Source organism: Chiloscyllium punctatum, chromosome 31 (assembly GCF_047496795.1).
Source record: "Chiloscyllium punctatum isolate Juve2018m chromosome 31, sChiPun1.3, whole genome shotgun sequence".
Taxonomy (NCBI): Eukaryota; Metazoa; Chordata; class Chondrichthyes; order Orectolobiformes; family Hemiscylliidae; genus Chiloscyllium; species Chiloscyllium punctatum.
In genome coordinates this window covers 73,976,305-74,047,908 of record NC_092769.1, presented here as the reverse complement: position 1 = coordinate 74,047,908, position 71,604 = coordinate 73,976,305, and the positions used below count along the sequence as shown (strand labels likewise).

The window sequence follows — 71,604 nt, the reverse complement described above, 5'->3', positions numbered from 1 at the left end:
TACAATGCTGAATAAACACTGACTCTGTACAGTTACACAGTAAGTGACCCTTACCCTGCTGAATAAACCCTGACTCTGTACGGTTACACAGTGAGTGACCCTTACCCTGCTGAATAAACACTGACTCTGTACAGTTACACAGTGAGTGACCCTTACCCTGCTGAATAAACCCTGACTCTGTACGGTTACACAGTGAGTGACCCTTACCCTGCTGAATAAACACTGACTCTGTACAGTTACACAGTAAGTGACCCTTACCCTGCTGAATAAACCCTGACTGTGTACGGTTACACAGTGAGTGACCCTTACCCTGCTGAATAAACACTGACTCTGTACAGTTACACAGTGAGTGACCCTTACCCTGCTGAATAAACACTGACTCTGTACGGTTACACAGTGAGTGACCCTTACCCTGCTGAATAAACCCTGACTCTGTACGGTTACACAGTGAGTGACCCTTACCCTGCTGAATAAACACTGACTCTGTACGGTTACACAGTGAGTGACCCTTACCCTGCTGAATAAACCCTGACTCTGTACGGTCACACAGTGAGTGACCCTTACCCTGCTGAATAAACACTGACTCTGTACGGTTACACAGTGAGTGACCCTTACCCTGCTGTATAAACACTGACTCTGTACGGTTACACAGTGAGTGACCCTTACCCTGCTGAATAAACCCTGACTCTGTACGGTTACATAGTGAGTGACCCTTACCCTGCTGAATAAACACTGACTCTGTACGGTTACACAGTGAGTGACCCTTACCCTGCTGAATAAACACTGACTCTGTACGGTTACACAGTGAGTGACCCTTACCCTGCTGAATAAACACTGACACTGTACGGTTACACAGTGAGTGACCCTTACCCTGCTGAATAAACCCTGACTCTGTACGGTTACACAGTGAGTGACCCTTACCCTGCTGAATAAACACTGACTCTGTACGGTTACACAGTGAGTGACCCTTACCCTGCTGAATAAACCCTGACTCTGTACGGTTACACAGTGAGTGACCCTTACCCTGCTGAATAAACACTGACTCTGTACGGTTACACAGTGAGTGACCCTTACCCTGCTGAATAAACCCTGACTCTGTACGGTTACAGAGTGAGTGACCCTTACCCTGCTGAATAAACACTGGCTCTATACGGTAACACAGTGAGTGACCCTTACCCTGCTGAATAAACACTGACTCTGTACGGTCACACAGTGAGTGACCCTTACCGTGCTGAATAAACACTGACTCTGTACAGTTACACAGGGAGTGACCCTTACCCTGCTGAATATACACTGACTCTGTACAGTTACACAGTGAGTGACCCTTACCCTGCTGAATAAACCCTGACTCTGTACAGTTACACAGCGAGTGACCCATACCCTGCTGAATAAACACTGACTCTGTACGGTTACACAGTGAGTGACCCTTACCCTGCTGTATAAACACTGACTCTGTACAGTTACACAGTGAGTGACCCTTACCCTGCTGAATAAACACTGACTCTGTACAGTTACACAGTGAGTGACCCTTACCCTGCTGAATAAACACTGACTCTGTACAGTTACACAGTGAGTGACCCTTACCCTGCTAAGTAAACACTGACTCTACGGTAACACAGTGAGTGACCCTTACCCTGCTGAATAAACCCTGACTCTGTACGGTTACACAGTGAGTGACCCTTACCCTGCTGAATAAACACTGACTCTGTACGGTTACACAGTGACCCTTACCCTGCTGAATAAACACTGACTCTGTACGGTTACACAGTGAGTGACCCTTACCCTGCTGAATAAACCCTGACTCTGTACGGTTACACAGTGAGTAACCCTTACCCTGCTGAATAAACACTGACTCTGTACGGTTACACAGTGAGTGACCCTTACCCTGCTGAATAAACACTGACTCTGTACGGTTACACAGTGAGTGACCCTTACCCTGCTGAATAAACACTGACTCTGTACAGTTACACAGTGAGTGACCCTTACCCTGCTGAATAAACACTGACTCTGTTCGGTTACACAGTGAGTGACCCTTACCCTGCTGAATAAACACTGACTCTGTACGGTTACACAGTGAGTGACCCTTACCCTGCTGAATAAACACTGACTCTGTATGGTTACACAGTGAGTGACCCTTACCCTGCTGAATAAACCCTGACTCTGTACGGTTACACAGTGAGTGACCCTTACCCTGCTGAATAAACCCTGACTCTGTACGGTTACACAGTGAGTGACCCTTACCCTGCTGAATAAACACTGACTCTGTACAGTTACACAGTGAGTGACCCTTACCCTGCTGAATAAACACTGACTCTGTACGGTTACACAGTGAGTGACCCTTACCCTGCTGAATAAACCCTGACTCTGTACGGTTACACAGTGAGTGACCCTTACCCTGCTGAATAAACACTGACTCTGTACGGTTACACAGTGACCCTTACCCTGCTGAATAAACACTGACTCTGTACGGTTACACAGTGAGTGACCCTTACCCTGCTGAATAAACCCTGACTCGGTACGGTTACACAGTGAGTGACCCTTACCCTGCTGAATAAACACTGACTCTGTACGGTTACACAGTGAGTGACCCTTACCCTGCTGAATAAACACTGGCTCTATACGGTAACACAGTGAGTGACCCTTACCCTGCTGACTAAACACGGGCTCTATACGGTAACACAGTGAGTGACCCTTACCCTGATGAATAAACCCTGACTCTGTACAGTTACACAATGAGTGACCCTTACCCTGATGAATAAACCCTGACTCTATACGGTAACACAGTGAGTGACCCTTACCCTGCTGAATAAACCCTGACTCTGTACGGTTACACAGTGAGTGACCCTTACCCTGCTGAATAAACACTGACTCTGTACAGTTACACAGTGAGTGACCCTTACCCTGCTGAATAAACCCTGACTCTGTACGGTTACACAGTGAGTGACCCTTACCCTGCTGAATAAACACTGACTCTGTACAGTTACACAGTAAGTGACCCTTACCCTGCTGAATAAACCCTGACTCTGTACGGTTACACAGTGAGTGACCCTTACCCTGCTGAATAAACACTGACTCTGTACAGTTACACAGTGAGTGACCCTTACCCTGCTGAATAAACCCTGACTCTGTACGGTTACACAGTGAGTGACCCTTACCCTGCTGAATAAACCCTCACTCTGTACGGTTACACAGTGAGTGACCCTTACCCTGCTGAATAAACACTGACTCTGTACAGTTACACAGTGAGTGACCCTTACCCTGCTGAATAAACCCTGACTCTGTACGGTTACACAGTGAGTGACCCTTACCCTGCTGAATAAACCCTGACTCTGTACGGTTACACAGTGAGTGACCCTTACCCTGCTGAATAAACACTGACTCTGTACAGTGACACAGTGAGTGACCCTTACCCTGCTGAATAAACCCTGACTCTGTACGGTTACACAGTGAGTGACCCTTACCCTGCTGAATAAACACTGACTCTGTACGGTTACACAGTGAGTGACCCTTACCCTGCTGAATAAACCCTGACTCTGTACGGTTACACAGTGAGTGACCCTTACCCTGCTGAATAAACCCTGACTCCGTACGGTTACACAGTGAGTGACCCTTACCCTGCTGAATAAACCCTGACTCTGTACGGTTACACAGTGAGTGACCCTTACCCTGCTGAATAAACCCTGACTCTGTACGGTTACACAGTGAGTGACCCTTACCCTGCTGAATAAACACTGACTCTGTACAGTTACACAGTGAGTGACACTTACCCTGCTGAATAAACCCTGACTCTGTACGGTTACACAGTGAGTGACCCTTACCCTGCTGAATAAACCCTGACTCTGTACGGTTACACAGTGAGTGACCCTTACCCTGCTGAATAAACCCTGACTCTGTACAGTTACACAGTGAGTGACCCTTAACCTGCTGAATAAACCCTGACTCTGTACGGTTACACAGTGAGTGACCCTTACCCTGCTGAATAAACCCTGACTCTGTACGGTTACACAGTGAGTGACCCTTACCCTGCTGAATAAACACTGACTCTGTACAGTTACACAGTGAGTGACCCTTACCCTGCTGAATAAACCCTGACTCTGTACGGTTACACAGTGAGTGACCCTTACCCTGCTGAATAAACACTGACTCTGTACGGTTACACAGTGAGTGACCCTTACCCTGCTGAATAAACACTGACTCTGTACGGTTACACAGTGAGTGACCCTTACCCTGCTGAATAAACCCTGACTCTGTACAGTTACACAGTGAGTGACCCTTACCCTGCTGAATAAACACTGACTCTGTACGGTTACACAGTGAGTGACCCTTACCCTGCTGAATATACACTGACTCTGTACGGTTACACAGTGAGTGGCCCTTACCCTGCTGAATAAACACTGACTCTGTACGGTTACACAGTGAGTGACCCTTACCCTGCTGAATAAACACTGACTCTGTACGGTTACACAGTGAGTGACCCTTACCCTGCTGAATAAACCCTGACTCTGTACGGTTACACAGTGAGTGACCCTTACCCTGCTGAATAAACACTGACTCTGTACAGTTACACAGTGAGTGACCCTTACCCTGCTGAATAAACCCTGACTCTGTACGGTTACACAGTGAGTGACCCTTACCCTGCTGAATAAACACTGACTCTGTACGGTTACACAGTGAGTGACCCTTACCCTGCTGAATAAACCCTGACTCTGTACGGTTACACAGTGAGTGACCCTTACCCTGCTGAATAAACCCTGACTCTGTACGGTTACACAGTGAATGACCCTAACCCTGCTGAATAAACCCTGACTCTGTACGGTTACACAGTGAGTGACCCTTACCCTGCTGAATAAACCCTGACTCTGTACGGTTACACAGTGAGTGACCCTTACCCTGCTGAATAAACACTGACTCTGTACGGTTACACAGTGAGTGACCCTTACCCTGCTGATTAAACCCTGACTCTGTACGGTTACACAGTGAGTGACCCTTACCCTGCTGAATAAACACTGACTCTGTACGGTTACACAGTGAGTGACCCTTACCCTGCTGAATAAACACTGACTCTGTACGGTTACACAGTGAGTGACCCTTACCCTGCTGAATAAACACTGACTCTGTACGGTTACACAGTGAGTGACCCTTACCCTGCTGAATAAACCCTGACTCTGTACGGTTACACAGTGAGTGACCCTTACCCTGCTGAATAAACACTGACTCTGTACGGTTACACAGTGAGTGACCCTTACCCTGCTGAATAAACCCTGACTCTGTACGGTTACACAGTGAGTGACCCTTACCCTGCTGAATAAACACTGACTCTGTACGGTTACACACTGAGTGACCCTTACCCTGCTGAATAAACCCTGACTCTGTACGGTTACACAGTGAGTGACCCTTACCCTGCTGAATAAACACTGACTCTGTACGGTTACACAGTGAGTGACCCTTACCCTGCTGAATAAACACTGACTCTGTACGGTTACACAGTGAGTGACCCTTACCCTGCTGAATAAACACTGACTCTGTACGGTTACACAGTGAGTGACCCTTACCCTGCTGAATAAACACTGACTCTGTACAGTTACACAGTGAGTGACCCTTACCCTGCTGTATAAACACTGACTCTGTACGGTTACACAGTGAGTGACCCTTACCCTGCTGAATAAACCCTGACTCTGTACGGTTACATAGTGAGTGACCCTTACCCTGCTGAATAAACACTGACTCTGTACGGTTACACAGTGAGTGACCCTTACCCTGCTGAATAAACACTGACTCTGTACAGTTACACAGTGAGTGACCCTTACCCTGCTGTATAAACACTGACTCTGTACGGTTACACAGTGAGTGACCCTTACCCTGCTGAATAAACCCTGACTCTGTACGGTTACATAGTGAATGACCCTTACCCTGCTGTATAAACACTGACTCTGTACGGTTACACAGTGAGTGACCCTTACCCTGCTGAATAAACCCTGACTCTGTACGGTTACATAGTGAGTGACCCTTACCCTGCTGAATAAACACTGACTCTGTACGGTTACACAGTGAGTGACCCTTACCCTGCTGAATAAACACTGACTCTGTACGGTTACACAGTGAGTGACCCTTACCCTGCTGAATAAACACTGACACTGTACGGTTACACAGTGAGTGACCCTTACCCTGCTGAATAAACCCTGACTCTGTACGGTTACACAGTGAGTGACCCTTACCCTGCTGAATAAACACTGACTCTGTACGGTTACACAGTGAGTGACCCTTACCCTGCTGAATAAACCCTGACTCTGTACGGTTACACAGTGAGTGACCCTTACCCTGCTGAATAAACACTGACTCTGTACGGTTACACAGTGAGTGACCCTTACCCTGCTGAATAAACCCTGACTCTGTACGGTTACAGAGTGAGTGACCCTTACCCTGCTGAATAAACACTGGCTCTATACGGTAACACAGTGAGTGACCCTTACCCTGCTGAATAAACACTGACTCTGTACGGTCACACAGTGAGTGACCCTTACCGTGCTGAATAAACACTGACTCTGTACAGTTACACAGGGAGTGACCCTTACCCTGCTGAATATACACTGACTCTGTACAGTTACACAGTGAGTGACCCTTACCCTGCTGAATAAACCCTGACTCTGTACAGTTACACAGCGAGTGACCCATACCCTGCTGAATAAACACTGACTCTGTACAGTTACACAGTGAGTGACCCTTACCCTGCTGAATAAACACTGGCTCTGTACAGTTACACAGTGAGTGACCCTTACCCTGCTGTATAAACACTGACTCTGTACAGTTACACAGTGAGTGACCCTTACCCTGCTGAATAAACACTGACTCTGTACAGTTACACAGTGAGTGACCCTTACCCTGCTGAATAAACACTGACTCTGTACAGTTACACAGTGAGTGACCCTTACCCTGCTAAGTAAACACTGACTCTACGGTAACACAGTGAGTGACCCTTACCCTGCTGAATAAACCCTGACTCTGTACGGTTACACAGTGAGTGACCCTTACCCTGCTGAATAAACACTGACTCTGTACGGTTACACAGTGACCCTTACCCTGCTGAATAAACACTGACTCTGTACGGTTACACAGTGAGTGACCCTTACCCTGCTGAATAAACCCTGACTCTGTACGGTTACACAGTGAGTAACCCTTACCCTGCTGAATAAACACTGACTCTGTACGGTTACACAGTGAGTGACCCTTACCCTGCTGAATAAACACTGACTCTGTACGGTTACACAGTGAGTGACCCTTACCCTGCTGAATAAACACTGACTCTGTACAGTTACACAGTGAGTGACCCTTACCCTGCTGAATAAACACTGACTCTGTTCGGTTACACAGTGAGTGACCCTTACCCTGCTGAATAAACACTGACTCTGTACGGTTACACAGTGAGTGACCCTTACCCTGCTGAATAAACACTGACTCTGTATGGTTACACAGTGAGTGACCCTTACCCTGCTGAATAAACCCTGACTCTGTACGGTTACACAGTGAGTGACCCTTACCCTGCTGAATAAACCCTGACTCTGTACGGTTACACAGTGAGTGACCCTTACCCTGCTGAATAAACACTGACTCTGTACAGTTACACAGTGAGTGACCCTTACCCTGCTGAATAAACACTGACTCTGTACGGTTACACAGTGAGTGACCCTTACCCTGCTGAATAAACCCTGACTCTGTACGGTTACACAGTGAGTGACCCTTACCCTGCTGAATAAACACTGACTCTGTACGGTTACACAGTGACCCTTACCCTGCTGAATAAACACTGACTCTGTACGGTTACACAGTGAGTGACCCTTACCCTGCTGAATAAACCCTGACTCGGTACGGTTACACAGTGAGTGACCCTTACCCTGCTGAATAAACACTGACTCTGTACGGTTACACAGTGAGTGACCCTTACCCTGCTGAATAAACACTGGCTCTATACGGTAACACAGTGAGTGACCCTTACCCTGCTGACTAAACACGGGCTCTATACGGTAACACAGTGAGTGACCCTTACCCTGATGAATAAACCCTGACTCTGTACAGTTACACAATGAGTGACCCTTACCCTGATGAATAAACCCTGACTCTATACGGTAACACAGTGAGTGACCCTTACCCTGCTGAATAAACCCTGACTCTGTACGGTTACACAGTGAGTGACCCTTACCCTGCTGAATAAACCCTGACTCTGTACGGTTACACAGTGAGTGACCCTTACCCTGCTGAATAAACACTGACTCTGTACGGTTACACAGTGAGTGACCCTTACCCTGCTGAATAAACACTGACTCTGTACGGTTACACAGTGAGTGACCCTTACCCTGCTGAATAAACACTGACTCTGTACGGTTACACAGTGAGTGACCCTTACCCTGCTGAATAAACACTGACTCTGTACGGTTACACAGTGAGTGACCCTTACCCTGCTGAATAAACACTGACTCTGTACGGTTACACAGTGAGTGACCCTTACCCTGCTGAATAAACACTGACTCTGTACGGTTACACAGTAAGTGACCCTTACCCTGCTGAATAAACCCTGACTCTGTACGGTTACACAGTGAGTGACCCTTACCCTGCTGAATAAACACTGACTCTGTACAGTTACACAGTGAGTGACCCTTACCCTGCTGAATAAACCCTGACTCTGTACGGTTACACAGTGAGTGACCCTTACCCTGCTGAATAAACACTGACTCTGTACAGTTACACAGTAAGTGACCCTTACCCTGCTGAATAAACCCTGACTCTGTACGGTTACACAGTGAGTGACCCTTACCCTGCTGAATAAACACTGACTCTGTACAGTTACACAGTGAGTGACCCTTACCCTGCTGAATAAACCCTGACTCTGTACTGTTACACAGTGAGTGACCCTTACCCTGCTGAATAAACCCTCACTCTGTACGGTTACACAGTGAGTGACCCTTACCCTGCTGAATAAACACTGACTCTGTACAGTTACACAGTGAGTGACCCTTACCCTGCTGAATAAACCCTGACTCTGTACGGTTACACAGTGAGTGACCCTTACCCTGCTGAATAAACCCTGACTCTGTACGGTTACACAGTGAGTGACCCTTACCCTGCTGAATAAACACTGACTCTGTACAGTGACACAGTGAGTGACCCTTACCCTGCTGAATAAACCCTGACTCTGTACGGTTACACAGTGAGTGACCCTTACCCTGCTGAATAAACACTGACTCTGTACGGTTACACAGTGAGTGACCCTTACCCTGCTGAATAAACACTGACTCTGTACGGTTACACAGTGAGTGACCCTTACCCTGCTGAATAAACACTGACTCTGTACAGTTACACAGTGAGTGACCCTTACCCTGCTGTATAAACACTGACTCTGTACGGTTACACAGTGAGTGACCCTTACCCTGCTGAATAAACCCTGACTCTGTACGGTTACACAGTGAGTGACCCTTACCCTGCTGAATAAACCCTGACTCTGTACGGTTACACAGTGAGTGACCCTTACCCTGCTGAATAAACACTGACTCTGTACAGTTACACAGTGAGTGACCCTTACCCTGCTGAATAAACCCTGACTCTGTACGGTTACACAGTGAGTGACCCTTACCCTGCTGAATAAACACTGACTCTGTACGGTTACACAGTGAGTGACCCTTACCCTGCTGAATAAACACTGACTCTGTACGGTTACACAGTGAGTGACCCTTACCCTGCTGAATAAACCCTGACTCTGTACAGTTACACAGTGAGTGACCCTTACCCTGCTGAATAAACACTGACTCTGTACGGTTACACAGTGAGTGACCCTTACCCTGCTGAATATACACTGACTCTGTACGGTTACACAGTGAGTGGCCCTTACCCTGCTGAATAAACACTGACTCTGTACGGTTACACAGTGAGTGACCCTTACCCTGCTGAATAAACACTGACTCTGTACGGTTACACAGTGAGTGACCCTTACCCTGCTGAATAAACCCTGACTCTGTACGGTTACACAGTGAGTGACCCTTACCCTGCTGAATAAACACTGACTCTGTACAGTTACACAGTGAGTGACCCTTACCCTGCTGAATAAACCCTGACTCTGTACGGTTACACAGTGAGTGACCCTTACCCTGCTGAATAAACACTGACTCTGTACGGTTACACAGTGAGTGACCCTTACCCTGCTGAATAAACCCTGACTCTGTACGGTTACACAGTGAGTGACCCTTACCCTGCTGAATAAACCCTGACTCTGTACGGTTACACAGTGAATGACCCTAACCCTGCTGAATAAACCCTGACTCTGTACGGTTACACAGTGAGTGACCCTTACCCTGCTGAATAAACCCTGACTCTGTACGGTTACACAGTGAGTGACCCTTACCCTGCTGAATAAACACTGACTCTGTACGGTTACACAGTGAGTGACCCTTACCCTGCTGATTAAACCCTGACTCTGTACGGTTACACAGTGAGTGACCCTTACCCTGCTGAATAAACACTGACTCTGTACGGTTACACAGTGAGTGACCCTTACCCTGCTGAATAAACACTGACTCTGTACGGTTACACAGTGAGTGACCCTTACCCTGCTGAATAAACACTGACTCTGTACGGTTACACAGTGAGTGACCCTTACCCTGCTGAATAAACCCTGACTCTGTACGGTTACACAGTGAGTGACCCTTACCCTGCTGAATAAACACTGACTCTGTACGGTTACACAGTGAGTGACCCTTACCCTGCTGAATAAACCCTGACTCTGTACGGTTACACAGTGAGTGACCCTTACCCTGCTGAATAAACACTGACTCTGTACGGTTACACACTGAGTGACCCTTACCCTGCTGAATAAACCCTGACTCTGTACGGTTACACAGTGAGTGACCCTTACCCTGCTGAATAAACACTGACTCTGTACGGTTACACAGTGAGTGACCCTTACCCTGCTGAATAAACACTGACTCTGTACGGTTACACAGTGAGTGACCCTTACCCTGCTGAATAAACACTGACTCTGTACGGTTACACAGTGAGTGACCCTTACCCTGCTGAATAAACACTGACTCTGTACAGTTACACAGTGAGTGACCCTTACCCTGCTGTATAAACACTGACTCTGTACGGTTACACAGTGAGTGACCCTTACCCTGCTGAATAAACCCTGACTCTGTACGGTTACATAGTGAGTGACCCTTACCCTGCTGAATAAACACTGACTCTGTACGGTTACACAGTGAGTGACCCTTACCCTGCTGAATAAACACTGACTCTGTACAGTTACACAGTGAGTGACCCTTACCCTGCTGTATAAACACTGACTCTGTACGGTTACACAGTGAGTGACCCTTACCCTGCTGAATAAACCCTGACTCTGTACGGTTACATAGTGAATGACCCTTACCCTGCTGTATAAACACTGACTCTGTACGGTTACACAGTGAGTGACCCTTACCCTGCTGAATAAACCCTGACTCTGTACGGTTACATAGTGAGTGACCCTTACCCTGCTGAATAAACACTGACTCTGTACGGTTACACAGTGAGTGACCCTTACCCTGCTGAATAAACACTGACTCTGTACGGTTACACAGTGAGTGACCCTTACCCTGCTGAATAAACACTGACACTGTACGGTTACACAGTGAGTGACCCTTACCCTGCTGAATAAACCCTGACTCTGTACGGTTACACAGTGAGTGACCCTTACCCTGCTGAATAAACACTGACTCTGTACGGTTACACAGTGAGTGACCCTTACCCTGCTGAATAAACCCTGACTCTGTACGGTTACACAGTGAGTGACCCTTACCCTGCTGAATAAACACTGACTCTGTACGGTTACACAGTGAGTGACCCTTACCCTGCTGAATAAACCCTGACTCTGTACGGTTACAGAGTGAGTGACCCTTACCCTGCTGAATAAACACTGGCTCTATACGGTAACACAGTGAGTGACCCTTACCCTGCTGAATAAACACTGACTCTGTACGGTCACACAGTGAGTGACCCTTACCGTGCTGAATAAACACTGACTCTGTACAGTTACACAGGGAGTGACCCTTACCCTGCTGAATATACACTGACTCTGTACAGTTACACAGTGAGTGACCCTTACCCTGCTGAATAAACCCTGACTCTGTACAGTTACACAGCGAGTGACCCATACCCTGCTGAATAAACACTGACTCTGTACAGTTACACAGTGAGTGACCCTTACCCTGCTGAATAAACACTGGCTCTGTACAGTTACACAGTGAGTGACCCTTACCCTGCTGTATAAACACTGACTCTGTACAGTTACACAGTGAGTGACCCTTACCCTGCTGAATAAACACTGACTCTGTACAGTTACACAGTGAGTGACCCTTACCCTGCTGAATAAACACTGACTCTGTACAGTTACACAGTGAGTGACCCTTACCCTGCTAAGTAAACACTGACTCTACGGTAACACAGTGAGTGACCCTTACCCTGCTGAATAAACCCTGACTCTGTACGGTTACACAGTGAGTGACCCTTACCCTGCTGAATAAACACTGACTCTGTACGGTTACACAGTGACCCTTACCCTGCTGAATAAACACTGACTCTGTACGGTTACACAGTGAGTGACCCTTACCCTGCTGAATAAACCCTGACTCTGTACGGTTACACAGTGAGTAACCCTTACCCTGCTGAATAAACACTGACTCTGTACGGTTACACAGTGAGTGACCCTTACCCTGCTGAATAAACACTGACTCTGTACGGTTACACAGTGAGTGACCCTTACCCTGCTGAATAAACACTGACTCTGTACAGTTACACAGTGAGTGACCCTTACCCTGCTGAATAAACACTGACTCTGTTCGGTTACACAGTGAGTGACCCTTACCCTGCTGAATAAACACTGACTCTGTACGGTTACACAGTGAGTGACCCTTACCCTGCTGAATAAACACTGACTCTGTATGGTTACACAGTGAGTGACCCTTACCCTGCTGAATAAACCCTGACTCTGTACGGTTACACAGTGAGTGACCCTTACCCTGCTGAATAAACCCTGACTCTGTACGGTTACACAGTGAGTGACCCTTACCCTGCTGAATAAACACTGACTCTGTACAGTTACACAGTGAGTGACCCTTACCCTGCTGAATAAACACTGACTCTGTACGGTTACACAGTGAGTGACCCTTACCCTGCTGAATAAACCCTGACTCTGTACGGTTACACAGTGAGTGACCCTTACCCTGCTGAATAAACACTGACTCTGTACGGTTACACAGTGACCCTTACCCTGCTGAATAAACACTGACTCTGTACGGTTACACAGTGAGTGACCCTTACCCTGCTGAATAAACCCTGACTCGGTACGGTTACACAGTGAGTGACCCTTACCCTGCTGAATAAACACTGACTCTGTACGGTTACACAGTGAGTGACCCTTACCCTGCTGAATAAACACTGGCTCTATACGGTAACACAGTGAGTGACCCTTACCCTGCTGACTAAACACGGGCTCTATACGGTAACACAGTGAGTGACCCTTACCCTGATGAATAAACCCTGACTCTGTACAGTTACACAATGAGTGACCCTTACCCTGATGAATAAACCCTGACTCTATACGGTAACACAGTGAGTGACCCTTACCCTGCTGAATAAACCCTGACTCTGTACGGTTACACAGTGAGTGACCCTTACCCTGCTGAATAAACCCTGACTCTGTACGGTTACACAGTGAGTGACCCTTACCCTGCTGAATAAACACTGACTCTGTACGGTTACACAGTGAGTGACCCTTACCCTGCTGAATAAACACTGACTCTGTACGGTTACACAGTGAGTGACCCTTACCCTGCTGAATAAACACTGACTCTGTACGGTTACACAGTGAGTGACCCTTACCCTGCTGAATAAACACTGACTCTGTACGGTTACACAGTGAGTGACCCTTACCCTGCTGAATAAACACTGACTCTGTACGGTTACACAGTGAGTGACCCTTACCCTGCTGAATAAACACTGACTCTGTACGGTTACACAGTAAGTGACCCTTACCCTGCTGAATAAACCCTGACTCTGTACGGTTACACAGTGAGTGACCCTTACCCTGCTGAATAAACACTGACTCTGTACAGTTACACAGTGAGTGACCCTTACCCTGCTGAATAAACCCTGACTCTGTACGGTTACACAGTGAGTGACCCTTACCCTGCTGAATAAACACTGACTCTGTACAGTTACACAGTAAGTGACCCTTACCCTGCTGAATAAACCCTGACTCTGTACGGTTACACAGTGAGTGACCCTTACCCTGCTGAATAAACACTGACTCTGTACAGTTACACAGTGAGTGACCCTTACCCTGCTGAATAAACCCTGACTCTGTACTGTTACACAGTGAGTGACCCTTACCCTGCTGAATAAACCCTCACTCTGTACGGTTACACAGTGAGTGACCCTTACCCTGCTGAATAAACACTGACTCTGTACAGTTACACAGTGAGTGACCCTTACCCTGCTGAATAAACCCTGACTCTGTACGGTTACACAGTGAGTGACCCTTACCCTGCTGAATAAACCCTGACTCTGTACGGTTACACAGTGAGTGACCCTTACCCTGCTGAATAAACACTGACTCTGTACAGTGACACAGTGAGTGACCCTTACCCTGCTGAATAAACCCTGACTCTGTACGGTTACACAGTGAGTGACCCTTACCCTGCTGAATAAACACTGACTCTGTACGGTTACACAGTGAGTGACCCTTACCCTGCTGAATAAACCCTGACTCTGTACGGTTACACAGTGAGTGACCCTTACCCTGCTGAATAAACCCTGACTCCGTACGGTTACACAGTGAGTGACCCTTACCCTGCTGAATAAACCCTGACTCTGTACGGTTACACAGTGAGTGACCCTTACCCTGCTGAATAAACCCTGACTCTGTACGGTTACACAGTGAGTGACCCTTACCCTGCTGAATAAACACTGACTCTGTACAGTTACACAGTGAGTGACCCTTACCCTGCTGAATAAACCCTGACTCTGTACGGTTACACAGTGAGTGACCCTTACCCTGCTGAATAAACCCTGACTCTGTACGGTTACACAGTGAGTGACCCTTACCCTGCTGAATAAACCCTGACTCTGTACAGTTACACAGTGAGTGACCCTTAACCTGCTGAATAAACCCTGACTCTGTACGGTTACACAGTGAGTGACCCTTACCCTGCTGAATAAACCCTGACTCTGTACGGTTACACAGTGAGTGACCCTTACCCTGCTGAATAAACACTGACTCTGTACAGTTACACAGTGAGTGACCCTTACCCTGCTGAATAAACCCTGACTCTGTACGGTTACACAGTGAGTGACCCTTACCCTGCTGAATAAACACTGACTCTGTACGGTTACACAGTGAGTGACCCTTACCCTGCTGAATAAACACTGACTCTGTACGGTTACACAGTGAGTGACCCTTACCCTGCTGAATAAACCCTGACTCTGTACAGTTACACAGTGAGTGACCCTTACCCTGCTGAATAAACACTGACTCTGTACGGTTACACAGTGAGTGACCCTTACCCTGCTGAATATACACTGACTCTGTACGGTTACACAGTGAGTGGCCCTTACCCTGCTGAATAAACACTGACTCTGTACGGTTACACAGTGAGTGACCCTTACCCTGCTGAATAAACACTGACTCTGTACGGTTACACAGTGAGTGACCCTTACCCTGCTGAATAAACCCTGACTCTGTACGGTTACACAGTGAGTGACCCTTACCCTGCTGAATAAACACTGACTCTGTACAGTTACACAGTGAGTGACCCTTACCCTGCTGAATAAACCCTGACTCTGTACGGTTACACAGTGAGTGACCCTTACCCTGCTGAATAAACACTGACTCTGTACGGTTACACAGTGAGTGACCCTTACCCTGCTGAATAAACCCTGACTCTGTACGGTTACACAGTGAGTGACCCTTACCCTGCTGAATAAACCCTGACTCTGTACGGTTACACAGTGAATGACCCTAACCCTGCTGAATAAACCCTGACTCTGTACGGTTACACAGTGAGTGACCCTTACCCTGCTGAATAAACCCTGACTCTGTACGGTTACACAGTGAGTGACCCTTACCCTGCTGAATAAACACTGACTCTGTACGGTTACACAGTGAGTGACCCTTACCCTGCTGAATAAACCCTGACTCTGTACGGTTACACAGTGAGTGACCCTTACCCTGCTGAATAAACACTGACTCTGTACGGTTACACAGTGAGTGACCCTTACCCTGCTGAATAAACCCTGACTCTGTACGGTTACACAGTGAGTGACCCTTACCCTGCTGAATAAACACTGACTCTGTACGGTTACACAGTGAGTGACCCTTACCCTGCTGAATAAACCCTGACTCTGTACGGTTACACAGTGAGTGACCCTTACCCTGCTGAATAAACACTGACTCTGTACGGTTACACAGTGAGTGACCCTTACCCTGCTGAATAAACCCTGACTCTGTACGGTTACACAGTGAGTGACCCTTACCCTGCTGAATAAACACTGACTCTGTACGGTTACACACTGAGTGACCCTTACCCTGCTGAATAAACCCTGACTCTGTACGGTTACACAGTGAGTGACCCTTACCCTGCTGAATAAACACTGACTCTGTACGGTTACACAGTGAGTGACCCTTACCCTGCTGAATAAACACTGACTCTGTACGGTTACACAGTGAGTGACCCTTACCCTGCTGAATAAACACTGACTCTGTACGGTTACACAGTGAGTGACCCTTACCCTGCTGAATAAACACTGACTCTGTACGGTTACACAGTGAGTGACCCTTACCCTGCTGAATAAACACTGATTCTGTACGGTTACACAGTGAGTGACCCTTACCCTGCTGAATAAACACTGACTCTGTACGGTTACACAGTGAGTGACCCTTACCCTGCTGAATAAACCCTGACTCTGTACGGTTACACAGTGAGTGACCCTTACCCTGCTGACTAAACACTGACTCTGTACGGTTACACAGTGAGTGACCCTTACCCTGCTGAATAAACACTGACTCTGTACGGTTACACGGTGAGTGACCCTTACCCTGCTGAATAAACACTGACTCTGTACGGTTACACAGTGAGTGACCCTTACCCTGCTGACTAAACACTGACTCTGTACGGTTACACAGTGAGTGACCCTTACCCTGCTGAATAAACACTGACTCTGTACGGTTACACGGTGAGTGACCCTTACCCTGCTGAATAAACACTGATTCTGTACGGTTACACAGTGAGTGACCCTTACCCTGCTGAATAAACACTGACTCTGTACGGTTACACAGTGAGTGACCCTTACCCTGCTGAATAAACCCTGACTCTGTACGGTTACACAGTGAGTGACCCTTACCCTGCTGACTAAACACTGACTCTGTACGGTTACACAGTGAGTGACCCTTACCCTGCTGAATAAACACTGACTCTGTACGGTTACACGGTGAGTGACCCTTACCCTGCTGAATAAACCCTGACTCTGTACGGTTACACAGTGAGTGACCCTTACCCTGCTGAATAAACCCTGACTCTGTACGGTTACACAGTGAGTGACCCTTGCGCTGTTGACTCACCCTCCTATCCTTCTCCCTTTTTCCCTCCTCCCTCCAACTCTTGCCCCTCCACCTTCCTACCCTTCATTCTCCACCCTCCAACCCTTCCCCCTTCCCCCCAACCCTTCCCCCTCCACCCTCCTACCCTTCCCCATCCACCCTCCTACCCTTCCCCCCTCCATAACCATTCCACCTCCATCCTGCACCTCTTCCCCCCACCCTCCTACCCTTCCCCTTCCCCCCTCCAACCCTTCCCCTCCACCCTCCAACCCTTCCATCTCCACCCTCCTACCCTGCCTCCCCAACCTCCAACCCTTCTCCCTCCACCTTCCAACCCTTCCCCCCTCCAAACCTTCCCCCTGCACCCTCGTACCCTTCCCCCTCTACCCTCTAACCCTTCCCCCTTCCCCCTCCTACCCTTCCCCTCCACACTCCAACCCTTCTCCCTCCACCTTCCAACCCTTCCCACTCCACCCTCCTACCCTTCACCCTACACCCTCCAACACTTCCCCCTCCACCATCCTACCCTTCCCCCTCCACCCTACAACCCTTCCCCCTCCACCCTCCTACCCTTCCCCTCCACCCTACAATCCTTCACCCTACACCCTCCAACCCTTCCCCCTCCACCCTTCCCCCTCCATCCTCCAACACTTCCCCCTCCACCGTCCTACCCATCCCCCTCCACCCTCCAACCCTTCCCCCTTCCCCCCTCCAACCCTTCCCCTCCACTCTCCAACCCTCCCCCTCCACCCTCCAACCCTTCCCCCTCCGCCTTCATACCCTACCCCCTCCACCCTCCAACTCTTCCCCCGCCCCTACAACCCTTCACACCTCCACCCTCCAACCCTTCTCCCTGCACCCTCCTAGCCTTCCCCCTCCACCTTCCAACCCTGCCCACTCCACCCTCCTACCCTTTCCCCTCCACCCTCCTACCTTTCTCCCTCCACCGTCATAACCTTCCCCACTCCACCCTCCTACCCTTCCCCCTCCACCCTCCAACTCTTCACCCCTCCACCTTACTACCCTTCCCCCTCCACCCTCCAACCTTTCCCCTCCACCCTCCTACGCTTCCCCCTCTACCCTCCTACCCTTCACCCTTTACCCCTCCAACCTTTCCCCTCCACCCTCCTACGCTTCTCCCTCCACCCTCCGACCCTTCCCCCCCACCCTCCTACACTTCCCACTCCACCCTCCAACCCTTCCCCCTTATCCCCTCCAACCCTTCCCCTCTGCCCTCCTACCATACCTCCTCCATCGTCTTACCCTTCCCCCTCCACCCTCCAACCCTTCCCCCTCCGCCCTCGTACCATATCCTCTCCACCCTCCTGCCCTTCTCCCTCCACCCTCCAACCCTTCCCCCAACCCTTCCCTCCTCCACCCTCCAACCCTTCTCCCTCCACCCACCTACCCTTCCCCCTCCACCGTCCAACCCTTCCCCCTACACCGTCCAACCCTTCTCCCTCCACCCACCTACCCTTCTCCCTCCACCCACTTACCCTTCTCCCTCCACCCTCCTACCCTTCTCCCTCCACCCTCCTACCCTTCCCCCACTACCCTCCAACCCATCACCCTCCAAACCTTTACCCTCCACCCTCCAACTCTTCCCCCTCCACCCTCCAACCCTTTCCCCCAACCCTTCCCTCCTCCACCCTCCAACCCTTCTCCCTCCACCCACCTACCCTTCCCCCTCCACCCACTTACCCTTCCCTCTCCACCCTCCAACCCTTCCCCCTACACCATCCTACCCTTCTCCCTCCACCCTCCTACCCTTCTCCCTCCACCCTCCTACCCTTCCCCCACTACCCTCCAACCCTTCACCCTCCTATGCTTCTCCCTCCACCCTCCAACCCTTCCCCTCCACCCTCCTATCCTTCCCCCTCCACACCTTCCCCTCCACCCTCCTACACTTCCCCCTCCACCCTCCTACACTTCCCCCTCCACCCTCCAAACCTTCTCCCTCCACCCTCCAACCCTTCCCCCTCCACCCTCCAACCCATCCCCCTCCATCCTCCAACCCATCCCCCTCCACCCTCCTACCCTTTCCCTCCACCCTCCTACCATTCCCCTCCACTCTCCTACCCTTCCCCTCCACCCTCCTACACTTCCCCCTTCCCTCTCCAACCCTTCCCCTCCACCGTCCTACGCTTCTCCCTCCACCCTCCTACCCTTCCCCTCCACCCTCCTACACTTCCCCCTTCCCTCTCCAACCCTTCCCCTCCACCGTCCTACCCTTTCCCTCCACCCTCCTACCCTTCCCACTCCACCCTCCTACCCTTCCCACTCCACCCTCCTATACTTCCCCCTTATCCCCTCCAACCCTTCCCCCTCCACCCTCCTACCCTTCCCCTCCACCCTCCTACCCTTCCCACTTCACCCTCCAACCCTTCCCCCTTCCCCGTCCAACCCTTCCCCTCCACCCTCCAACCCTTCTCCCTCCACCCTCCAACCCTTCTCCCTCCACCCTCCTACCCTTCCCCCTCCACCTTCCAACCCTGCCCACTCCACCCTCCTACCCTTCCCCCTCCACCCTCCTACCCTACCCCTTCCACCTTCCAACCTGCCCACTCCACTCTCCTACCCTTCTCCCTCCACCCTCCTACCCTTCTCCCTCCACCCTCCCCCCTCCACCCTCCAATCCTTCCCCACTCCACCTTCCTACCCTTCCCCTCCACCCTCCAACTATTCCCCCTCCACCCTCCTACCCTTCCACCTCCACCCTCCTACACTTCCCCTTCCCCCTCCAACCCTTCCCCTCCACCCTCCTACCCTTCCCCCTCCACCCTCCAACCCTTCCCACTCCACCCTCCTACCCTTCCCCCTCCACCCTCCTACCCTTCCGCCTCCATCCTCTTACCCTTCTTCCTCCACCCTCCAACACTTCGCCCTCCACCCTCCAACCCTTCCCCCTCCACCTTCCTACCCTTCTCCCTCCACCCTCCTACCCTTCCCCTTCCACCCTCCTACCCTTCCCCCTCCACCCTCCAACACTTTCCCCTTCACCCTCCAACCCTTCCCACCTCCACCCTCCTACCCTTCTCCCTCCACCCTCCTACCCTTCCCCCACCACCCTCCAACCCATCACCCTCCAACCCTTCCCACTCCACCCTGCAACTCTTCCCTCTCCACCCGCCTACCCTTCCCCCCTACCCTCCTACACTTCCTCCTTCCCCCCCAACCCTACCCCCTCCACCCTCCTATGCTTCTCCCTCCACCCTCCAACCCTTCCCCTCCACCCTCCAACCCTTCCCCCAATCCCCTCCAACCCATCCCGCTCCACCCTCCTCTGCTTCTCTCTCCACCCTCCAACCCTTTCCCTCCACCCTCCTACCCTTCCCGTCCACCCTCCACCCCTTCCCCCTTGTCCCCTCCAACCCTTCCCCTCCACCCTCCTATCCTTCCCCCTCCACCCTCCTACACTTCCCCCTCCACTTTCCTATCCTTCGCCCTTCCCCCTCCACCATCCAACCCTTCCCCCTCCACCCTCATACCCTTCCCCTCCACCCTCCTACCCTTCCCCCTCCACCCTCCTACCCTTCCCCCTCCACCCTCCAATCCTTCCCCCTCCACCGTCCTACCCTTCCCCCTCCACCCTCTTACCTTTACCCCAACACCCTCCTACCTTTCCCCTTCCACCCTCCTACCATTCCCTCACACCCCACGCCCCCAATCCAAACCTCCTCTCCCCTATAGAGTCAATTTCCCATCCTCCCCACACACAACCCCCCCCACCCCACCCAAAGACCAGCCAATTCGCTCCCCCTCAGCCCCCCCTCCTTCCCTTTCCTTTCTCTCTCCTCTCTCCCGTCTGTCCAATCCCCTCTCACTCTCTACCTCTCGCTCTGTGAGACTTAGAGATGCAGGAACATTGTCTGCAGCCAGTCAGGCCGCAGAGTGCCTGATGCTCACCCCTTCCCACCCCCCCCTCCCGCCCACCAGTCAACTGGGAGGGTCTCTCTGTCCCTGAGTCTCTCTGTCCCTCTCTTGCTCTGTGTCTCAGTCTCTCTTTCTCTGTCCCTCTGTTCCTCTCTCTCTCTCTGTGTCTGTCCTTCTCTCTGTCTGTCCCTCTCTCTCTCTTTCTCTCTGTCCCGCCCTCTCTGTCTCTCTCTCTCTTTCTCTCTGTCCCTCCCTCTCTGTCTCTCTCTCTCTGTCTGTCCCTCCCTCTCTGTCTCTCTCTCTCTCTCTCTGTCTGTCCCTCCCTCTCTGTCTCTCTCTCTCTGTCTGTCCCTCTCTCTCTCTCTCTGTTCCTCTCTCTCCTTGTCTCTGTCCCGCCCTCTCTGTCTCTCTCTCTCTTTCTCTCTGTCCCTCCCTCTCTGTCTCTCTCTCTCTCTCTCTGTCTGTCCCTCCCTCTCTGTCTCTCTCTCTCTGTCTGTCCCTCTCTCTCTCTCTCTGTTCCTCTCTCTCCTTCTCTCTGTCCCGCCCTCTCTGTCTCTCTCTCTCTTTCTCTCTGTCCCTCCCTCTCTCTCTCTCTCTCTCTCTGTCCCTCTCTCTGTCTCTCTGTCTGTCCCTCTCTCTCTGTCCCTCTCACTCTCTCTTTCTCTCTGTCCCTCCCTCTCTCTCTCTCTCTCTGTCCCTCTCTCTGTCTCTCTGTCTGTCCCTCTCTCTCTGTCCCTCTCACTCTCTCTTTCTCTCTGTCCCTCTCTCTCTGTCTGTCCCTCTCTCTCTGTCCCTCTCTCTCTCTGTCTCTCTCTGTCTCTCTCTCTCTCGGTCTCTCACAGACAGAGACTGATCGCTCCCGAACCCAGTATCTGCTCACTCAGCAGCACCTCACAGATGCAGAGGCAGCAGCTCGAGACTGGGCTGGCTTGATCTAACCTCCCCAGGTCCCCCCATCCCCCCCCCCCCCCCCACCCCCCCTCTCTCTCCATCCTCTCCTGCCGCCACAACCATCTCCCGTCAGCTCCCAGAGAGGGAGGGCAGCTCCAGGCAAACCCCACCTCCCCACCACCCCACCCCCCAACCCCGGTGTCTGCTGCAGAGGACCGAGGGGATTCTGTAACCGAGAGCTCAGAGAGAGAGAGAGAGAGAGAGGAGAGAGAGAGAGATTGTGAGAGAGGTAGAGAGATTGTGTGTGAGAGAAGGAGAGATCGAGAGAACAAGAGAGAGGGAGAGAGAGAGAGAGAGAGAGGGAGGGAGTGGAACAGAGATAGGGAGAGATTGAGACAGAGTGAGTGTGTGGAATAGATAAAAGGGAGAGATCGATTGTGTGAGGGAGGAAGGCAGATTGAGAGAGTGGGAAAGGAGAGAGAGAGAGTGGAAGAGATAAGATAGGGAGTCAGATTGAGAGAGAGAGAGGGAGTGTGAGAAAAAGAGAGAGACGGAGTGTGTGAGAGAAAGAGAGACAGCCATTTGGTAGACGGCACCTTCTAGAATCGGCAGCCTTCCTGCCTCTGTTCCCCCCACCCCCCCGTCCCCTCTGCCCCTTATCCAGGGCAACCCCCAGAAGATCCTGACAACACTGCTGCCTTTGGTCTGTCCTCCAATCTCCCGGTGCCATTCTCTGTGTCCGTCTCATCATTGAAGAGGTGGGTGCATCAGACCACATCGTCCAGCAAGTGCAGTGAGAAACCCTGCTCTTTTGTTGAGGTAGGATGTTGGGAGGGGGGGGGGGGGGGTTGTGTCCTTGTCCTGTGTCTCTTCTCCATCCCCCACCACCCAGCACCCCCCCCCCCCCCCCCCCCCCACACGCAATCCTCCTCAGCATCCTCCCTGCCCCTCACTCCAGTCGCGGGCAGAGAATGGGCGAGGCAGACTGGGGCACGGTGAGGGGTGAGGGGTGGGAGGGGGACACAGAGGGAGGGTTGAGGTAGGGGGAGGAGTGGGCTGAGGGAGATTTTTCTGGTGGGGGGAGGGGGTTAGGTGAGGTCATTGGGGAGACCGTTTGGTGAAGTGGTGATGGAGGGGCTGTGTCCGAAAAAGGGGGTGAGGTTTGTTCCTGAAGGAGGGGCTGGAGGGGAGGGGGGGATGAACGAATTCAGTCAGAGAGGGGAGGTGGTGAGGGCTGGTGGGTACACAGACCATGACCTGTGGTACAGGGACTGGGGGGTGGGGGTGTGAGTGTGGGTGTGGGGCGAGGCGATGCCTGTGTCAGGCTGTGTGTGTCTGTGTGTGTGTGTCTGTGTCTGTGTCTGTGCGCGCACACGTGTGTGTATCTCTGTGTGTACGTGTGCGTGTCTGTGTGTGTGTTTGAGAGCATGTCAAACATGAGGGCCGATGTGTGTCTGTATCTTTGTCTATGAGAGTGTGCGTCAGTATAAATTTGACTCTGTGTGAGTGTGACTGAGTACTTGTGTACCCGTGTGACTGTGTTGGTGTCAGTATGAATGTGAACTGTGTCAGTGTCAGTGTGACTATGTGTGAGTGTGCCTGTGTGAGTATCAGTGTGACTGTGTGTGAGTGTGCCTGTGTGTGTGTCAGTGTGAGTGTGACTGTGTGTGAATGTGCCTGTGTGTGTGTCAGTGTCAGTGAGTGTGAGTGAGTGTCTGTGAGTGTCAATATGAGTGTGTCAGTGTGAGTGTGACTGTGTGTGTCAGTGTGAGTGTGACTGTGAGTGTTCCTGTGTGTGTGTCAGTGTGTCTGTGTCAGTGTGAGTGTGACTGTGCCTGTGTGAGTGTCAGTGTGAGTATGACTGTGTGTGTCAGTGTGAGTGTGCCTGTGTGTGTGTGCCTGTGTGAGTGTCAGTGTGACTGTGTGTGAGTGTGCCTGTGTGTGTGTTTGAGAGCATGTCGATATGAGGGCCGATGTGTGTCTGTATCTTTGTCTATGAGAGTGTGCGTCAGTATAAATTTGACTCTGTGTGAGTGTGACTGAGTACTTGTGTACCCGTGTGACTGTGTTGGTGTCAGTATGAATGTGAACTGTGTCAGTGTCAGTGTGACTATGTGTGAGTGTGCCTGTGTGAGTATCAGTGTGACTGTGTGTGAGTGTGCCTGTGTGTGTGTCAGTGTGAGTGTGACTGTGTGTGAATGTGCCTGTGTGTGTGTCAGTGTCAGTGAGTGTGTGTGAGTGTCTGTGAGTGTCAATATGAGTGTGTCAGTGTGAGTGTCAGTGTGAGTGTGACTGTGTGTGTCAGTGTGAGTGTGACTGTTTGTGAGTGTTCCTGTGTGTGTGTCAGTGTGTCTGTGTCAGTGTGAGTGTGACTGTGCCTGTGTGAGTGTCAGTGTGAGTATGACTGTGTGTGTCAGTGTGAGTGTGCCTGTGTGTGTGTGCCTGTGTGAGTGTCAGTGTGACTGTGTGTGAGTGTGCCTGTGTGTGTGTGCCTGTGTGAGTGTCAGTGTGACTGTGTGTGAGTGTGCCTGTGTGTGTCAGAGTGAGTGTGGCATTAGTGTGTGTACATGCGTGTGCCTGTGTGTGTCACTGTGAGTGTGCCTGTGTGTCAGTGTGACTGTGTGTTTTTGTGTGTGACAGAGTGAGTATGACTGTGTGTGCCTGTGTGAGTGTCAGTGTGAGTGTGACTGTGTGTGTCTATGTGAGTGTGTTAGTGTGCCTGTGTGAGTGTCAGTGTGACTGTGTGTGTGTGTCAGCGTGTGTGTGTCTGTGTGAGTGTGACTGTGTGTGTCAGTGTGACTGTGTGTGAGTGTGCCTGTGTGAGTGTGCCTGTGTGTGTGTGTCAGAGTGAGTGTGGCATTAGTGTGTGTACATGCGTGTGCCTGTGTGTGTCACTGTGAGTGTACCTGTGTGTCAGTGTGACTGTGTGTTTGTGTGTGTGTCAGAGTGAGTGTGACTGTGTGTGTGTCTGTGTGTGTGTCAGTGTGAGTGTGACTGTGTGTGTGTCAGTGTGAGTGTGACTGTGTGTGTGTCTGTGTGAGTGTCGGTGTGAGTGTGATTGTGTGTGTCAGTGTGAATGTGACTGTGCCTGTGTGAGTGTCAGTGTGAGTGTGACTGTGTGTGTGTCTGAGTGTGCCTGTGTGTGTCAGTGTGACTATGTGAGTGTGCCTGTGTGTGTGTCTGTGTGAGTGTCTGTGTGAGTGTGACTGTGCCTGTGTGAGTGTGCCTGTGTGAGTGTCAGTGTGAGTGTGACTGTGTGTGAGTGTGCCTGTGTGTGTGTCAGAGTGAGTGTGGCATTAGTGTGTGTATGCGCATGTGCCTGTGTGTCACTGTGAGTGTGCCTGTGTGACTGTGTGTTTGTGTGTGTGTGTCAGAGTGAGTGTGACTGTGTGTGTGTCTGTGTGAGTGTTAGTGTGAGTGTGACTGTGTGTGTCAGTGTGTGTGACTGTGTGTGTGCCTGTGTGACTGTCAGTGTGAGTGTGACTGTGTGTGTCAGTGTGAGTGTGACTGTGTGTGTCAGTGTGACTGTGTGTGTGTCTGTGTGTGTGTGTGTCTGTGTGAGTGTGCCTGTGTGTCAGTGTGACTGTGTGAGTGTGTCTGTGTGTGTTAGTGTGAGTGTGACTGTGTGTGTGTCAGTGGGTGTGTGTGAGTGTGCCTGTGTGAGTGTCAGTGTGAGTATGACTGTGTGTGTCAGTGTGAGTGTGACTGTGCCTGTGTGAGTGTCAGTGTGAGTATGACTGTGTGTGTCAGTGTGAGTGTGACTGTGTGTGTGTGTGCCTGTGTGAGTGTCAGTGTGACTATGTGCGAGTGATCCTGTGTGAGTGTCAGTGTGAGTGTGACTGTGTGTGTGTGACTGTGTGTTTGTGTGTGTGTGTCAGAGTGAGTGTGACTGTGTGTGTGTGCCTGTGTGAGTGTCAGTGTGAGTGTGACTGTGTGTGTGTCAGTGTGAGTGTGACTGTGTGTGCCTGTGTGTCAGTGTGAGTGTGACTGTGTGTGTCTATGTGAGTGTGTTAGTGTGCCTGTGTGAGTGTCAGTGTGACTGTGTGTGAGTGTGTCAGCATGTGTGTCTGTGTGAGTGTGCCTGTGTGTGTCAGTGTGACTCTGTGAGTGTGCCTGTGTGTGTCTGTTTGAGTGTCAGTGTGAGTGTGACTGTGCCTGTGTGAGTGTCAGTGTGACTGTGTGTGATTGTGCCTGTGTGTGGGCAGAGTGAGTGTGGCATTAGTGTGTGTATGCGCATGTGCCTGTGTGTCACTGAGTGTGCCTGTGTGACTGTGTGTCAGAGTGAGTGTGACTGTGTGTGTGTCTGTGTGAGTGTTAGTGTGAGTGTGACTGTGTGTGTCAGTGTGAGTGTGACTGTGTGTGTGCCTGTGTGAGTGTCAGTGTGAGTGTGACTGTGTGTGTCAGTGTGAGTGTGACAGTGTGTGTCAGTGTGACTGTGTGTGTGTCTGTGTGAGTGTGACTGTGTGTGAGTGTGCCTGTGTGACTGTGAGTGTGACTGTGTGTGTGTGTCAGTGTGTGTGTGTGAGTGTGCCTGTGTGGGTGTCAGTGTGAATATGACTGTGTGTGTCAGTGTGAGTGTGACTGTGTGTGCGTGCCTGTGTGAGTGTCAGTGTGAGTGTGGCATTAGTGTGTGTACATGCATGTGCCTGTGTGTGTCACTGTGAGTGTGCCTGTGTGTCAGTGTGACTGTGTGTTTGTGTGTGTGTGTGTCAGAGTGAGTGTGACTGTGTGTGTGTGCCTGTGTGAGTGTCAGTGTGAGTGTGACTGTGTGTGTGTCAGTGTGAGTGTGACTGTGTGTGCCTGTGTGAGTGTGACTGTGTGTGTCTATGTGAGTGTGTTAGTGTGTCTGTGTGAGTGTCAGTGTGACTGTGTGTGTGTGTCAGCGTGTGTGTCTGTGTGAGTGTGACTGTGTGTGAGTGTGCCTGTGTGTGTCAGTGTGACTGTGTGAGTGTGCCTGTGTGAGTGTCAGCGTGAGTGTGAGTGTGCCTGTGTGAGTGTGCCTGTGTGAGTGTCAGTGTGACTGTGTGTGAGTGTGCCTGTGTGAGTGTGACTGTGTGTGAGTGTGCCTGTGTGTGTGTCAGAGTGTGTGTGGCATTAGTGAGTGTATGTGCATGTGCCTGTGTGTGTCACTGTGAGTGTGCCTATGTGACTGTGTGTTTGTGTGTGTGTGTCAGAGTGAGTGTGACTGTGTGTGTGTCTGTGTGTGTGTGGGTCAGTGTGAGTGTGACTGTGTGTGTGTCAGTGTGAGTGTGACTGTGTGTGTGCCTGTGTGAGTGTCGGAGTGAGTGTGATTGTGTGTGTGTCAGTGTGAATGTGACTGTGCTTGTGTGAGGATCAGTGTGAGTATGACTGTGTGTGTCAGTGTGAGTGTGACTGTGTATGTGTCTGTGTGAGTGTGCCTGTGTGAGTGTCAGTGTGACTGCATGCGAGTGATCCTGTGTGAGTGTCAGTGTGAGTGTGACTGCGTGTGAGTGTGCCTGTGTGTGTCAGAGTGAGTGTGGCATTAGTGTGTGTACATGCATGTGCCTGTGTGTGTCACTGTGAGTGTGCCTGTGTGAGTGTCAGTGTGAGTGTGACTGTGTGTGTGTCTGTGTGAGTGTGACTGTGTGTGCCTGTGTGAGTGTCCGTGTGAGTGTGACTGTGTGTGTCTATGTGTGTGTTAGTGTGCCTGTGTGTGTCAGTGTGACTGTGTGTGTGTGTCAGCGTGTGTGTCTGTGTGAGTGTGACTGTGTGTGAGTGTGCTTGTGTGTGTCAGTGTGACTGTGTGAGTGTGCCTGTGTGTGTCTGTGTGAGTGTTAGTGTGAGTGTGAGTGTGCCTGTGTGAGTGTGCCTGTGTGAGTGTCAGTGTGACTGTGTGTGAGTGTGCCTGTGTGAGTGTCAGTGTGAGTGTGACTGTGTGTGAGTGTGCCTGTGTGTGTGTCAGAGCGTGTGTATGTGCATGTGCCTGTGTGTGTCACTGTGAGTGTGCCTGTGTGACTGTGTGTTTGTGTGTGTGTGTCAGAGTGAGTGTGACTGTGAGTGTGTGTCTGTGTGTGTGTCAGTGTGAGTGTGACTGTGTGTGTGCCTGTGTGAGTGTTAGTGTGAGTGTGACTGTGTGTGTCAGTGTGAGTGTGACTGTGTGTGTCAGTGTGAGTGTGGCTGTCTGTGTGCGTGTCCGAGTGAGTGTGCCTGTGTGGGTGAGAGTCCAGAGTGTGTGAGAGACAGTTTTGTGAACTGAAGTGAGGGGTGAGGTGAGGGTGTGGCTCAAAGGGGGCTAGAGGTGTGTGGATCATGGTAATAGTAGAAGATGGACCACCTGGATGGGTCAGGGGGTTGGTGCAGGGGCTGGGAGGGCGCAGTCAAGTTAAAGGCCGCAGGGTGTAACAGAGGAGATCACAGAAACTTGATGCCCCGTGGACAGGCCAACCCATAACCTTGACCCAACAGATCCATTACCAAGGAATCCCCAATTACCATTGGTCAGCCACTGCATCCATTCTGACAGAGCATGTTCTCCAACGACGGGTTTCTTTGGTCATTTGTAATTTATTTGTTTTGGTCTAATGTTTGTTTGGCCATTCGGTCAATTTGTTATTGACCCACGGAAGGGGAGGGCCAGGGCCACGAGGCTCCTGATTGGGCCACCAAGAATCAGCTAATCCAAGGTCTGGGCCTATCTGCATTTGGATTGGCTGGAAAGGAAGGGTAGGCCAGAGAAAGGATGGGTTACTTGGCCAATGGGAGAAGAGTGGGTTAGGAAGGATTTGTGAGGGGGTGGGGAAGCTGAAGGGTCTAACCAGAGTTGATCTCCAGCACCTCCCAATCCAGCCGCTGTCCTGATGAGTCAAGACCTCCATGAACACCTCTCCCATGTGGCCTTCGGCGGAATTACTCCACAGGAGGAAAACACCCTGAGGGCGTTGGGAATCTGGGCCTCCCCCTCCCCCCCCTCTCCCCCTCCCCTCCCATTCCCTTCTCCATCACCTCCCCCTCACCCCTCCCTCCTCCTTCTCCCATCCTCTTGCCCCCTCCCGAATCCCCTCACCCTTTACCCCCACTCCATCCCACTCCCCCCTCCCCCTCCCCAATTCATTTCTCAAACGCCTCAGTCTCCCTACCCCGCCGCCCCACCGCATTCTATCTTTTCCCTTGGGTGTAGGATTTGTTTTAAACGAGTAAGCAAGAGGATAGATGAAGGCAGAGAGGCTGACCATTACCCACCCAACTCCAGCCCACTTGGAGTCCCTCCTTCACCTCACCCCTCACTACAGTTCACTAAACTGTCCCTCGCACACTACGTACTCACACACACACAGTCATACTCACACTGACACACACACACAGACAGAGTCACACACACTTGGATACACACAGACAGGCATACTCACACTGACACACACACACAGAGTCACACTCACTGACACACACAGAGTTACCCTCACACTGACACACACACACAGACAGAGTTACACACACTCAGAAACACACAGACAGGCATACTCACACTGACACACACACACACACAAAGTCACACTCACTCTGACACACACACAGAGTCACACTCACTCTGACGCACACACATAGGCATACTCACACTGACACACACACACAGAGTCACACTCACTCTGACACACACACTCACACAGACAGGCATTCTCACACTGACACACACACACAGAGTCACACTCACACTGACACACACGCACAGAGTCACACTCACACTGACACACACAGGCACACTCACACACAGTGGTATTGTTTACTTGGACTTTAGTAAAGCCTTTGACAAGGTTTTGCAAGATGGACCCATTCGTAACGTTATACCACGTGGTATTCAGGGAGAGCTTGCCAATTGGATACAAAATTGGCTCAATGGCAGGAGACAAAGGGTGATAGGGGAGGGTTGCTTTTCCGACTGGAGGCCTATGACCAGAGATGTTCCACAGGGATCAGGCCTGAGTCCACTTTTGTTTGTCATTTATATAAATGATTTAGGTTAGAGTATAGAAGACATGGTCAGTAAGTTTGTGGATGAAACCAAAATTGGTGGCAGAGTGGACAGTGAAGGTGCTTATTGAAGATTACAAAGGGATCTTGATCAATTGGGTCAATGGGCTGAGGAGTGGCAGATGGAGTTTAATTTGGGTAAATGTGAGGTGTTGCAGTTTGGTAAAACACATAAGAGTGGGGTTTAATGGTGCAGCCTCAGGTAGTGTTCTCAAACAGAGGGACCGAGGGGTTTAGGGACATAATTCTTTGAAGTTTGCATCACTTGTAGACTGGGGGGTTAAGAAGGTGTTTAGCTCACTTGCCTTCATTGCTCAGTCCTTTGCGTACAGGAGTTGGTACGTCACGTTGGGGTTGTACAGGACATTGGTGAGGCCTCGTCTGGAGTACTGTGCCCAGTTCTGGTCGCCCTGTTACAGGAAGGAGATTATTAAACCTGAGGGGGTTCAGGAGAGATTTACCAGGATGTTGCCGGGAATGGAGGGTTTCAGTTATAAGGAGAGGCTGGATAGGCCAGGACTGTTTTCACCAGAGTGTAGGAGGTTGAGAGGTGACCTTTTGAGGTTTATAAAATAATGAGGGATGTAGTCGGGGTTAATTGGAAGGTGTCTGTTCCCCAGGGTGGGGAGATTTCAAGACACATTTTTAAGGTGAGAGGAGAGATATTTTAAAAAGACACTGGGGGCAGATTTTTTACACAGAGGGTGGTGCATGTGTGGAATGAACCTCCTGAGGAAGTGGTGGATGCAGTTGCAATGTTTAATTTGGATAAGGATATGAACAGGAAAGGGTTTGGAGGGATATGGGCCAGGAGCAGGCGGGTCATAGAGTCATAGAGATGTACAGCACGGAAACAGACCCTTCGGTCCAAGCCGTCCATGCCGACCTGATATCCCAACCTAGTTTAGTTTGGGATGATAGTCAGCATGGACTGGATGGGCTGAAGGGTCTGTTTCTGTGCTGGATGACTCTATGACTCAAAGTGAGAGGGTGATCATGGGAAGGTAGAGAAATCTGACTGGCCGCGACCTTACAGTTTGGTACCGCGTGGTTAGGAGGGCTGAATGACCTACAATGGACATCATTTCTGCGCAATCATTTCCAAAGATGCGGCGGTCATTTACTCACGGGGGAAACGCTGTCGAGAATCAGGAAGATGGTCAAAACAATGCCAGTCAGAAGAGGACCGAATGGCCTCCTGCTGTCCCAATGTGACTTCAGGCCTACATCTGCCATTGGAGACCCCAGGGTTTATTTAGGAGGGAGATGTTGGGGGTGGGCGGGGGATGGGGAACCGGAGAGGCCCAGTGCATCATGGGAAGTAGGTCAACGGTGATGGGGAAACTGTTGACTGTCAAGCCTACTGTGGGCGAATAGTCAACACTGAGTCAGACTGGATGGGCACAGGTTTGGATTACTTTCTTTCAAATTGGGGGAAGGTGGGGGTCACTGCCTGGTCCCTACTTGCCCCCCAGTTGGTGAACTGCCTTCTTGAAGCACAGTCCGTGTGGTGTAGGGAGAGAATCCCACACAATGTCCCTCAGGGAGAGAATCCCAGGATGCTGACCCAGCGCCACTGAAGCAACGGCTGAGATGTTTCCCAAGTCGGGATGGTGAGGGGATCGGAGGGGAAGCCGTGGGGGGTGGTGTTCCCATGTATCTGCTGCCCCTTGTCCTTCTCGATAATTCTTGCCTCCCCACCAAAGGAAGGATGTTGTGAAACATTAATTCACAAGGAGGTCGGAGGGTCTAAGCTACAGGGGGAGGCTGAACAGGCTCGGGCTGTTTTCCCTGGAGCGTCGGAGGCTGAGAGGTGACCTTATAGAGGTTTACAAAATTATGAGGAGCATGGATAGGATAAATAGACAAGGTCTTTTCCCTGGGGTGGGGGAGTCCAGAACTAGGGGGCATAGGTTTAGGGTGAGAGGGGAAAGATATAAAAGGGGCAACTTTTCCACCCAGAGGGTGGTGCGTGTATAGAATGAGCTGCCAGAGGAAGTGGTGGAGGCTGGTACAATGACAACATTTAAGAGGCATTTGGATGGGTATATGAATAGGAAGGGTTTGGAGGGATATGGGCCCAATGCTGGCAAATGGGACTAGATTAGGTTGGGATATCCGGTCAAATTGGACCGGAGGGTCTGTACGTCTCTATGACTCCAGATGGACATGGTTGTGGGTTTGGAAGATGGTGCTGGAGGATCTTTGATGAATTTCTGTAGCGCCTCTTTCTATGCAGTGGACAGGTGGAGAGTTTGAGGTGTTGGAGGGTAACCCAGTGTCTCTAACTGTCTCTCTTTCTCTCTCTCTCTGTCTGTCTCTCACTCTCTCTGTCTCTGTTACTTTCTCTGGCTCTGGCTCTGTCTCTGTCTCTCTCTGTCTCTGACTCTCTGTTTGTCTCTATCTCTCTGTCCCTCTCTCTCTCCCTGTCTGTCTGTCTCTCTCTCTCCCCACCATGTCTCTCTCTCTCCCCATCTCTCTCTCTCTCCCCCTCTGTCTCTCTCTCCCCGTCTCTCTCTCCCCCTGTTTTTCTCTCTCTCTCCCCCCCATGTCTCTCTCTCTGTCTCTCCCCACCGTGTCTCTCTCTCTCCCCACCGTGTCTCTCTCTCCCCCTCTGTCTCCCCTGTTTTTCTCTCTTTCTCCCCCCATGTCTCTCTCTCTCCCTGTCTCTCTGTCTCTCTCTCTCTGTCTCTCTCCCCACCGTGTCTCTCTCTCTCTCCCCCCCCCTCTCTCTCCCTGTCTCTCTCTCTCCTGTTTTTCTCTCTCTCTCCCCCCATGTCTCTCTCTCTCCCTGTCTCTCTGTCTCTCTCTCCCCACCGTGTCTCTCTCTCTCTCCCCCCCCCTCTCCCCATCTCTCTCTCTCCTGTTTTTCTCTCTCTCTCTCTCCCTGTCTCTCTGTCTCCCTCTCTCTCTCTCCCCACCGTGTCTCTCTCTCCCCCCCCTCTCTCTCTCCCCGTCTCTCTCTCTCCTGTTTTTCTCTCTCTCTCCCCCCATGTCTCTCTCTCTCCCTGTCTCTCTGTCTCTCTCTCTCTCTCCCCACTGTGTGTGTGTCTCTCTCTCTCCCCCTCTGTCTCTCCCTCTTTCTCTCTCTCCCTCTGTCTCTCTCCTCCCCCACCCCCCCACCATTGTTTGTTTCTCTCTCTCTCTCTCTCTCTCTCTGTCTGATGTCCAGGAGAATGCCTAAAGGGGATACACCAGTGAACAGCACAATGAGCATTGCCCAGGCCCGGAAACTGGTGGAGCAGCTGAAAATCGAAGCCAGCATGTACAGGATCAAGGTAAATAAAGCTTCCCGGGGACAGACTGGAAAATCCCAGGATAAGATGTTAATGCGACTGCCCCCTTCCCCCATCTGGGGACCGAAGGGCCTGTAGTACTAGGGGAGGCCATTCGGCCCCCTCACACACCATGCTGGGTACCCCCAGCTCTTTCCTGTCGCCATTCCCTGCCCAACATCCGTTGTTGCTGGGATCGGACTGTTCCTGACCTCAACAGCTCTGTGAGGTGGGGGGGCGGGGGAAGTATTTCTACTTCCCCTCCCCCTGCCTACAACCTCACAGATTCTCCGTCTGGGATTGTTCCCTTCCTTCCCCTCCCCCGTCCCCAGGATTGGGCCACTCCCCTCACACAGACTGAGGCCTCCAGAGAGGCCTATCCTCCTCGTCTCCTCGTTGAGTGTGATCCGTTCCCGCCCTGTCCCTAAATGCCCCTTGAGGAGGCAGGCGAGGACCCCGCCTTCCTGAACCGGGAGCAGCCCCTCTGCTCCCACCCTTTATTCCCCAGGGTCACCAACCTTCCAGAGGGCACGCAGCACAGAAACAGACCCTTCGGCCCAACCCGTCCATGCCGACCAGATATCCCAACCCAATCTAGTCCCCCCTGCCAGCACCCAGCCCATATCCCTCCAAACCCTTCCTATTCATACCCCCATCCAAATGCCTCTTAAATGTTATCATTGTACCAGCCTCCACCACATCCTCTGGCAGCTCATTCCATACACGTACCACCCTCTGTGTGAAAAGGTTGCCCCTCAGGTCCCTTTTATATCTTTCCCCTCTCACCCTAAACCTATGCCCTCTAGTTCTGGACTCCCCCACCCCAAAAGAAAAGACTTTGTCTATTTATCCTATCCATGCCCCTCATGATTTTATAAACCTCTATAAGGTCACCCCTCAGCCTCCGACACTCCAGGGAAAACAGCCCCAGCCTGTTCAGCCTCTCCCTGTAGCTCAAATCCTCCAACCCTGGCAACGTCTTTGTAAATCTTTTCTGAACCCTTTCAAGTTTCACAATATCCTTCCTATAGCAGGGACACCAAAACTGAACACAATATTCCAACAGTGGCCTAACCAACATCATGTACAGCCGCAACATGACCTCCCAACTCCTGTACTCAATACTCTGACCAATAAAGGAAAGCTTACCAAACACCTTCTTCACTATCCTATCTACCTGCGACTCCACTTTCAAGGAGCTATGAACCTGCACTCCAAGGTCTCTTTGTTCAGCAACACTCCCTAGGACCTTACCATTAAGTGTATAAGTCCTGCTAAGACTTGCTTTCCCAAAATGCAGCACCTCGCATTTATCTGAATTAAACTCCATCTGCCACTTCTCAGCCCATTGGCCCATCTGGTCCAGATCCTGTTGTAATCTGAGGTAACCCTCTTCGCTGTCCACTACACCTCCAATTTTGGTGTCATCTGCAAACTTACGAACTGTACCTCTTATGCTCGCATCCAAATCATGTTGACTATCCCTAATCAGTCCTTGCCTTTCCAAGTACATGTAGATCCTGTCCCTCAGGATTCCCTCCAACAACTTGCCCACCACTGAGGTCAGGCTCACCGGTCTATAGTTCCCTGGCTTGTCTTTAACACCCTTCTTAAACAGTGGCACCACGTTTGCCAACCTCCTGTCTTCCGGTACCTCACCTGTGACTATCGATGATACAAATATCTCAGGAAGAGGCCCAGCAATCACTTCTCTAGCTTCCCACAGAGTTCTCGGGTACACCTGATCAGGTCCTGGGGATTTATCCACCTTTAACCGTTTCAAGACATCCAGCACTTCCTCCTCTGTAATCTGGACATTTTGCAAGATGTCAGTATTTATTTCACCAAATTCTCTGGCTTCCATGTCGTTCTCCACAGTAAACACTGACGCAAAATACTTATTAAGTATCTCCCCCATCTCCTGCGGTTCCACACATAGGCCGCCTTGGTGATCTTTAAGGGGCTTGAGTTACTCTTTGTCATTAACATTTTGTGGAATCTCCTTGGATTCTCCTCAACCCTGTTTGCCAAAGCTATCTCATGTTCCCTTTTCGCCCTCCTGATTTCCCTCTTAAGTATACTCCTACTGCCCCGCTGAGGCTGTGAGGCCTGGAGTCACATGTAGGCCCAGACGGGATAAGGGTGGCAGAGTTCCGTCCCTGAAGGGGTGGTAGTGACCCAGGTGGGATTTTAACCAAACGGTCTCACCGTCAAAATTACTGAGGCAGGATTTCAACTTTGGATTTTTTTACCGGATAGTGACCAGCTCCTTGGCAATCCTGGTACGGAGAGGATCGCCACACCCTCATTCCAAAATGGCCGACCCCTTAACTGTGGGCCTGTGATTCCCTTGGGTCTGGACTCCCAAGGGCCTGGAAGTGGGTTTGGTGGTGGGGGGAGAGAGGGAAGGGGTGCAGTTGGGGAGGGTGGGATGGGAAAACCTTCCTGGGATCCACCCTGCCGAGCCCCACAAGGAGATGATAATAAAACTGTTCTATTTTTCTCCAACCTCACCCACAACTCTCCCTCCCTGACTCTCTGCCACCAAATGCTCTCCCTCACAAACCTCCCTCCAACTTCCCCCCTTCCCTCTCCTAAATTCTCCCCCTCCTTCTCCCATTACTCACCAACTCCCCCCAACTCCTCCTCCAACTCACCCCAACTCATCCCCATCCCTCTTGCCCAATCCTCCACCCACTCTCTCCCCAACACTCTCCTCTCCCCCCCATTCTCTCTCCTCTCTCCCCCATTCTCTCCTCTCTCTCCCCCCATTCTCTCCCCCCCACTGTCCTCCAATCCTCTCTCCCCTCTCTCCTCCTCCATACTCCCCCCTCTCCCCCCACACTTACCTCTCTCTCCACAACTCTCCTCTCTCTCTCCCCCCCACTCCCCCTCTCACCCCTCTTTCCACTATCTCTCCCCTCTCATCCTCACTTTCCCCCTTTCCCTCCCCCCTCCCCTTCCCCCCCACTCTCCCCTCTCTCTTCCACACACTCTCTTCCCTCTCTCTCCCCCACACTCTCTTCTCTCTCTCCTCGCCAACTCTCCTCTCTCTCTCCCCCCCTACTCTCCCCCAACTCTCTTCCTCCCTACTCTCCCCTCTCCCACCCCCGCTCTCCCCCCCTCTCCCCCACCACTCTCCCCCTTCTCTCCCCTCTCCCTCTCTCCCCCACCACTCTCCCCCTCTCTCCCCCACCACTCTCCCCTCTCTCCCCCCACCACTCTTCCCCTTCTCTCCCCTCTCCACCCGAACCCCCCACTCTCCCCCCACCACTCTCCCCCTTCTCTCCCCTCTCCCCTCTCTCCCCCACCACTCTCCCCTCTCGTCCCCACCACTCTCCCCTCTCTCCCCCCCCACTCTCCCCCCTCTCACATCCCCCCTCCTCTCTCCCCCCCGACCCCCCACTCTCCCCCACCACTCTCCCCTCTCTCTCCCCCCTCCCCTCTCCCCCCCGACCCCACACTCTCCCCTCTCTCCCCCACCACTCTCCCCCTTCTCTCCCCTCTCCCCTCTCTCCCCCACCACTCTCCCCTCTCGTCCCCACCACTCTCCCCTCTCTCCCCCCCCACTCTCCCCCCTCTCTTCCCCCTCTCACATCCCCCCTCCTCTCTCCCCCCCGACCCCCCCACTCTCCCTTCTCTCCCCCACCACTCTCCCCTCTCTCTCCCCCCCTCTCACATCCCCCCTCCCCTCTCCCCCCGACCCCACACTCTCCCCTCTCTCCCCCACCACTCTCCCCTCTCTCCCCCACCACTTTCACCTCTCTCTGCCCCCGACCCCACACTCTCCCCTCTCTCCCCCACCACTCTCCCCCTTCTCTCCCCTCTCCTCCGACCCCCCCACTCTCCCCTCTCTCCCCCACCACTCTCACCTCTCTCTGCCCCCGACCCCCCCACTCTCCCCTCTCTCTCCCTCCTCTGACATCCCCCCCTCCCCTCGACCCCCGACCCCCCCCCATTGTCCCTCTCTCCCCCCCATCTCCCCTGACCCCTCCCGGACCAGGTTTCGAAAACAGCAGCTGACCTGATGGCGTACTGCGATGCCCACTCCTGTGAGGACCCTCTGATCACCCCCGTGCCAACCTCCGAGAACCCCTTTCGAGAGAAGAAATTCTTCTGCGCCCTCCTCTGAGGGGGGGGTGCCCCCTCGCCGGGGGGTGGGTGGGAACGGGGCGCGGGCCGGTTTCCAGGGCAATGGAGCCGGATGTAAAGGATAAACGTTGTGACTAATAAAGTGGCTGTTCCCAAAACCCGATGGATCCCGTCCTCTCTGTGTACCCCTGTCTGTAGTGGGTGCTCCATGTCAAGGCATCGAGATAGGGCGTCTGGCCTTCAGAAGGACTGAGGGTGTTCCATGAGGCAACAACAACTGGCAATTAGGTAGCACTGTCAGGAGAGAGAAGCCCATCCCTCCAACCCCACTCCCCAGTCGACTGGCCTTCAACATCTGCAGGTTCAGGAGCATCTTTTATTCAGAGGGAGAGGGAGGGGGAGGGAATGAGAGGTGGAGAGGTTCAGGGAAGGGGATCCTTCACCTCAGGATCCCAGACAGCTAGAAGCACAGTCCCCACTCCCAGAGAGAGGGGATCATGGGATTAAAGGAGGTGACAGAGATAGGGAGGGGGTGTAGGGTCTGGAGGGGATGACAGAGATAGGGAGGGGGTGTAGGGGCCGGAGGGGGTTACAGAGATAGGGAGGGGGGTGTAGGGGCTGGAGGGGGTTACAGAGATAGGGAGGGGGTGTAGGGGCTGGAGGGGGGTGACAGAGATAGGGAGGGGGTTACAGAGATAGGGAGAGGGTGTAGGGGCTGGAGCGGGGTGACAGAGATAGGGAGGGGGTGTAGGGGCCGGAGGGGGTTACAGAGATAGGGAGGGGGTGTAGGGGCTGGAGGGGGTTTCAGAGATAGGGAGAGGGTGTAGGGGCTGGAGGGGGTGACAGAGATAGGAAGGGGGTGTAGGGGCTGGAGGGGGTGACAGAGATAGGGAGGGGGTGTAGGGGCTGGAGGGGTGACAGAGATAGGGAGGGGGTGTAGGGGCTGGAGGGGGTTACAGAGATAGGGAGAGGGTGTAGGGGCTGGAGCAGGTGACAGAGATAGGGAGGGGGTGTAGGGGCTGGAGGGGGTTACAGGAGAGGGTGTAGGGGCTGGAGCAGGTGACAGAGATAGGGAGAGGGTGTAGGGGCTGGAGCGGGGTGACAGAGATAGGGAGGGGGTGTAGGGGCCGGAGGGGGTTACAGAAATAAGGCAGGGGGTGTAGGGGTTTACAGAGGTACAGAGAAACACCCCTATCCTGATCTGTGCATTTTGCTGGAATTGAAATGTCCTGAGAGGCCCATTGTCCTGGGAACAGCCTAGAACAGTGGTGCATCATTCACACTCCCCGTGAATACTGACACATGCCCCTTGCCCCGCGGACCCCCTGTAAATACTGACACACTCCCCCCCTCCATCGGGGACACCGAATAAGTACTGACACACTTCCCCCCTGGGATCCCCTGTAAACACTGACATACTCCCCCATCCCCCAGGGACCTCCTGCAAATATTCACACACAACTCACCCCTCAGGGACCCCCCTGAAAATACAGACACCCCCCCCCCCCCCCCCCCCCCCCCCCCCCCGCAGGGACTCCCTGTAAACACTGACAAGCTCCCCCTCCCCCTGGGGAACCCCCCCCCCCCCCCGCCCCCCATGAACACACATGGGCGGCACGGTGGCTCAGTGGTTAGCACTGCTGCCTCACAGCGCCAGAGACCCGGGTTCAATTCCCGACTCAGGCGACTGACTGTGTGGAGTTTGCACGTTCTCCCCGTGTCTGTGTGGATTTCCTCCGGGTGCTCCGGTTTCCTCCCACAGTCCAAAGATGTGCAGGTCAGGTGAATAGGCCATGCTAAATTGCCCGTAGTGTTAGGTAAGGGGTAGATGTAGATGTAGGGGGTATGGGTGGGTTACGCTTCGGTGGGGCGGTGTGGACTTGTTGGGCCGAAGGGCCTGTTTCCACACTGTAAGTAATCTAATCTAATCTATAAAGCATAGGGACCACATATAACCAGTAACAAAGTGTTTGAGAACTCTCTCAGATCCCATCCCGTCCTGCCCTGTGAGATGGGTTGGTCCTGCCCAACCCTCGAGGCCATGGGGAGAGGGCAAGGAACTGAGGTAGAGGCCGGCAGCGACACTTGCACCGGCCTAAGGAGAACCAGACGTGGCCTAAAGCAGCCGACTGGCTCTGGGGTGGTGGGGGCAGTGACGGATCCTTCGTTGGGTGGGTGTGGGAAGAGGCACTGAGCCTGGCGGCGATGCACGCTGTGGCCGAATAGCTGGTTGACAATCCCTCACTCGGTGACGGGGTGACTGACCCTGTGTGTGTGTGTGTGTGTGTTTGCGAGCGGGGAAGGGGGTGGTGATGGGGAGGGGGGTCAGAGAGCTCAGCTCATTTGCCAAGGACATACGCCAGGGTCACGGGAGGGGAAAGGAAGGTGTCCGTCCATTGGTTGGCACCTCACCCCGTCCTAATCAGAACGTAACCCACTCCAGGGCAGGCCAAGGGAAGCAAAAACCCCAAGTTTGCCCCTTTTTTATTGAGAGTCTGACTGGGTTTTGCTGCTGAACATAAAGGATTGATTGGCCCCTCTATGGTGAGCCCAGTGTGGACCAGGGGTGGAGTCATGAAAGGGGCGGCAGGAATACTCCCGTGCGCTAGGGGGAGCAGAGGAGCAGCAGGGGAAGCCTCTTGGCCCAATGACACCTCCTTGGCGGAGAGGGGTCTATAAAAGGTGGCGGCGCGGCACTGTCCTCCCTTTCCTCCGCTGGCGGCCGTCGACGTAAGTTGGTTGTTTACGGCTGAATTGGGCATTTGTGATCACGATAACGGCAGCTTCTCCACACGAAATAGCGAGTTTAGTTGTTTGAGAAGCGGTGTGGGGTGTAAATCCCCTTTATTTTCGGGGCGTTCTCCGCGCCTTGATCAGGCGAGACAGTGCGCCTGCGCTTTGCCGGCCCCCGCCGAGGTGCTGGTCTGCCCATGCGCGGTAGCGATGTCGGGTGGGCACATGCGCACTGCAGCGCCTTGGCCACACCACGTGGCCAGGTTGTTGGCTCCCCGCTGGCGTTGCTCCAATGGAGGGTGGCCCAGTCTCTCCTCAGTGGAGGGTAGTGTTGGCTGCCAGTCCCTCCTGAGGGAGGGATGGATGGTGGGAGAGGGTGGGTGGTGGTTTGCAAATAGTCTCCATTCAGCACTGACCCCCCCCCCCCCCCCATTATTGGAACATTGTGTGAGAGCTTAGTGTGCTGACCATCAGGACACTCAGCAAGAATGTGTCTGCATTCTTGCTGAGTGTCCTTTCTTGCTACTTACACCCACACTCCATCCCTCCCTATCTCTCACCTGCTGCAGCCCCCACACTCCCTTATATCTTTGCTACTTACACCCCCCTCCCATCTTTATTACATTGTCCAGCCCTACAAACCCTTTCTGTAAATTGCTCCAGCTCCATAACCCCTCACCATCTGTTACCTCCTCCAGCCCCTAAACCTCTCCCCATCTCTGTACTATCTCCCAGCCTCAACTCATTCTTATCTTGACAACTTTCTTCAGTCACTATACCCCTCCCTACTTCTGGCCCCCAGACTCTTCCTTTGCTCTGTCATGTCTTGTGCCCCCTACACACTTTCCCTATCTCTAACCTTTCCCAGCCTGTGGCCGTGTGTTTGTACCATTGCTGGATCCAGGGGTTCCTGCTGTTTCAAGAGCAGCAACCCCCCCCCCCCTCCCCAGCCAGCCCTCCAGTTCTTGTCATGCCTGTGTCTGCCCATGGCCTGTGCATGTCTCTGAGAGAGGGAGAGCAAGCTCAGTGTTAAAGTCTTCGGTACCAGTGAGTCTCCATCTTCTGGTCCTATCCTCATTGGCTGAGACATGCAGTTAACTGGGATCAGTCTGTGCTCTGAATGTTTCCAGTGGCGGGCGGGGGGGGGGGGGGTGGTGGGTGGGGAGGTTGGAGTGTGTTCCGTTTGCTGGCTCTGAATTTTGGAATCGGTCTCCCATCCTTTCGGTGATCACGGATATAAACTGTGGTTGGGGGGGTGGGGGGAATAAGGTTGGCAGGTGGAATACAAGGTGAGGGACTGTTTGGAGGTTCTTGCAATAAATGGGACCTTTTTTCAGTTAGATGGGCGAAACTTCTGGGTGATCGCAATGATCTGTGCATGGAACAGTCCCCACACAGATGCACAAGCAATTCGCAAGCTCTCTGCTGGCCTTGATTGTCTGTCTGGGATTGCAGCATGACGGAAGGATAAGAACTCCTCTGGAAAACGCTGTCGTTTTGCTTTGTATCTTGAGCAGAGTTCATAGAATCCCTGCAGTGTGGGAGCAAGGTCATTCAGCTTAGAGTCTGCACTGACCCTCAGAACGTCCCACCCAGACCCATTCTTTCCCCAGCCCTATCTCGGTAACACTGCATTTTCCATGGCTCACCCATCCAGTCTGCATACCCCATGACATTAGTATAAGCAATTCAATATGGCCAATCCACCGAACCGGCACGTAGAGTCAGATGTATAGCATGGAAACAGACCCTTCGGTCCAAGCCGTCCATGCCGACCATTTATCCCAACCCAATCTAGTCCCACCTGCCAGCACCCGGCCCATATCCCTCCAAACCCTTCCTATTCATATACCCATCCAGGTGCCTCTTAAATGTTACAATTGTACCAGCCTCCACCACATCCTCTGGCAGCTCATTCCATACACGTACCACTCTGGGTGAAAAAGTTGCCCCTTATGTCTCTTTTATATGTCTCCCCTCTCACCCTAAACCTATGCCCCTCTAGTTCTGGATTCCCCCACCCCAGGGAAAAGACCTTGTCTATTTACCCTCTCCATACTCCTCATATCTTTGGACTGTCAGAATTGTCCAACTTCAAACAAAGCAGACCTTGTGAAATTGACACTTGCTTATTTCAGGTTATTGTGAGGTGAGGTTCAGTGCCTGCTCAGGTACAGAATGGCTGCTTTGTACTTGAGTTTAGATTACTTAGTGTTGAACTGCTTCCCGCAGTTACAGGCATCTGCAGTTTATAAAAGGGTTACAAATTCTCGGTGATTAATGATAAGGCAATGCAGATCGAACTACAGCAGTTTAATATGGAAAAGCACAAACAATACAACTAGTCTGACATAGTGATTAGTTGAACAATCAATCGTATCCTGTGCAGAGTGGCTCATGGACTGTAGTTAATATTAAGGAATGTGGTGATGCCTTGTCTGTGGGGCTGTTGTTTTAGCTAAGGTTGCTCAGAGCCCTCAGGGCTCCTGTCAATGGGTGTGGAGGTGAAGTGTCATCCTCAGATTAGAAAATGGCTTGTTCAGTCAGTTCCTGCGTATAGCTGGAGTCCTCACTGGGATTGTGGGTATGTCCCCTCTTAGCTTGGGAAAATGGCTTCCCCTTTCTCTTGGGGGGGGTGGGTGGTGGGAAAGAGGAGAGAACTGGAGGGAGCCCACAGAGAACATGCAAACTCCACACAGTTGCCTGAGGGTGGGATCAGACCTAAGTCCCTGGCACTGTTAGATAGCAGTGTGAACCATTGAGCCACCATCCCACCCCCTAGAGTTACATGTGCGTCAGAGAATGGGTTGGTGCCTGTGACAGGAGACTAAGTCGGTGGGCTCCCTGCTCTGGAGTTCAGGAGAACGGGAGGCCATCGTGTTGAGGCGGTAGGATTCTCATTGGGTAGAGGCTGAGATAGTTATCGCTGAGCAGGGGAAATCAAAACGTGGGGTGGTGGGAGGTAGTCTCAGGATGGGCATGGGGCATTGAGGACTGAGGGGAGGGCACATCTCTCCACCCAAGGTGGTGAATCCATGGAAGTCCCCCTGATGGTTGTGGGCTCTGCATCATTAAATACACGAGGCTGGGGTTGGATCTTCAGGGCCTCAGGATGTAGTGGTTGGGGGGTGAGGAAATGGAGTTGAGGTTTAAGATTGAGCTGGATTGTATTGAAAGGTGGCACAGGATTGAGGGGCAGAATGGACTCCATCCTGGTTCTCCTGCCTACTACAGGGCCTGTTGAAGTGAACGTTTTTGTTCCCGGAGGGTGTCACTGAAATGTCTGTCTGTCTTCGCAGGTTCCCAGATGAAAGCGGTGTCCAGTTCTGGAGCAGAGGCATGTTGCTGGGTTCTGAGGAACATCACTGCCCTAATGCCCCATTCCCCCCCCCCACCAGCTTCACTGCTTGCCTGATGGGACAAGTGTGGGGTCAGGGGAATCTTGCCCTGAGCGCGGGCTGGGCAGACAGTGCCAATATCTGTGGGAGCTGAGCAGACCGAAGCATAAAGGACCCTTGCAGCATGTGACTTGGTGAATTCTGAGCACATCTCCCCTTCTTATAAAAACAAAAGGGTCTTCCATTTCAGATAGGAGAAAGAGAAATCTCTCATCTTGGTCAGGGCATATCCACACCCCAGACTGTGGTGGAGAGGCTGAATTGGGCACGTGCCCAGTTGGAGATGGGTAGCCCTGTAACTACGGTGGGTGCAGAACTGACTGCCCTCTTGAGGGGCTGAATAGCTACATGATTGCCTGTGTGGAGTTGGGGGGGGACAGGCAATGGGTCAGGTCAGCAGTGACAGCTGGGTCAACTGCCCCCTTTTTCCAATGAATTGGACCCACTGACCCCCTGATGGCACATTGGCAGGGTTTCTGCCAAAGCTCAATGGATTGGCACAGCCCTTTGAGGCTATGGGGCTAAAGTCTGGCCTCTGACACAGTCCCCTGATTCGTGAGTGATGGTCACATTGGCAAACGGACCCTTCGCTGCAACTCTTCCATGCCAACAGTTTCCCCAGATTAAATTAGTCCCATTTGCCTGCGCCACATCCTTCTAAACCTTTACCATCCAGATGCCTTTTTAAATGTAACTACTGGCCTCTCCTTCCTCTGGCAGCTTGATCCATATATGCTCCACCCTCTGAAAGAACTGGCTAGCTAGTACCAGTGATCGTCCTCCCAGCCAGCAGAGATTAGATTAGATTACTCAGTGTGGAAACAGGCCCTTCGGCCCAACAAGTCCACACCGCCCCGCTGAAGCGCAACCCACCCATACCCCTACATCTACCCCTTACCTAACACTACGGGCAATTTAGCGTGGCCAATTCACCTGACCTGCACATCTTTGGACTGTGGGAGGAAACCGGAGCACCCGGAGGAAACCCACGCAGACACGGGGAGAACGTGCAAACTCCACACAGTCAGTCGCCTGAGGCGGGAACTGAACCCGGGTCTCTGGCGCTGAGAGGCAGCAGTGCTAACCACTGTGCCACCCAAATACAGGGATTAGATTAGATTACAGTGAATTGGGGGAGATGGGATGGGTCCTGGTCTAATAGCTGAGGATGACAGGCTCAGTAACTGATGGGCTACGAATCCCAGTCAGTGGTTATCTGGCCCGGTACAGGACTGGTGTAATGTAGCAGATACCCATCGACATGACTCTGATGCCAGTCCTGTGACACACTCCTAGAGAAGGTCTGGTTCTCTGGACTGGTAAGTGGCTTCCTGGCTTTTCTCTCTCTACTCGTGATCAGTTCCTGGTCTCGCTCAAATATTTCATTCATCTGTCCTACCCTGGGCCTTGGGATTTCTGTGACAGGCAGAGTCTGTGTGGAGTCTGGGTTTGAAGCCAGAGGTACCTCCAAGAGGCAGTTGGGGGTGGGGGTGCAGTTGCCCTGTCCAGGGTGAGGGCAGCAGCAGCCCTCCAGTTCTTCACATGCCTGTGTCTGCCCATGGCCTGTGCATGTGTCTGAGAGAGGGAGAGCAAGCTCAGTGTTAAAGTCTTCGGTACCAGCGAGTCTCCATCTTCTGGTCCTATCCTCATTGGCTGAGACACGCAGTTAACTGGGATCGCTCTGTGCAATTCTAGTCACTTTTAAGTTTAGGGGGCTTGGGCCCATCAATTGGGAGTGTGGCATTTCTGAACCTCAGTACCTTGTCTCCTGTCCTTTCAGTGAGGACAGTATTTAATGCGATTGTGAGGTAGGTCAAGCAGGCAGGTAGAGTACAGGCTGTGGGGGCTGTGCTGAGGTCTGTGAATAGATAAACACTGTTTGTAGGTGGGAAGCCTCTGTCCTATTCGGAGGCAGTTGTGCATCGAACACAGTCTGCGCACACAGCCAAGCAATTCAGAAATTCATTGCTGGCCTTGATTGTAGGGGGAAAGGAGTGTGGAATAAGAGTCTTGTTAGAATTAGAATGAGCTTTATTGTCACATGGGTCCAGTGAGCAGCTTGTGGTCCCATCTTGGCTGCAAAGGTACAGGTGAACAAATTGTTGGGAAAATGTTGAAGAATAACTTAGGAAAACGAGAAACGAAGGCAGTAAATCCTTCCAACACAGACTTGGCTGGTTTAAGGCTGAGGGGGTGGGGGGGGGGAGAAAGATCGGTGTTTCCCAGGTGAAGCAGTCTCTTGTCACGCACAGTTTGTGCGTTGATGGGTTGAGGGTGTCCCTGGCTGGGCTGGCATTTACTGCCTGTCCCTAATTGCCCAGAGGACAGTAAAGAGGCCACCCCCTTGCTGTGGGTCTGGAGTCATAGTCAGAGTCCAACCCGTCCATGCTGACCAGATATCCCAACCCAATCTAGTCCCATCTGCCAGCACCCGGCCCATATCCCTCCAAACCCTTCCTATTCATGTACCCATCCAAATGCCTCTTAAATATTGTCATTGTACCAGCCTCCACCGCATCCTCTGGGCTCATTCCATACACATACCACCCTCTGCGTGAAAAAGGTCTCTTATATCTTTCCCCCCTCACCCTAAACCTATGCCCTCTAGTTTTGGACTCCCTGATTCCAGGGAAAAGACGTTGTCTATTTACCCTTTCCATGCTCCTCATAATTTTGTAAACCACTGTAAGGTCACCCCTCAGCCTCCGACGCTCCAGGGAAAACAGCCCCAGTCTGTTCAGCCTCTCCCTGCAGCTCAAATCCTCCAACCCTGGCAACATCCTTGTAAATCTTTTCTGAACCTTTTCAAGTTTCACGACATCTTTCCGATAGGAAGGAGACCAGAATTGCATGCAATATTCCAACAGTGGCCTAACCAATGTCCTGTACAGCCGCAACGTGACCTCCCAACTCCTGTACTCAATACTCCGACCAATAAAGGAAAGCATACCAAACACTGCCTTCACTATCCTATCAACCTGCGACTCCACTTTCAAGGAGCTATGAACCTGCACTCCAAGGTCTCTGCTCAGCAACACTCCCTTGGACCTTACCATTAAGTGTATAAGCCCTGCTAAGATTTGCTTTCCCAAAATGCAGCACCTCACATTTATCTGAATTAAACTCCATCTGCCACTTCTCCGCCCATTGGCCCATCTGGTCCAGATCCTGTTGTAATCTGAGGTAACCCTCTTCGCTGTCACATGTAGACCAGACCAGGTAAAGATGACAATTTCCTTGCTGAAAGGGCAGGTGGGTTTTTCCACTGATCTGCAATGGGTTCAGGGTCATCAGACCTTCCAGACTTTTTAAATTGAAGTTTAATTAAAATTCTTTTTAGCAGGATTTGAACCTCTGTTCCCCAGAGTATTCACTGGAGTAACAGTCGAGCGATAATATCTCCAGACCACCCCCTCCCAATAACTGTTTGAATTAGCAGGAGGTTGAGACGGACTGACAGGGAGAGGGGGCAATGTAACCATCACTGTAAAGGTGTCCGGGAGGAGAGAAGAGGGTTCAGGAATAATGAGCTGGAAAATCAGGGAGCTGGGTTTGGGACTGATGGACTGCTCGCCTTTCTCTGTATCTAATAACACAAGCACAACTAGCCCAGTTTTGGTTAAGTGTTTAAACTGAGCATCTTCCTCTCTTTCAGGTCAAACCATCTGTGAGTTGGCCGTTTCTCCCATGGAGTCGCTTGGAGTGCTGACCACGTGTGTGTGTGTGTATATGTGTGTGTGTATGTATATGTGTATACATGTGTGTGTAAAACACTCAGATACCAGCCTGGGTGGGGGGGGTGGGCAGATGAGCTGAACGACCTGTGTGTGTAGAGCAGCGTCTGTCTGATGAGGGTGGGTCAGGGAGAGACCACCCTCTGCCAAGGTGAATGTTGCTCATGGAGCCAAGAGGGATGGGTGCCGCCCAATGCAAATATTGACAGGAGCCAGCCCTGGCTCCACTGAGATGTGCCAATGCTCGGCTGCTGCATTCCTGTGGGGGACTGAAAACCAGAGGGGACAGCCTTCTGGGTTTGGTCTACACACTCAGCGGCATGGCCTTGCTCAGAGTTGCTCTCTTGTAAGGGACACCACAAAGTTGCACAAATTGTGGGGATTTTGGATGTAGTTTTGAAGCTCTTGCATGGGATGAGGAGGAAAGTGGGGGGGGGGGCGCAGGGGAAATGGGGGTGAGTATTCTGAGTGGTGCATTATACCCGTGTTGACCTGGCAGCAGCAGCAGATGCTCGTAGGCACTCACTGGCTTCAGTTCCTGAAGCAGGGCTAACCTGTTCGTCCAGGGATATTGCACCCCTGAGCCGGTGGACCTCCCACTCACAAGGGAGGGATGCTACCTCAGTTACAAGAGCCCTTGTGCCAAAGCTAATACTTTCAAGCAGGGGATGTGGGAGGAAGAGAACATGTTTCAAATTCATACTGGAATTTCAAATTAGATGAATAAACGTGGAATTGAAATCTCATGTCTGTGTGTCTGACATGTCTCTTTGAACAAAATCCCATCTGGTTTGCTAATGTCCTGAGGGGAGTGGGGAATTGCCTTCCTCACTCAGTCTGACCTAGGAATGGGCTCCTTTGTGTCCTCTATACCAACCCTGGTGGGGCACGGTTCAAAGGAGCAGATCGGGAATGGGCAGTAACTGCTGGCAGCACAGGAACAGGCCATTTGACCCAACAGATCCATCCTGACCCTGACCCCAAACTAAGCTAGTCCCAGCTGTCTGCTCCTGGTCCCTTATCCCTCTAAACCTTTTCTATTCATGGACTTGGAAAAATGCCTTTTAATCATTAACTACCCACGTCCCCCACTTCCTCAATGTTCGTTCCACGCAAACTGCTGTCATTTTTAAAAATAATCCCTCCTATCACCTTAAAAACATAACCCCCCCCGCAGTCTTGAAATCCTCCCCCGCCCGAGGGAAAAGACACCTGCCACTCACTTTATCCACGTTTGTGATTTTATGAAGCTGCAAGGTCACCCCTCGGTCTCCTACACTCCAGTGTAGAACTCCATCCTGGGCTTGGGCAGCTCCCAGGGAGCTGTGTGACCCCTGACCTGGGGTGTGTGGGAGGCGCCTCCCTGAGCAGGGTGCGGGACGGCTGGCAAGGATTTTATTTTAACATCCTTGTCTCCGTCCGGCAGTGAGCCTGCCTGCGATGGCCAGCTGTCTCGGGCAGCTACTGCAGCAAAGTCAATAAACCTATTCATTATTTTGGTGGTGTTGACTATTTGTCCCTTTGTCTGTATTATCTGCAAACAACTTGCTTGAGGTGCAATACACACAGCTATGGTGCAGGCGTGGGGTTTGAACCAAGGCCTCTGGCCTGCCAGCATCCCATCAGTCAGTTTCACCCCCCCCCCCCCCCAACCTCTTCTCCTTTTCCTCCAAACCTTCTCCAATTCACTTGCACTGAGGCTTTGAAATTGCACTGAAGGCTCCAGTATTTTGCCTGGTTTAAGCCTTAATTAGCTGCAATTACCCTGGATATCAGGCATGAAGAGTTAACACAGGCACTGAAAAAGAATGATTGACCTAATCAGTAGCAGGGTACAAAAGCAGTGCAGTTTCTGTAATCTCTGCTGCCAGAGCAGGTGATTTTAAGTGTGAGGTGGCTGGCAGATTAACGGTGGTGCGTTGCTCATCTGTGACGTCCAGGGACGTGAATGTGTCAGAGGTTGAATCTGACCACCTCCCTCCCCTGGACCAGCACCTCAGAGCCCACCTGTGCTCATACACCACCCCCCCCCCCCCCCCCCCCCCCCCCCAAAATGCCCTCCACCTCCCACACACTCCACTACAGGAACTGGAGGAGCAGAAACTTGCCCTCAGCTGGTCAGATCTGGGGGTGTGAAGGGGTAAGGGTTAGGATTTCAAACTATCGGGTTGGGATTTTGGGATTGCTGGGACAGAGATTGAGATTTTGTGGGTAGGGAGGGGTTTGGAATCGGTTGGGGGGGGGTGTGTGGGAGGAGGGGTCGGGATTTTGGGAATGTGGACAGGAGTGGGTTGGGATTTTGGGAATGTGGGGTGGGATGGATTGGATTTTGACACAGAAGTGTGTGTTAGGACTGGGGGGGGGGGAATGTGGGGTCATGTCAGGGTGCAGATGGGATTTTATTCCCAATCCTATTCTTGCTGGGGAGGGAGGTTCAGGTGTGGTTTGGTCTTAGAGGGAAGCAATATGGCACTGGAGGAATTTGCCCAGGTCGGGGTGGGGAAAGGAATGAATGGTTTCTGACAGTGGATGAGAAGTAGGGGTCCCCTCCCAGCCCAACGTTTCCTCCCTGCAGCAGTGATTTTTGCAATTCTGACCGATTCAGTCTCCCCACTCGTACCCAGAGTCTCCTGCTCTCTGAGGGGAACAACCCCTCGTTCCCTTCACCCAGTCGAACATCTCCCATCCTTTGTAGCATTTGGAGACACCTCCTTTGCCTTCACTGACTGTCCTCTCTGTCACCCCCTGGGAATCTGTGACCCTCTTGCTGTTTGATTTAAAAAATGCCCCATTCTTGTGAAGTTCCCTACCCGAGGGGGAAAAGAGACCCTTGCAATTCACTCCATCCATGCCCCCTGTGATTTTATAAACCTCAGTAAGGTCGCCTGCTTTTCCAGGGGAGAAAAGTCCCAGCCTTTACTGTCTAATTTTAAATCTCAAACCCTGCATTCCCAATCGCATCCTGATAAATCTCTTCCGCAGCCCATCGTGTCCTCGCACCTACCACTGCAGGCCACATGATGGCAGTCATGCTCCACCAGCCAGTGCGAGAGGCTGCACTGCAGTGCTGTCTTGATGGTGTCCCAGAGCTGGCCATGCAGAATTCCAACCCAACGCTCTGGGCTGTGGGTTCAAACCCTGCAATGGCGCACCGTGAAATCCTACCCCCCAGGGGCGTGTACTCAGCGCCCTACTGCACTCACTGTATGCCCATGACTGCGTCACCAAATACCAGACTAATGCCGTTTGCAGGTTTGCTGATGACCACACCATAGTCGGTCGAGTCTCAGATGGCAACGCAACAGGTGACATGACGGGAGGTGGAAGACCTGGAAAAAAACGGTGCACTGAGAACAACCGCGCTCTCAATGCCGGCAAAACCAAGGAACTCATTACTGACTTTTCGGCGGGATGTTACTCACGCCCCCCCCCACACATTAACAGCACAGAGGAGGAACTAGTGCAGAGTGTCACACTCCTGGGAGTGGTCATCCATAACAAGCTTTCTTGGACTCTTCATGTGGACGCACTGTTACAAAGGCCCAACAACGTCTCTCCTTCCCCAGGCAGCTGAGGAAATTTGGCATGACGGCGAATACCCTAGCCAACTTTTATAGGTGCGCCATCGAGAGCATTCTGTCTGGATGTATCACGACCTGGTATGGAACTGTACCATTCAGGATCGGAGACGGTTACAGAGAGTGGTGAACTCAGCCCGGACAATCACAAAGACCAACCTCCCATCTCTAGAATCCATCTCCCAGGCCCGCTGTCAGGGAAAGGCCACCAGCCTTCTCAAAGATCCATCCCACCCTGGCAATGTTTCTCTACAACCTCTACCATCGGGGAGAAGGTACAGAAGCCTGAACACACTCACCAGCCGGTTTGAAACAGTTTCTACCCGACTGTTGTTAGAATACTGATTGGACTCTCAAACTCTTAACATTCGCCTGTCCCTGTGTTATTGTTTTTACTACTGTTTACCTATTATTTACTATCTATGCTACTTAACTCTGTGATCTGCCTGTATTGCTCGCAAGACAAAGCTTTTCACTGTGCCTCGGTACACCTGACAATAAATTCAATTCAATAAAAATCTTGGGGGAGGGGGAGAGAAAGCAAAATCAGTCTAACAGTGACCGTGTCAATTGTGGTTAAAAACCAAGTGGTTCATAATGTCCTTAAACAAAGGAAATTTGCCAACCTTACCCTGTCTGGCCTACATGTGACTCCACACCTGCACATGTGGGGTTGGCTCTTAACTGCTGTCTGGGGAAAATAGGAGTGGGTTACAAATCCTGGTCCAGCCAATGTTGCTGACACCCACCGATGAGTTAAAAAGCCGTTGAACTTTAACAAGAAAAGGCACCTTTATTAAGAAAATGTAGTTTATTGAATGCTGCTAGTAGGGACAAGCTAATTAAGCAACATTGCAAAGTCTGGGCACTGAAACAGACCCTTCAGTCCAACTAGTACATAACCCCAAACGATACTAGTGCCACTTGCCTGCTCCTGGCCTCTAAACCTTTCCTGTTATCGAAATCTCTTGGAGAATGTGGAGTGGCTCAGTGGTTAGCACTGCTGCCTCACTACTCTGCCCTGTTCTGGTCACCCTGTTATACAACGGATACTATTAAACTGGAGAGATTTACCAGGATGCTGCCGGGTACAACAGAGGGATGCAGATAGAGTTAAGGGCAGGTGTATTTTTCCCTGGGATGGGGCATTTCAAGACGAGGGGGCACATTTTTAAGGGTAGGGGAGCGAGATTCAAAAAAGACACGAGAGAGAAATCTGTTTTGCGCAGTGGGGTGCGTGCGTGGAATGACCTTTCTGAGGAAGTGGTGGGTGCGGGTACAGTTAAAATGTTTAAAGGGCATTTGGATAAGGACATGGATGGGGAAGGGTTTGGAGGGATATGGGCCAGAAGTTTAGTTTGGGACTACGGGTCAGCATGGACTGGTCGGGGCGAATGGTCTGTCTCCTTGCCGTATGACTAAACTCCATCTGCCGCTCCTCAGCCCATTGACCCGACCGAACGCGATCCTGCTCCTCGGACGCTGCCTGACCTGCTGTGCTTTTCCAGCGCTACTTGAATCTCGACCTTGGTTTCACAGCATCTGCAAGGGCCCTCTTTCACCGCCCTGGATTTCTGCCGACTGTTGTTATGAGGGGGTTGGGGGAGTGTACGCTATGTCTTCAGTCCCATCGATCAGAACATCAATCTAAAAGCCTTTGCCCAGTATCTGATCCGGGTCTATATTTTATTGGGATCAGATTGAAAGAATACATTAAGCGAGCTTTTTAATAAACCTCAAAATTATCGATTGATTGCAGGCACACCGTTTAAGAGACTGATGACATGTCACGTCGAGGAATTAATAATTATTCTCTGCAGGATGCGTCGCTTTGGCCAATAATTCTTAGTCCCTGAAGGAGAAAGACAAAAGTTCAAGGCGTTTTTCCCTAGGAACTTTGCAGATGCAGCGTACCGGGGAAATCTTCAGAAGAATCCTTTCAGACAATAAGACGGGGCACTGCCGAATCCAGGATTCTGTTCTGTTCAGCTCACACCCAAGGGTCCTCAGGGAGACTGAGGAGGAGCTAGTTAGGGTCCCAAGTCTCCGCGGGAAGGGTGTCATCAAGAACTCCAAACGACAAACTAAACACATTTCCTGACATTCGTAAACCCCCTTGGAGGGCTCTCAGTATGAAGACCAAAAGGAGACTGGCAGATGGGAGTTTTAATCCAGGTAAATGCGAGGTGCTGCATTTTGGGAAAGCAAATCAGGGTAGGACTTATACACTTAATGGTAAGGTCCTGGGGATCAAAGAGACCTTGGAGTGCAGGTTCATAGCTCCTTGAAAGTGGAGTCGCAGGTAGATAGGATAGTGAAGAAGGCGTTTGGTATGCTTTCCTTTATTGGTCAGAGTATTGAGTACAGGGGTTGGGAGGTCATGTTACGGCTGTACAGGACATTGGTTAGGCCACTGTTGGAATATTGTGTGCAATTCTGGTCTCCTTCCTATCGGAAAGATGTTGTGAAACTTGAAAGGGTTCAGAAAAGATTTACAAGGATGTTGCCAGGGTTGGAGGATCTGAGCTACAGGGAGAGGCTGAACAGGCTGGGGCTGTTTTCCCTGGAGCGTCGGAGGCTGAGGGGTGACCTTATAGAGGTTTATAAAATCATCAGGGGCTTGGATAGGGTAAATAGACAAAGTCTTTTCCCTGGGGTGGGGGAGTCCAGAACTAGAGGGGCATAGGTTTAGGGTGAGAGGGGAAAGATATAAAAGAGACCTGAGGGGCAACTTTTTCACCCAGAGGGTGGTACGTGTATGGAATGAGCTGCCAGAGGATGTGGTGGAGGCTGGTACAATGACAACATTTAAGAGGCATCTGGATGGGTGTATGAATAGGAAGGGTTTGGAGGGATATGGGCCGGGTGCTGGCAAATGGGACGAGATTGGGTTGAGATATCTGGGATATCAGGGCCAGCATGGACGGGTTGGGCCGAAGGGTCTGTTTTGATGTTGTCTGACTGTAACTGCAGATGCTGGAAATCAGGAACACGAGTAGAAATTGCTGGAAAAAGCTCAGCAGGTCTGGCAGTGTCTGTGGAGGGAAATCAGAGTGAACGTTTCGGATTGATCCATTAGTTCCGAGGAAGACCTGAAAGGTTAAATCTGAATTCTCTCTCCATAGACTCTGCCAGACCTGCTGAGTTTTTGCAGCAATTTCTGGATTTGACTTCCTGAACGTAAGGCCAGGCAATTAAGTTCCAAACAAGTGTCTTTTATCAAAAAAGAAGCCCTCAATGTGTCTGAAATCATCTTTCAGCGATCTCTTTAAACAGATAAACAAGGCCAGTTCACTCCAGGGAAACTGATGGTTTGCTTTGAACGTCAGTTCTCAATATTACTCATGGAGGTTATTCCGAACCACACCAGGAGCGAGGATTAACTCGTCTGTTGCCATTAGGATCGCAGGTCGGATACTGCTGGGAAAACTGACTGACATCGTTGGATTGGGAGGAGCTGATTGCAACATAAATATGAACACTTTCAGAGCAACTATCCTACCCACAGGGTGTGCGAGAGGGAACAGAGAGAGAGGGAACAGAGAGAGGGAACAGAGAGAGAGGGAACAGAGAGAGGGAACATGGCACAGAGAGAAAAGGAAGAGGGCACAGAGAGAGAGGGAACAGGGCACAGAGAGAGGGAACAGGGCACAGAGAGAGAGGGAACAGGGCACAGAGAGAGAGGGAACAGGGCACAGAGAGAGAGGGAACAGGGCACAGAGAGAGAGGGAACAGAGCACAGAGAGAGGGAACAGAGCACAGAGAGAGAGGGAACAGAGCACAGAGAGAGAGGGAACAGGGCACAGAGAGAGAGGGAACAGGGCACAGAGAGAGAGGGAACAGGGCACAGAGAGAGAGGGAACAGAGCACAGAGAGAGGGAACAGAGCACAGAGAGAGAGGGAACAGAGCACAGAGAGAGAGGGAACAGGGCACAGAGAGAGAGGGAACAGGGCACAGAGAGAAGGAATAGGGCATAGAGAGAGGAAACAGAGCACAGAGAGAGAGGGAACAGAGCACAGAGAGAGAGGGAACAGGGCACAGAGAGAGGGAACAGAGCACAGAGAGAGAGGGAACAGAGCACAGAGAGAGAGGGAACAGGGCACAGAGAGAGGGAACAGGGCACAGAGAGAGGGTACAGAGCACAGAGAGAGGGAACAGGGCACAGAGAGAGAGGGAACAGGGCACAGAGAGAGGGAACAGGGCACAGAGAGAGAGGGAACAGGGCACAGAGAGAGAGGGAATAGAGCACAGAGAGAGAGGGAACAGGGCACAGAGAGGGAACAGGGCACAGAGAGAGGGAACAGAGCACAGACAGAGAGGGAACAGGGCACAGAGAGAGGGAACAGGGCACAGAGAGAGGGAATAGAGCACAGAGAGAGAGGGAACAGGGCACAGAGAGAGGGAACAGGGCACAGAGAGAGGGTACAGAGCACAGAGAGAGGGAACAGAGCACAGAGAGAGGGAACAGGGCACAGAGAGAGAGGGAACAGAGCACAGAGAGAGGGAACAGGGCACAGAGAGAGGGAACATAGAACATAGAACATAGAACAATAGAACATAGAACAATACAGCACAGAACAGGCCCTTCGGCCCACGATGTTGTGCCGAACTTCTATCCTAGATTAAGCACCCATCCATGTACCTATCCAAATGCCGCTTAAAGGTCGCCAATGAATCTGACTCTACCACTCCCACGGGCAGCGCATTCCATGCCCCCACCACTCTCTGGGTGAAGAACCCACCCCTGACATCTCCCCTATACCTTCCACCCTTCACCTTAAATTTATGTCCCCTTGTAACACTCTGTTGTACCCGGGGAAAAAGTTTCTGACTGTCTACTCTATCTATTCCTCTGATCATCTTATAAACCTCTATCAAGTCACCCCTCATCCTTCGCCGTTCCAACGAGAAAAGGCCGAGAACTCTCAACCTATCCTCGTACGACCTACTCTCCATTCCAGGCAACATCCTGGTAAATCTTCTCTGCACCCTCTCCAAAGCTTCCACATCTTTCCTAAAGTGAGGCGACCAGAACTGCACACAGTACTCCAAATGTGGCCTAACCAAGGTCCTGTACACTGCAACATCACTTCACGACTCTTGAATTCAATCCCTCTGCTAATGAACGATAATACTCCATAGGCCTTCTTACAAACTCTATCCACCTGAGTGGCAACCTTCAAAGATCTATGTACATAGACCCCAAGATCCCTCTGCTCCTCCACCTGACCAAGAACCCTACCATTAACCCTGTATTCCGCATTCTTATTTGTTCTTCCAAAATGGACAACTTCACACTTGGCAGGGTTGAACTCCATCTGCCACTCCTCAGCCCAGCTCTGCATCATATCTAAGTCCCTCTGCAGCCGACAACAGCCCTCCTCACTGTCCACAACTCCACCTATCTTCGTATCATCTGCAAATTTACTGACCCACCCTTCGACTCCCTCATCTAAGTCATTAATAAAAATTACAAACAGCAGAGGACCCAGAACTGATCCCTGCGGAACTCCACTTGTAACTGGACTCCATGCTGAATATTTACCATCTACCACCACTCTCTGACTTCGACCGGTTAGCCAGTTTTCTATCCAATTGGCCAAATTTCCCTCTATCCCATGCCTCCTGACTTTCCGCATAAGCCTACCATGGGGAACCTTATCAAATGCCTTACTAAAATCCATGTACACTACATCCACTGCTCTACCCTCATCCACATACTTGGTCACCTCCTCGAAGAATTCAATAAGACTTGTAAGGAACAGAGCACAGATAGAGGGAGCAGGGCACAGAGAGAGAGGGAACAGGGCACAGAGAGAGAGAGGGAACAGGGCACATAGAGAGAGGGAATAGAGCACAGAGAGAGAAGGAACAGGGCACAGAGAGAGAACAGGGCACAGAGAGAGGGAACAGGGAACAGAGAGAGGGAACAGGGCACAGAGAGAGAGGGAACAGGGCACAGAGAGAGGGAACAGAGCACAGAGAGAGGGAATAGAGCACATAGAGAGGGAACAGGGCACAGAGAGGGAACAGAGCACAGAGAGAGGGAACAGGGCATAGAGAGAGAGAGAAAACAGGGCACAGAGAGAGGGAACAGAGCACAAAGAGAGAGGGAACAGAGCACAGAGAGAGAGGGAACAGGGCACAGAGAGAGAGGGAACAGAGCACAGAGAGAGAGGGAACAGGGCACAGAGAGAAGGAACAGGGCATAGAGAGAGAGGGAACAGGGCATAGAGAGAGGGAACAGGGCACAGAGAGAGGGAACAGGGCACACAGAGATAGAGGGAACTGGGCATAGAGAGAGGGAACAGGGCACAGATAGAGGGAACAGGGCATAGAGAGAGGGAACAGGGCACAGAGAGAGAGGGAACAGGGCACAGAGAGAGAGGGAATGGGGCACAGAGAGAGAGGGAACAGGGCACAGATAGAGGGAACAGGGCACAGAGAGAGAGAGGGAACAGGGCACAGAGAGAGGGAACAGGGCACAGAGAGAGAGGGAACAGGGGACAGAGAGAGAGGGAACAGGGCACAGAGAGTGAGGGAACAGAGCACAGATAGAGGGAACAGGGCACAGAGAGAGGGAACAGGGCACAGAGAGAGGGAACAGGGCATAGAGAGAGAGAGAACAGGGCACAGAGAGAGGGAACAGAGCACAAAGAGAGAGGGAACAGAGCACAGAGAGAGAGGGAACAGGGCACAGAGAGAAAGGGAACAGAGCACAGAGAGAGAGTGAACAGGGCACAGAGAGAGGGAACAGGGCACACAGAGAAGGAACAGGGCACAGAGAGAGAGGGAACAGGGCATAGAGAGAGGGAACAGGGCACAGAGAGAGGGAACAGAGCACAGAGAGAGAGGGAACAGGGCACAGAGAGAGAGGGAGCAGAGCACAGAGAGAGAGGGAACAGGGCACAGAGAGAGGGAACAGGGCACAGAGAGAAGGAACAGGGCACAGAGAGAGAGGGAACAGGGCATAGAGAGAAGGAACAGGGCACAGAGAGAGAGGGAACAGGGCATAGAGAGAGGGAACAGGGCACAGAGAGAGGGAACAGGGCACACAGAGATAGAGGGAACTGGGCACAGAGAGAGGGAACAGAGCACAGAGAGAGGGAACAGGGCATAGAGAGAGAGAGAACAGGGCACAAAGAGAGAGGGAACAGGGCATAGAGAGAGGGAACAGGGCACAGAGAGAGAGGGAACAGGGCATAGAGAGAGAGAGAACAGGGCACAGAGAGAGAGGGAACAGGGCATAGAGAGAGGGAACAGTGCACAGAGAGAGAGAGAACAGGGCACAGAGAGAGAGGGAACAGAGCATAGAGAGAGGGAACAGGGCACAGAGAGAGAGGAAACAGGGCACAGCGAGAGAGGAAACAGGGCACAGAGAGAGAGGGAACGGGGCACAGAGAGAGAGGGAACAGGGCAGAGTGAGAGAGGGAACTGGGCACAGAGAGAGGGAACTGGGCACAGAGAGAGGGAACTGGGCACAGAGAGAGGGAACACGGCACAGAGAGAGGGAACAGGGCACAGATAGAGGGAACAGAGCACAGAGAGAGGGAACAGGGCACAGATAGAGGGAACAGGGCATAGAGAGAGGGAACAGGGCACAGAGAGAGAGGGAACAGGGCACAGAGAGAGAGGGAATGGGGCACAGAGAGAGAGGGAAGAGGGCACAGATAGAGGGAACAGGGCACAGAGAGAGAGGGAACAGGGCACAGAGAGAGGGAACAGGGCACAGAGAGAGAGGGAACAGGGGACAGAGAGAGAGGGAACAGGGCACAGAGAGTGAGGGAACAGAGCACAGATAGAGGGAACAGGGCACAGAGAGAGGGAACAGGGCACAGAGAGAGGGAACAGGGCACAGAGAGAGGGAACAGGGCACAGAGAGAGAGGGAAGAGAGCACAGAGAGAGGGAACAGGGCATAGATAGAGGGAACAGGGCACAGAGAGAGGGAACAGGGCACAGATAGAGGGAACAGAGCACAGTGAGAGAGGGAAGAGGGCACAGAGAGAGGGAACAGAGCACAGAGAGAGGGAACAGGGCACAGAGAGAGGGAACAGGGCACAGAGAGAGAGGGAACAGAGCACAGAGAGAGAGGGAACAGGACACACAGAGAGAGGGAACAGAGCACAGAGAGAGAGGGAACAGGACACACAGAGAGAGGGAACAGAGCACAGAGAGAGAGGGAACAGGACACACAGAGAGAAGGAACAGAGCACAGAGAGAGGGAACAGGGCACAGAGAGAAAGGGAACACAGCACAGAGAGAGAGGGAACAGGGCACAGGGAGAGGGAACAGGGCACAGAGAGAGGGAATAGGGCACAGAGAGAGGGAACAGGGCACAGAGAGAGAGGGAACAGGGCACAGAGAGAGAGGGAACAGAGCACAGAGAGAGAGGGAACAGGGCACAGACAGAGAGGGAACAGGGCACAGAGAGAGAGGGTACAGGGCACAGAGAGAGGGAACAGAGCACAGAGAGAGAGGGTACAGGGCACAGAGAGAGGGAACATAGCACAGAGAGAGGGAACAGGGCACAGAGAGAGAGGGAACAGAGCATAGAGAGAGGGAACAGGGCACAGAGAGAGAGGAACCAGGGCACAGCGAGAGAGGAAACAGGGCACAGAGAGAGAGGGAACGGGGCACAGAGAGAGAGGGAACAGGGCAGAGTGAGAGAGGGAACTGGGCACAGAGAGAGGGAACTGGGCACAGAGAGAGGGAACTGGGCACAGAGAGAGGGAACACGGCACAGAGAGAGAGGGAACAGGGCACAGATAGAGGGAACAGGGCATAGAGAGAGGGAACAGGGCACAGAGAGAGAGGGAACAGGGCACAGAGAGAGAGGGAATGGGGCACAGAGAGAGAGGGAAGAGGGCACAGATAGAGGGAACAGGGCACAGAGAGAGAGGGAACAGGGCACAGAGAGAGGGAACAGGGCACAGAGAGAGAGGGAACAGGGGACAGAGAGAGAGGGAACAGGGCACAGAGAGTGAGGGAACAGAGCACAGATAGAGGGAACAGGGCACAGAGAGAGGGAACAGGGCACAGAGAGAGGGAACAGGGCACAGAGAGAGGGAACAGGGCACAGAGAGAGAGGGAAGAGAGCACAGAGAGAGGGAACAGGGCATAGATAGAGGGAACAGGGCACAGAGAGAGGGAACAGGGCACAGATAGAGGGAACAGAGCACAGTGAGAGAGGGAAGAGGGCACAGAGAGAGGGAACAGGGCACAGAGAGAGAGGGAACAGAGCACAGAGAGAGAGGGAACAGGGCACAGAGAGAGAGGGAACAGAGCACAGAGAGAGAGGGAACAGGGCACAGGGAGAGGGAACAGGGCACAGAGAGAGGGAATAGGGCACAGAGAGAGGGAACAGGGCACAGAGAGAGAGGGAACAGGGCACAGAGAGAGAGGGAACAGAGCACAGAGAGAGAGGGAACAGGGCACAGACAGAGAGGGAACAGGGCACAGAGAGAGAGGGTACAGGGCACAGAGAGAGGGAACAGAGCACAGAGAGAGAGGGAACAGGGCACAGAGAGAGCAAACAGAGCACAGAGAGAGAGGGAACAGGGCACAGAGAGAGGGAAGAGGGCACAGAGAGAGGGAAGAGGGCACAGAGAGAGGGAACAGGGCACAGAGAGAGAGGGAAGAGAGCACACAGAGAGAGGGAACAGAGCACAGAGAGAGGGAGCAGGGCACAGAGAGAGAGGGAAAAGAGCACAGAGAGAGAGGGAACAGGGCACAAAGAGAGAGGGAACAGAGCACAAAGAGAGAGGGAACAGGGCACAGAGAGAGAGGGAACAGGGCACAGAGAGAGAGGGAACAGAGCACAGAGAGAGAGGGAACAGGGCACAGACAGAGAGGGAACAGGGCACAGAGAGAGAGGGTACAGGGCACAGAGAGAGGGAACAGAGCACAGAGAGAGAGGGAACAGGGCACAGAGAGAGCAAACAGAGCACAGAGAGAGGGGGAACAGGGCACAGAGAGAGGGTACAGGGCACAAAGAGAGGGAACAGGGCATAGAGAGAGGGAACAGGGCACAGAGAGAGGGAACAGGGCACAGAGAGAGGGTACAGAGCACAGAGAGAGGGAACTGGGCACAGAGAGAGGGAAGAGGGCACAGAGAGAGGGAAGAGGGCACAGAGAGAGGGAACAGGGCACAGAGAGAGAGGGAAGAGAGCAGACAGAGAGAGGGAACAGGGCACAGAGAGAGGGAACAGGGCACAGAGAGAGAGGGAACAGGGCACAGAGGGAGGGAACAGGGCACAGAGAGAGAGGGAACAGGGCACAGAGAGAGGGAACAGGGCATAGAGAGAGGGAACAGGGCAGAGAGAGGGAACAGGGCACACAGAGATAGAGGGAACTGGGCATAGAGAGAGGGAACAGAGCACAGAGAGAGGGAACAGGGCACAGAGAGAGGGAACAGGGCATAGAGAGAGAGAGAACAGGGCACAGAGAGAGAGGGAACAGGGCATAGAGAGAGGGAACAGAGCACAGAGAGAGGGAACAGGGCATAGAGAGAGAGAGAACAGAGCACAGAGAGAAAGGGAAAAGAGCACAGAGAGAGAGAGAACAGGGCACAGAGACAGAGGGAACAGAGCACAGAGAGAGAGGGAACTGGGCACAGAGAGAGGGAACAGGGCACAGAGAGAGGGAACAGGGCACAGTGAGAGAGGGAACTGGGCACAGAGAGAGGGAACAGAGCACAGAGAGAGAGGGAACAGAGCACAGAGAGAGAGGGAACAGGGCACAGAGAGAGAGGGAACAGGGCACAGAGAGAGAGGGAACAGAGCACAGAGAGAGAGGGAACAGGGCACAGACAGAGAGGGAACAGGGCACAGAGAGAGAGGGTACAGGGCACAGAGAGAGGGAACAGAGCACAGAGAGAGAGGGAACAGGGCACAGAGAGAGCAAACAGAGCACAGAGAGAGGGGGAACAGGGCACAGAGAGAGGGTACAGGGCACAAAGAGAGGGAACAGGGCATAGAGAGAGGGAACAGGGCACAGAGAGAGGGAACAGGGCACAGAGAGAGGGTACAGAGCACAGAGAGAGGGAACTGGGCACAGAGAGAGGGAAGAGGGCACAGAGAGAGGGAAGAGGGCACAGAGAGAGGGAACAGGGCACAGAGAGAGAGGGAAGAGAGCAGACAGAGAGAGGGAACAGGGCACAGAGAGAGGGAACAGGGCACAGAGAGAGAGGGAACAGGGCACAGAGGGAGGGAACAGGGCACAGAGAGAGAGGGAACAGGGCACAGAGAGAGGGAACAGGGCATAGAGAGAGGGAACAGGGCAGAGAGAGGGAACAGGGCACACAGAGATAGAGGGAACTGGGCATAGAGAGAGGGAACAGAGCACAGAGAGAGGGAACAGGGCACAGAGAGAGGGAACAGGGCATAGAGAGAGAGAGAACAGGGCACAGAGAGAGAGGGAACAGGGCATAGAGAGAGGGAACAGAGCACAGAGAGAGGGAACAGGGCATAGAGAGAGAGAGAACAGAGCACAGAGAGAAAGGGAACAGAGCACAGAGAGAGAGAGAACAGGGCACAGAGACAGAGGGAACAGAGCACAGAGAGAGAGGGAACTGGGCACAGAGAGAGGGAACAGGGTACAGAGAGAGGGAACAGGGCACAGTGAGAGAGGGAACTGGGCACAGAGAGAGGGAACAGAGCACAGAGAGAGAGGGAACAGAGCACAGAGAGAGAGGGAAAAGAGCACAGAGAGAGAGGGAACAGGGCACAAAGAGAGAGGGAACAGAGCACAAAGAGAGAGGGAACAGGGCACAGAGAGAGAGGGAACAGGGCACAGAGAGAGAGGGAACAGAGCACAGAGAGAGAGGGAACAGGGCACAGACAGAGAGGGAACAGGGCACAGAGAGAGAGGGTACAGGGCACAGAGAGAGGGAACAGAGCACAGAGAGAGAGGGAACAGGGCACAGAGAGAGCAAACAGAGCACAGAGAGAGGGGGAACAGGGCACAGAGAGAGGGTACAGGGCACAAAGAGAGGGAACAGGGCATAGAGAGAGGGAACAGGGCACAGAGAGAGGGAACAGGGCACAGAGAGAGGGTACAGAGCACAGAGAGAGGGAACTGGGCACAGAGAGAGGGAAGAGGGCACAGAGAGAGGGAAGAGGGCACAGAGAGAGGGAACAGGGCACAGAGAGAGAGGGAAGAGAGCAGACAGAGAGAGGGAACAGGGCACAGAGAGAGGGAACAGGGCACAGAGAGAGAGGGAACAGGGCACAGAGGGAGGGAACAGGGCACAGAGAGAGAGGGAACAGGGCACAGAGAGAGGGAACAGGGCATAGAGAGAGGGAACAGGGCAGAGAGAGGGAACAGGGCACACAGAGATAGAGGGAACTGGGCATAGAGAGAGGGAACAGAGCACAGAGAGAGGGAACAGGGCACAGAGAGAGGGAACAGGGCATAGAGAGAGAGAGAACAGGGCACAGAGAGAGAGGGAACAGGGCATAGAGAGAGGGAACAGAGCACAGAGAGAGGGAACAGGGCATAGAGAGAGAGAGAACAGAGCACAGAGAGAAAGGGAACAGAGCACAGAGAGAGAGAGAACAGGGCACAGAGACAGAGGGAACAGAGCACAGAGAGAGAGGGAACTGGGCACAGAGAGAGGGAACAGGGCACAGAGAGAGGGAACAGGGCACAGTGAGAGAGGGAACTGGGCACAGAGAGAGGGAACAGGGCACAGAGAGAGGGAACAGGGCACAGAGAGAGAGGGAAGAGAGCACAGAGAGAGAGGGAACAGGGCACAGAGAGAGAGGGAAGAGAGCACAGAGAGAGAGGGAATAGAGCACAGAGAGAGAGGTAACTGGGCACAGAGAGAGGTAACTGGGCACAGAGAGAGGGAACAGAGCACAGAGAGAGGGAACAGGGCACAGAGAGAGGGTACAGGGCATAGAGAGAGGGAACAGAGCACAGAGAGAGCAAACAGAGCACAGAGAGAGAGGGAACATAGCACAGAGAGAGGAAAAAGAGCACAGAGAGAGGGAACAGGGCACAGAGAGAGGGTACAGAACACAGAGAGAGGGAACTGGGCACAGAGAGAGGGAAGAGGGCACAGAGAGAGGGAAGAGGGCACAGAGAGAGGGAACAGGGCACAGAGAGAGAGGGAAGAGAGCACACAGAGAGAGGGAACAGAGCACAGAGAGAGGGAGCAGGGCACAGAGAGAGAGGGAAAAGAGCACAGAGAGAGAGGGAACAGGGCACAAAGAGAGAGGGAACAGAGCACAAAGAGAGAGGGAACAGGGCACAGAGAGAGAGGGAACAGGGCACAGAGAGAGAGGGAACAGAGCACAGAGAGAGAGGGAACAGGGCACAGACAGAGAGGGAACAGGGCACAGAGAGAGAGGGTACAGGGCACAGAGAGAGGGAACAGAGCACAGAGAGAGAGGGAACAGGGCACAGAGAGAGCAAACAGAGCACAGAGAGAGGGGGAACAGGGCACAGAGAGAGGGTACAGGGCACAAAGAGAGGGAACAGGGCATAGAGAGAGGGAACAGGGCACAGAGAGAGGGAACAGGGCACAGAGAGAGGGTACAGAGCACAGAGAGAGGGAACTGGGCACAGAGAGAGGGAAGAGGGCACAGAGAGAGGGAAGAGGGCACAGAGAGAGGGAACAGGGCACAGAGAGAGAGGGAAGAGAGCAGACAGAGAGAGGGAACAGGGCACAGAGAGAGGGAACAGGGCACAGAGAGAGAGGGAACAGGGCACAGAGGGAGGGAACAGGGCACAGAGAGAGAGGGAACAGGGCACAGAGAGGGAACAGGGCAGAGAGAGGGAACAGGGCACACAGAGATAGAGGGAACTGGGCATAGAGAGAGGGAACAGGGCAGAGAGAGGGAACAGGGCACACAGAGATAGAGGGAACTGGGCATAGAGAGAGGGAACAGAGCACAGAGAGAGGGAACAGGGCACAGAGAGAGGGAACAGGGCATAGAGAGAGAGAGAACAGGGCACAGAGAGAGAGGGAACAGGGCATAGAGAGAGGGAACAGAGCACAGAGAGAGGGAACAGGGCATAGAGAGAGAGAGAACAGAGCACAGAGAGAAAGGGAACAGAGCACAGAGAGAGAGAGAACAGGGCACAGAGACAGAGGGAACAGAGCACAGAGAGAGAGGGAACTGGGCACAGAGAGAGGGAACAGGGCACAGAGAGAGGGAACAGGGCACAGTGAGAGAGGGAACTGGGCACAGAGAGAGGGAACAGAGCACAGAGAGAGAGGGAACAGAGCACAGAGAGAGAGGGAAGAGGGCACACAGAGAGGGAACAGGGCACAGAGAGAGTTAACAGGGCACAGATAGAGGGAACAGGACATAGAGAGAGGGAACAGGGCACAGAGAGAGAGGGAACAGGGCACAGAGAGAGAGGGAACGGGGCACAGAGAGAGAGGGAACAGGGCACAGAGAGAGAGGGAACGGGGCACAGAGAGAGAGGGAACAGAGCACAGAGAGAGAGGGAACAGGGCACAGAGAGAGGGAACAGGGCACAGAGAGAGAGGCAACGGGGCACAGAGAGAGAGGGAACAGTGCACAGAGAGAGAGGGAACGGGGCACAGAGAGAGAGGGAACAGGGCACAGAGAGAGAGGGAACGGGGCACAGAGAGAGAGGGAACGGGGCACAGAGAGAGAGGGAACAGGGCACAGAGAGAGAGGGAACGGGGCACAGAGAGAAAGGGAACGGGGCACAGAGAGAGAGGGAACAGGGCACAGAGAGAGACGGAACAGGGCACAGATAGAGGGAACAGGGCACAGAGAGAGGGAACGGAGCACAGAGAGAGAGGGAAAAGGGCACAGAGAGAGGGGGAACAGGGCATAGAGAGAGGGAACAGGGCACAGAGAGAGAGGGAACAGAGCACAGATAGAGGGAACAGGGCACAGAGAGAGGGAACAGGGCACAGAGAGAGAGGGAACAGGGCACAGAGAGTGAGGGAACAGGGCACAGAGAGAGAGGGAAGAGAGCACAGAGAGAGGAAACAGGGCATAGATAGAGGGAACAGGGCACAGAGAGAGGGAACAGGGCACAGACAGAGGGAACAGAGCACAGTGAGAGAGGGAAGAGGGCACAGAGAGAGGGAACAGAGCACAGAGAGAGGGAACAGGGCACAGAGAGAGGGAACACGGCACAGAGAGAGGGAACTGGGCATAGAGAGAGAGAACAGGGCACAGAGAGAGGGAACAGAGCACAGAGGGAGGGAACAGGGCACAGAGAGAGGGAACAGGGCACAGAAAGAGAGGGAACAGAGCACAGAGAGAGAGGGAACAGGACACAGAGAGAGAGGGAACAGAGCACAGAGAGAGGGAACAGCGCACAGAGAGAGAGGGAACAGAGCACAGTGAGAGAAGGAACAGAGCATAGAGAGAGGGAACAGGGCACAGAGAGAAAGGGAACAGAGCACAGAGAGAGAGGGAACAGGGCACAGGGAGAGGGAACAGGGCACAGAGAGAGAGGGAAGAGGGCACAGAGAGAGAGGGAATAGAGCACAGAGAGAGGGAACAGGGCACAGAGAGAGAGGGAACAGAGCACAGAGAGAGAGGGAACAGAGCACAGAGAGAGAGGGAACAGGGCACAGAGAGAGAGGGAACAGAGCACATAGAGAGAGGGTACAGGGCACAGAGAGAGGGAACAGAGCACAGAGAGAGAGGGAACAGAGCACAGAGAGAGAGGGAACAGGGCACAGAGAGAGAGGGAACAGAGCACAGAGAGAGAGGGTACAGGGCACAGAGAGAGGGAACAGAGCACAGAGAGAGAGGGAACAGGGCACAGAGAGAGGGAACAGAGCACAAAGAGAGAGGGAACAGAGCACAGAGAGAGGGAACAGAGCACAGAGAGAGAGTGAACAGGGCACAGAGAGAGGGAACAGGGCACAGAGAGAGGGAACAGAGCACAGAGAGAGGGAACAGAGCACAGAGAGAGAGTGAACAGGGCACAGAGAGAGGGAACAGAGCACAGAGAGAGGGAACAGAGCACAGAGAGAGAGGGAACAGGGCACAGAGAGAAAGGGAACAGAGCACAGAGAGAGAGTGAACAGGGCACAGAGAGAGGGAACAGGGCACACAGAGAAGGAACAGGGCACAGAGAGAGAGGGAACAGGGCATAGAGAGAGGGAACAGGGCACAGAGAGAGGGAACAGAGCACAGAGAGAGAGGGAACAGGGCACAGAGAGAGAGGGAACAGAGCACAGAGAGAGAGGGAACAGGGCACAGAGAGAGGGAACAGGGCACAGAGAAGGAACAGGGCACAGAGAGAGAGGGAACAGGGCATAGAGAGAAGGAACAGGGCACAGAGAGAGAGGGAACAGGGCATAGAGAGAGGGAACAGGGCACAGAGAGAGGGAACAGGGCACACAGAGATAGAGGGAACTGGGCACAGAGAGAGGGAACAGGGCATAGAGAGAGAGAGAACAGGGCACAAAGAGAGAGGGAACAGGGCATAGAGAGAGGGAACAGGGCACAGAGAGAGAGGGAACAGGGCATAGAGAGAGAGAGAACAGGGCACAGAGAGAGAGGGAACAGGGCATAGAGAGAGGGAACAGTGCACAGAGAGAGAGAGAACAGGGCACAGAGAGAGAGGGAACAGAGCATAGAGAGAGGGAACAGGGCACAGAGAGAGAGGAAACAGGGCACAGCGAGAGAGGAAACAGGGCACAGAGAGAGAGGGAACGGGGCACAGAGAGAGAGGGAACAGGGCAGAGTGAGAGAGGGAACTGGGCACAGAGAGAGGGAACTGGGCACAGAGAGAGGGAACACGGCACAGAGAGAGAGGGAACAGTGCACAGAGAGAGGGAACAGAGCACAGAGAGAGAGGGAAGAGGGCACAGAGAGAGGGAACAGGGCACAGAGAGAGGGAACAGGGCACAGATAGAGGGAACAGGGCATAGAGAGAGGGAACAGGGCACAGATAGAGGGAAGAGGGCACAGATAGAGGGAACAGGGCACAGAGAGAGAGGGAACAGGGCACAGAGAGAGGGAACAGGGCACAGAGAGAGAGGGAACAGGGGACAGAGAGAGAGGGAACAGGGCACAGAGAGTGAGGGAACAGAGCACAGATAGAGGGAACAGGGCACAGAGAGAGGGAACAGGGCACAGAGAGAGGGAACAGGGCACAGAGAGAGGGAACAGGGCACAGAGAGAAGGAACAGGGCACAGAGAGAGAGGGAACAGGGCATAGAGAGAGGGAACAGGGCACAGAGAGAGGGAACAGAGCACAGAGAGAGAGGGAACAGGGCACAGAGAGAGAGGGAACAGAGCACAGAGAGAGAGGGAACAGGGCACAGAGAGAGGGAACAGGGCACAGAGAAGGAACAGGGCACAGAGAGAGAGGGAACAGGGCATAGAGAGAAGGAACAGGGCACAGAGAGAGAGGGAACAGGGCATAGAGAGAGGGAACAGGGCACAGAGAGAGGGAACAGGGCACACAGAGATAGAGGGAACTGGGCACAGAGAGAGGGAACAGAGCACAGAGAGAGGGAACAGGGCATAGAGAGAGAGAGAACAGGGCACAAAGAGAGAGGGAACAGGGCATAGAGAGAGGGAACAGGGCACAGAGAGAGAGGGAACAGGGCATAGAGAGAGAGAGAACAGGGCACAGAGAGAGAGGGAACAGGGCATAGAGAGAGGGAACAGTGCACAGAGAGAGAGAGAACAGGGCACAGAGAGAGAGGGAACAGAGCATAGAGAGAGGGAACAGGGCACAGAGAGAGAGGAAACAGGGCACAGCGAGAGAGGAAACAGGGCACAGAGAGAGAGGGAAAGGGGCACAGAGAGAGAGGGAACAGGGCAGAGTGAGAGAGGGAACTGGGCACAGAGAGAGGGAACTGGGCACAGAGAGAGGGAACACGGCACAGAGAGAGAGGGAACAGAGCACAGAGAGAGGGAACAGAGCACAGAGAGAGAGTGAAGAGGGCACAGAGAGAGGGAACAGGGCACAGAGAGAGGGAACAGGGCACAGATAGAGGGAACAGGGCATAGAGAGAGGGAACAGGGCACAGATAGAGGGAAGAGGGCACAGATAGAGGGAACAGGGCACAGAGATAGAGGGAACAGGGCACAGAGAGAGGGAACAGGGCACAGAGAGAGAGGGAACAGGGGACAGAGAGAGAGGGAACAGGGCACAGAGAGTGAGGGAACAGAGCACAGATAGAGGGAACAGGGCACAGAGAGAGGGAACAGGGCACAGAGAGAGGGAACAGGGCACAGAGAGAGGGAACAGGGCACAGAGAGAGAGGGAAGAGAGCACAGAGAGAGGGAACAGGGCATAGATAGAGGGAACAGGGCACAGAGAGAGGGAACAGGGCACAGATAGAGGGAACAGAGCACAGTGAGAGAGGGAAGAGGGCACAGAGAGAGGGAACAGAGCACAGAGAGAGGGAACAGGGCACAGAGAGAGGGAACAGGGCACAGAGAGAGAGGGAACAGAGCACAGTGAGAGAAGGAACAGAGCACAGAGAGAGGGAACAGGGCACAGAGAGAGAGGGAACAGAGCACAGAGAGAGAGGGAACAGGACACACAGAGAGAGGGAACAGAGCACAGAGAGAGAGGGAACAGGACACACAGAGAGAGGGAACAGAGCACAGAGAGAGAGGGAACAGGACACACAGAGAGAAGGAACAGAGCACAGAGAGAGGGAACAGGGCACAGAGAGAAAGGGAACACAGCACAGAGAGAGAGGGAACAGGGCACAGGGAGAGGGAACAGGGCACAGAGAGAGGGAATAGGGCACAGAGAGAGGGAACAGGGCACAGAGAGAGAGGGAACAGGGCACAGAGAGAGAGGGAACAGAGCACAGAGAGAGAGGGAACAGGGCACAGAGAGAGAGGAAACAGGGCACAGCGAGAGAGGAAACAGGGCACAGAGAGAGAGGGAACGGGGCACAGAGAGAGAGGGAACAGGGCAGAGTGAGAGAGGGAACTGGGCACAGAGAGAGGGAACTGGGCACAGAGAGAGGGAACAGGACACACAGAGAGAAGGAACAGAGCACAGAGAGAGGGAACAGGGCACAGAGAGAAAGGGAACACAGCACAGAGAGAGAGGGAACAGGGCACAGGGAGAGGGAACAGGGCACAGAGAGAGGGAATAGGGCACAGAGAGAGGGAACAGGGCACAGAGAGAGAGGGAACAGGGCACAGAGAGAGGGAACAGAGCACAGAGAGAGAGGGAACAGGGCACAGAGAGAGCAAACAGAGCACAGAGAGAGGGAACAGAGCACAGAGAGAGAGGGAACATAGCACAGAGAGAGGGAACAGGGCACAGAGAGAGGGAACAGTGCACAGAGAGAGAGAGAACAGGGCACAGAGAGAGAGGGAACAGAGCATAGAGAGAGGGAACAGGGCACAGAGAGAGAGGAAACAGGGCACAGCGAGAGAGGAAACAGGGCACAGAGAGAGAGGGAACGGGGCACAGAGAGAGAGGGAACAGGGCAGAGTGAGAGAGGGAACTGGGCACAGAGAGAGGGAACTGGGCACAGAGAGAGGGAACTGGGCACAGAGAGAGGGAACACGGCACAGAGAGAGAGGGAACAGGGCACAGATAGAGGGAACAGGGCATAGAGAGAGGGAACAGGGCACAGAGAGAGAGGGAACAGGGCACAGAGAGAGAGGGAATGGGGCACAGAGAGAGAGGGAAGAGGGCACAGATAGAGGGAACAGGGCACAGAGAGAGAGGGAACAGGGCACAGAGAGAGGGAACAGGGCACAGAGAGAGAGGGAACAGGGGACAGGGAGAGAGGGAACAGGGCACAGAGAGTGAGGGAACAGAGCACAGATAGAGGGAACAGGGCACAGAGAGAGGGAACAGGGCACAGAGAGAGGGAACAGGGCACAGAGAGAGGGAACAGGGCACAGAGAGAGAGGGAAGAGAGCACAGAGAGAGGGAACAGGGCATAGATAGAGGGAACAGGGCACAGAGAGAGGGAACAGGGCACAGATAGAGGGAACAGAGCACAGTGAGAGAGGGAAGAGGGCACAGAGAGAGGGAACAGAGCACAGAGAGAGGGAACAGGGCACAGAGAGAGGGAACAGGGCACAGAGAGAGAGGGAACAGGGCAAAGAGAGAGAGGGAACAGAGCACAGTGAGAGAAGGAACAGAGCACAGAGAGAGGGAACAGGGCACAGAGAGAGAGGGAACAGAGCACAGAGAGAGAGGGAACAGGACACACAGAGAGAGGGAACAGAGCACAGAGAGAGAGGGAACAGGACACACAGAGAGAGGGAACAGAGCACAGAGAGAGAGGGAACAGGACACACAGAGAGAAGGAACAGAGCACAGAGAGAGGGAACAGGGCACAGAGAGAAAGGGAACAGAGCACAGAGAGAGAGGGAACAGGGCACAGGGAGAGGGAACAGGGCACAGAGAGAGGGAATAGGGCACAGAGAGAGGGAACAGGGCACAGAGAGAGAGGGAACAGGGCACAGAGAGAGAGGGAACAGAGCAC

The 71,604-nt window shown here is 52.7% G+C and overlaps 1 protein-coding gene, 1 long non-coding RNA gene and 2 other non-coding genes across 5 annotated transcripts; all 4 read left to right on the top strand.

The window, feature by feature from the left end:
- The first annotated feature begins 22,474 nt into the window (after positions 1-22,474).
- On the top strand, positions 22,475-37,886 carry gng3 (guanine nucleotide binding protein (G protein), gamma 3). Of its 2 annotated transcripts, none has more exons than XM_072551071.1 (3): positions 22,475-23,133; positions 33,534-33,639; positions 37,640-37,886. In XM_072551071.1, exons 2-3 carry the CDS (start codon positions 33,538-33,540, stop codon positions 37,766-37,768), a joined length of 231 nt encoding a protein of 76 aa, XP_072407172.1. In that variant the 5' UTR covers positions 22,475-23,133; positions 33,534-33,537; the 3' UTR covers positions 37,769-37,886. The 2 variants fall into 2 exon arrangements, with proteins under 2 accessions (XP_072407172.1, XP_072407171.1); XM_072551070.1 differs by having other exon boundaries at positions 22,478-23,194.
- Positions 37,887-40,383: 2,497 nt separating this feature from the next.
- Positions 40,384-48,339, top strand: LOC140457092 (uncharacterized). Its single transcript, XR_011953320.1, has 3 exons — positions 40,384-40,458; positions 43,761-45,178; positions 47,515-48,339. It is a non-coding gene; the product is annotated as an uncharacterized lncRNA (long non-coding RNA).
- LOC140457253 (small nucleolar RNA SNORA57) lies at positions 41,417-41,553 on the top strand. Its single transcript, XR_011953355.1, has one exon. It is a non-coding gene; the product is annotated as a small nucleolar RNA SNORA57 (small nucleolar RNA).
- LOC140457254 (small nucleolar RNA SNORA57) lies at positions 45,387-45,523 on the top strand. Its single transcript, XR_011953356.1, has one exon. It is a non-coding gene; the product is annotated as a small nucleolar RNA SNORA57 (small nucleolar RNA).
- Positions 48,340-71,604: the final 23,265 nt, after the last annotated feature.

Bases quoted from the DNA above. Each gene is read 5' to 3' on its own strand.
- gng3 (XM_072551071.1), top strand. From the start codon at position 33,538: ATGCCTAAAGGGGATACACCAGTGAACAGCACAATGAGCATTGCCCAG. The intron at 33,640-37,639 runs GTAAATAAAGCT...CTCCCGGACCAG, and splicing joins CCAGCATGTACAGGATCAAG to GTTTCGAAAACAGCAGCTGA.